The 72,089-nt window shown below is 38.1% G+C and overlaps 1 protein-coding gene and 1 long non-coding RNA gene across 6 annotated transcripts; both read right to left on the bottom strand.

The window, feature by feature from the left end:
• Positions 1-16,627: 16,627 nt before the first annotated feature.
• Positions 16,628-60,163, bottom strand: dzip1l (DAZ interacting zinc finger protein 1-like). 4 transcript variants are annotated; one of them, NM_001037227.2, is made up of 16 exons: positions 55,429-55,519; positions 52,969-53,538; positions 49,735-49,819; positions 49,503-49,627; positions 47,024-47,185; positions 46,697-46,825; positions 44,009-44,071; positions 43,782-43,928; positions 38,336-38,366; positions 38,169-38,231; positions 37,949-38,082; positions 22,978-23,167; positions 22,664-22,841; positions 22,325-22,524; positions 18,300-18,433; positions 16,628-17,756 (listed from the first exon to the last, which is right to left on the bottom strand). In NM_001037227.2, the coding sequence occupies exons 2-16, from the start codon at positions 53,482-53,484 to the stop codon at positions 17,610-17,612; spliced, it is 2,304 nt and encodes a 767-aa protein (NP_001032304.2). In that variant the 5' UTR covers positions 53,485-53,538; positions 55,429-55,519; the 3' UTR covers positions 16,628-17,609. The 4 variants fall into 4 exon arrangements, with proteins under 4 accessions (NP_001032304.2, XP_087111732.1, XP_087111733.1 ...); XM_087255606.1 differs by lacking the exon at positions 55,429-55,519 and adding an exon at positions 60,039-60,163 and having other exon boundaries at positions 17,564-17,756; XM_087255607.1 differs by lacking the exon at positions 55,429-55,519 and adding an exon at positions 60,039-60,163 and having other exon boundaries at positions 17,564-17,756; positions 52,993-53,538.
• A 703-nt stretch (positions 60,164-60,866) lies between these two features.
• LOC147843528 (uncharacterized) lies at positions 60,867-64,425 on the bottom strand. Of its 2 annotated transcripts, none has more exons than XR_015493683.1 (4): positions 64,382-64,425; positions 63,954-64,017; positions 63,552-63,678; positions 60,867-62,599 (listed from the first exon to the last, which is right to left on the bottom strand). It is a non-coding gene; the product is annotated as an uncharacterized LOC147843528 (long non-coding RNA). The 2 variants fall into 2 exon arrangements; XR_015493684.1 differs by having other exon boundaries at positions 60,868-62,599; positions 63,954-63,999.
• Positions 64,426-72,089: the final 7,664 nt, after the last annotated feature.

The raw sequence follows: 72,089 nt of genomic DNA, 5'->3' as shown, positions 1-72,089 counted from the left end.
CTGACAGTCATGCACCATTACACATCCACCTCGTTTCAGCAGGGTGTTTTCACACCTCTACTTTGGAAAAAGTCAGAAAAGTGGGCGTGTCCAGCTCTGTTTAGGGGGGAGTGTCGGAGGAAGAAAAGTGGGATGGTGTGGGAGTGTCTATTTGGGCACGCGCGACTTTCAGAGTCAAAATACACACACACAGTAGAAAGTGATGGTGTTTAACCTACATGGACATCTGTACTCGAATTATTTGCCAAATTATTAAATGGTGGACATTAACTGCAGTTTGGCTCTTTCATTCAGGGAATTCATTTATGCCCCTCGCGACAAACGAGATATTTGATTCGAGGAACTGCTCTAAGCGTGTATTTTTCATGCAATGTTTGATACCGCACGGCGAATGAGAGAAAAAAAACCTCCGCATTTCCCGGAAACTTAGATGCACACAGCAGGTAGCGTCAGAAAGCCGCGTGTGTTATTCCGGTCACTAAATGCGGTAAAACCCCTACACGAGGTTAAAGTTTGGTTGTGGTGCTAACATGTTTACACTCAGTGCAATGGTTAACTTAGTTTGATAAGAACAAACTGAATAAACAAAAAGCACTGGTCGCTCACTTACCAAATCTGTAGAGACAGGACAGTCACCAGCAACTAGAGCCGCGTCTTTATGGAGAAAATACTACAAGCGAATCCGGATCTCAGCGTTTGCAGATGAGAACAGCTCTCAGGTAAACAATGATCCTCCTTAGACACGTAAGTTATTGTTGTCGAGCGTCGCGTACACTGTTAATCCACACATGACACCAGATGAGCTCTCACAGAGAGAAAATGAAAACGAAACTTAACTGCAGCAAACTATAAAAGCAATACTTCACGCTTGTTTTGCCAATGCAACGTGGCGTCTTTGTTATCTAAACACTGTGACAGTAATGAATATTAATGAAGTTGCACAATAGAGCGCGCTGATTGATTTGAACCAAGCCTTACTCATGCATTAATGCATCACACTGTAAGACGTAATAAGACACACTCTGGCACAGACGCCCAGTCTGCACGCTGGAATACAACGCTATTATGTCATGACCGTGACGCAGCTTCAAAAATTCGTTTCAAACCGGAAGTACGAATTTGCTTGAAATAACGCAAAAATAACCAATTTACACTTTTAGTGAAATATAGGTGTCCTAATAGTGTTTTAAGCAGTGTGGGACACATATACGACTGTCAACAGCTCAAAAAATGTGTTTTGGTGTTTCGTGACCCTTTAAAAGTGTTTTCATTCCTAAATAAAGCGAAAGCACAAAACAGACTAACGTTTAAGAGCAAGGGCGACCCCTGGTGGTTCGGCGGTATGGGTTGCGTATAGGGAGGCTCGGCTGTTCCGAGAAAGACTGAAAATACGGGAAAATACTTTTACGGGATGATAGCGGATAGAACAGTAAAATACGGGAGAATCCAGGGAAAAACGGGAGGGTTGACGTATGATAAATGAATGAAATTTATATTAGTCCTTTTATCTGTTATACTTTTTAATTTTTTTAAATCAGTGAATATAATTTTTTTTACTTTCTAGGCATGTTGATTTTCTCTTCATTAGTGATGGAGTGACTGATATGAATGTAATTATTGCTTTGTCATTTACAGTGAACCATCTTCACCACATCCAACAGTTCAAGTACAGGAGGACACCTCCGACTGGACAACTGTTAACAAGACGAGTCGCAGCAGTCTTCAGAGTTGATGGGATTGCGATTGGCCGGGCGTGGTGTGGACAAATATACAGTTTTGACATCTCCATCTCATTTGAAGAACACCTTCATGTTTCTGCAGTGGAAAGTTTTGAATGAACTGTTGATGGTGACAAGCCTCGACCTTCTCTAGTTGCCAGAGTGATCAACCTTGTTTTTTTTTTTTTGTTTCTCTACACCTTCTTGGATAATAATCACAATTATCAAGTTAATTCAGCATACTGCTCTCATTCATGCATGAAACAAATAAAAAAAATATGAAATATTTTCCTAATGCCTATCAAAGAACATTTTCCAGCTATAAGTGCTTTACATGTCATGTTTACCAAAAGCATAAACATATTGTGTTACAACAAATTATACCTCCACTTGAGGAAGTTGAGGAGGAATCTACTGATGTTGAGGAAGAGGCTACTGATGTTTTTGGTTTTCTGCACTGTTGAATCAATTTATAGAGAAACACTGCCTTTGTCCTGAAATACAGAGAAAATGTTGATGACAAATTATTTATTATGACTGAGTATTCTGGCTCAAGACAAACACTTTGGACTTTATAAAGTGCAGTACTTGATGTAGCCTGTGTAATGTGTTTATAAATCTTAAACAGTATTCTTGTGGTCTTTGTATTAGTGTAGATCATTTACTGTACAGTGAGTGAACATTTTTTTTAATTGCTATCTATAATTGTTTTTTTTTTACTGTTTTAAATGACTGCTTTATACTTGCTGTGTAATTTTATTTCTTGACAAATTCTGTTGTGAGTTTTAATGAAATATTTCTACATTTCTAAATAAAAATGGGCATCTGTAAACCAAAATATTTTATTTATTTGTGCATGCAGTCACTAAAGGATCACAAATGCCTGGGTCAGTATACCTTGAAAATGCTATATATTATAATAAGGTACATTTTCGTACCTTCAGTGTCTACAATTTTGTTTCTTGGTGTTACAAAACTGTCCCTTAAATGGTACAAATGTAGAGGGTACAATTTTGTACAAAATTAAATAGAGGTACAAAATTGTACCCTTCACCCCAGTGATCGATGTACCTTTTTTTCTGAGAGTGTATGGCTAAATACTAAAGAGGTCAGTGGTTACAGGTTTCCAGCTTTTTCACAATATCTTCTTTTGTGTTCAACAGAAAAAAAAGGAATTCAAACAGGTTCATAACAAGTGAAGGGAGAGTAAGTGATGACAGAACTTTCAGTTTCTCTTTAGATAAAGATCATGTTCCATGAAGTTATTGTGTAAATTTCTAGATGAAATCCAAAATACTGTATCAAAAACACAATTTTTCATTGGCAATGTGTGCTGCTTTGGCACACATTAGATGAATTGAGTAGGCTAAATTGTCCGTAGTGTATAATTGTGAATGAGTGTGTATGGATGTTTCCCAGAGATGGGTAGCAGCTGAGAGGGCATCCGCTGCATAAATTGTGCTGGAAAAGTTGGCGGTTCATTCCGCTGTGGCGACCCCGGAATTATAAAGGGACTAAGCTGAAAAGAATATGAATGAAATTAAATATAACAAAAGTCCTACAGTAGATGGAGAACTTGGTTTAATCATTTGAATTTGACTAAATCTCTGAAATGGCTGCTCAGTGTTTCATTGCCATGACTTGAGGAAAGACTTATTTCTTTAAAGTTGCAAAAGTTCTCAATAAGACACTGGCAAGAAGATTAAAGGTGTTTATGTCCTTACAAACATCAACCACCATCAACCTCAGCGTGAACCAAAAACCTGTTCACCACTGTAGACGGCAGTAATTATTTTCTGAATGAAAGAGCCATTGGAATGCTGACGCACCCTGTTTTCTGGCTTTGTTTAAACCAGAGGTTTTAACGGTTTCTTTTTTAATCTCTCCTTTTCTTTCCTTTCACTATTACCTGAGGTCTTAACTCCCATATCTTTATCCACATAACTACAATATCTAAACCTCACCCTTTAAATCTCTACTTGTCCTTCTCTTGTCCGCTCACTTACAGATCTGTTGGCAATGATAAAACCATCCCGTCAGTGCCTATTTACCCTCAGCTCTTCTTCGTGACTCTGCTCCATGATGTCAGAATGGGCCTGGAGGGTGTGGTGAGGCCTAGTAGTTAAAACTTCCACACAAAGGAAGCTGTCACTTCCATACCGCCCCCTGAATGCCGTCCCTCCTCTCTGATCGCTTCTAATCCCTGCAGCTATACTGATAATTAGCCCAGCCTGTCATCCAGCCTGGCACAGCCTCCTCTCTTTGATCACTTTCAGCTCAGGTAATGCAGCATGGGAAGACTGCTTTAGTGTGGTGGTTTGGAGGAACAGCACTTTTTACTCAGTTTCCCTTTTCATTGTCTTGTGTCACCCAATAATTAAAGCTTAAGTACACCTTCAGTGCCACCCCTTAAATCTATGTCACCACAAGTGTGCTGAGAAGTGTTCACTGGATCTATAATTTAGCTGGGTGAATTTTTATTTCATGCTGTATAGAGAGTCATGCTGTGCTGTAATATCTGTTTTTTTTTCCTCAGTGTGTGAGATGTTTACTGCTGCATACAGAAAATTCTAGACAAGAAGTTGTATTGTTGTGCATGTGTAAATATCTCATCTCATCTCATATTCATCTGCTTATCCGAGGCCGGGTCGCAGGGACAGCAGTCTTAGGAGAGAACTCCAGAATTCCCTCTCCCCAAACACTTCCTCCAGCTCCTCCGGGGGGATCCCGAGGTGTTCCCAGACCAGCCGAAAGACATAGGGCCCTATCATACACCCGGCGCAATGTGGCGCAAGGCGCGGCGCAATAGTTAGTCTTTTGCTAGTTTCAGCTTGGCGCAAGAGTTGTTTTGAGGCATTGCGCTACGCTGTTTAAATAGCAAATGCATTAGCACTCATATGTGCGCCCATAGGCGTTCTGGTCTAAAAAGGAAGGTGTTCTGAGGCGCACTGCTGGTGCGTTGATATTTTGAGAAACTAAAATAGATTTTTCATTAGACCAAAACAAACCCGGTCTAAACTCCAGCGCAGAGTTGTGCCTCGCTTACACACTGCTTAATATGCACAAGAAAGCAATAGGCAAATATCTTTACATATGAAAAAAATTCAATATTAAGGATATATATATTATATATAATAAGAATAGATATAGGATATAAATATAAAGGATTAAAATATTACAAAACATATTATTTTCTAGCCTACATAAATATGAAAAAGCACTGCTTTGATGTCTTCTTTATCTCCGGAGGCTTTTTCAGTTCATTCATAACAATTTGCTTTTGTAGAATGTTATTATTATTAGCAGTGTTATTTATTATATCCATATTTATATTTGTTTTATTAAAAACAAGCTTAGATTTGCCCACCTGTCAGGTTTTATACCATATGGGGCACAGCATGTGTTTTAGGATATAACTTAGGTTTTTAAGCACACTTCGTTATTATTGCTCATTCATTCATTTGCTGGAAATTAGAACTGAATTTAGAAATAGTTTTGAAACGAATTTTTGTGCTTAACAAACGCAATTAATTATTTATAGACTAATTCATGTCTGTGCGTAAAGGTTTCCCTATCCAAGAGCGAAAGTGAAAGTAGATCCATTATCTCTCATTCTCACGCAGTAGATGCTCTGTTTAACAATTTTCTGTTAAAAATCTGTTAACTGTTTGCTAGTGAATTGCTCAGTTTTTCCACTTAGACTTACTTAACGTCCTGTAAATAGCGAAGTTGTAAGGTATGAATTTTGGGAGGAAGTGGTTGTAGAATTACAAGGTGTACGTCTCCCGTAGGAGCAGTCACTGCGCTTGCAGTGGTGCATAGTTGTAAGGTGTACGTCTCCAGTGGGAGCAGTCACTGCACTTGCAGTGGTGCATAATTGTAAGGTGTACGTCTCCCGTGGGAGCAGTCACTGTGCTTGCAGTGGTGCATAATGATAAGGTGTACGTCTCCCTTAGGAGTGGTCACTGCGCTTGCAGTGGTGCAAAATTGCAAGGTGTACGTCTCCTGTAGGAGCAGTCACTGCGCTTGCAGTGGTGCATAATCATAAGGTGTACGTCTCCCGTAGGAGCTGTCGCTGCGCTTGCGGTGGTGTGCAATAGTGAGGTGTACGTCTCCTGTAGGAGCGGTCACTGCATTAGTGGTGGTGCATCATAATAATGTGTGTGTCTCCTGTATAATTGTTGGTTGCGCTTGCAGCGTTCTGTAATAAAGTGTGCATCTCCCTTAGGGGCGGTCGTTGCGCTATCTGTGAAATTTGATATTAATAATGCGTAATAAGTTGTGCGACTCCAGTTGGAGCGACGCTGCGAGCATTATCGAGATAGTATGCGAAGGGTATTTGGAGAAATTGCCTTGTGAATTGTCGATGACAAAAGTGTAGCGGATGTTTTGTGATGGGCTCTAGTGGGTGTCGAATTTATCTTAGAGGGTTTTTTTGATGAGGGTTTGTTGGGCTTTTCTAATGTGAAAGCGGTCAGATCGAATGTAGCACTTAAAGGCCTGAGAGGACCAGCATCCACGTGTTTGGATCTGCTGCTCTGATAGACTATTTTGTGCTGCGGTGGTAGCTGCGCCTATTCTGAAAGAGTGGCTGGAGAAGTTGTCGGCTGGGAAGCCGGACTTAATAAGGACACATTTAAGATGCTTTTGAAACCAAAAACGTGTGACTGGGCGATTGCTATCGTCTGTGAATAGAGGGTCTGCTAAGGAAGAGGCTTGAGATTTCCGGATTTGTGAAAATGCTAGCAGTGTTTGGTATAGACAAATAGGTGATTGAAGGTTGAAAATGTAGATGTAATGGCCTTTTTTAGCTTGATCGGTTTTGCTTTGCTTAATAAAAAAAGAAATGGTTTCGTTGTCTAATGTTACTAAATCGGATACGGTGGGATGAATGTTTGGGTTGAACCCAGATGTAATAGTGAGTTCTGAACACCTCAAAAATCCGAAGAACGCTAAAATAAACATGGCATCGAGTGTACGTGCTGTGTGGATTGATTCGTATCCTTTGTGAAGAGTGGATATGCATTTAATGAGTGTTTTCAGTGTTATGGGTTGTCGTGTGTCTTGACGTGTGGGGTGGGTTCTTTGTATGCCTTTTAATAAAAAAGCAGTTTGAGAATTAGCTAAGTGAGGTGCAGGGGAACCAAAAATTAGTTTGTGGAAAAATTTTATTCCACTCAAATAGCCTTTGATGGAATTGATCTGGAGTTTTTTTTTTTTTTTTGGTAATGGTCAGATTATAACAGTTATAACATGCGTGGAATGTTTTAAAACTTTTCCATGCTTTTAAATATGACTGCAGGGTACTAGGCACCACCGCCTGAAGGATATATTCCGGGAGGCTCCAAGCAGGTTTTTTAAAGGATGATCTATGGGAAAATCAGCTCCGAATAAGAAGGGACTTGGACAGGAAATTGATCCGCCTCTGGTGCCAAAAGTCTGAATTTCTGGAAAACAAAGCTAGAGAGAAAGAGTCAGCAATTTGATTTTTGGATCCAGGAATGTGCTTTGCAGTTAAAATAAATTGTTCACATGCTGATATCCAAGTGAGGCGTCTAAGTAGAGGAATTAATGCTATAGAATTTGAACGGCCTTTATTTATAAAGTGAACGGTTGCTTCATTGTCACAGTTGATTATAATACTGGAAGAGGACCATTCTTTCCCCCATAGAGATGCAGCGACGACTAGTGGATAGAGTTCGAATAGCGCCGATGATTTAAGTGATTGCGGCAGGTCTAACAGCTGGGGCGGCCTGGTGGACGCGAACCAGCATCCTTGGTAATAACCTCCAAATCCGATTGACGGGGCAGCATCGGTGAATAATTTGATGTCTGCTGGGGAGGATATTAGGTCGCTGTAAAAGAAGGAGAGACCATTCCATTGCTTGAGGATTAATATCCATAAACGGAGTTCATTTAGGCTACTTTCATCGATGGATATTTGATCCTCTAGACTGTGAGCTGAAGACGCGAGAGCTAAGAGGTGAGAAATGAACGATCGGCCTTGGGGAATTATGCGCATTGCAAAATTCAAGTGTCCGAGGATTGATAATAGCTCGCGCTTAGAACAGGTGGGGCTGCCTAATAGGGAGGAAGCTACCAGGGTCGTTCGATCGATTTTTTCTTTTGGTAGGGACGCTTGGAATTTGTTGGAGTCTAATTTAATGCCCAAGAATTCGATTAAAGTGCTTGGACCGGCGGTTTTTCCTTCTGCTATGGGAATCCCGAGTTCGGCGAAAACCTTTTGAACTGTCAAGAGGTGCGCGGCTGGGATAGCGTCGGGTGGTGAGATGATTAGAAAGTCATCTAATAGATGGATTAAGTGCGGGATCTCGTAGTTATTGGAAAGGATCCAGCATATTGCTTCCGACAGCGTGTCGAAAATTTTTGGGCTACTTCTGCAACCGAAGGTTAGGCGGACGGAAAAATAATAATTATTTTGATTAGTGAAATTGCTTGGTCGATGTCATGATAATTCATAGTGAACTCATCGGTATGGATGAGACTGTTGATACCAGGAAATGGAGAGTTATGTGGGGAGGAAAGAATTTCCTTGTGGCTACCCCGATAGGACTGACGCGGTAAACGTTAAACGGAGGTGCGGAGAAAGGGCCAATCATGAAATTTTTGTCTACTTCTTTTTTTAATTAAAAGATCGACGACATCGGGTTCGGCGAGAGCGGACTGAAGATTTGGACAAATAAGACTACGAGAGGGGAGGCTAATTACGCCTGGATGAAAACCTGAAGACAGACCTGTTAATAGATATTCAGTGAATTTAGGATCGGGATGTTGTAACAATTCCAATCTTAGTCGAGAAACATTCACAGGAGTCGATAGATAATTTTTTTTGCATTTTTATTCACAGATCTTTTGACTTGACATACCGTGCGGGCATGAGCGCCGCCACAGAAATTGCAAACATGCAAGAAACTACATTTCTGTCTCCAGCATCTGCAGCTGTTGAACTCTGAGTGCAGGGGCTGGCAGAAGCTGTGACAGAAGGGCGGTGACCAGAAAGGAGGGACGGGATATTTGGGTTTGAAGAGACGTAACTGTTGGATCTGGGCTTGGCTGGTTCGGGGAGGGGAGAAGGGATGGGATTTATGAATGGGCAGGACTCAGTGGGGTGGTTGGTGGATCGGCAGACTGCGCAAGATATATTGCGGCAACCTGAAAATACTTTGTTGTGAAGTTCTGTGTCTAAAGCTCCCCAGAATGGGGACTGGTTCCATTGGGAGATGCGTATGGCGCATTTTGCGGAAAAAAGGCGGTGGTAAGTATAGAAATGGAAGCCTCCATATGAAAGCGCGAGCTCAGCGACTATCTCGAGATTGTCATTGAGTTCGCACCTCCTGTGGGGGTAAACGGAACAAATTACTTCCGTGTAGCGTGAAAAGGCTTCGGTGAATTCTGGGAATGTACGGATACGAGACTGAATGTTGAGAATTGGCCGCAATCTATTGGATGGGGGAGCAGCGGGCCAAGGATGGACTTCTGGTTCCGCTAGCGGAGGCAAGCTCACGCTATACTGGCGGCTCGAGGGAGCGTGTCTAGAGCCGGCATTGATCCCGACTTCTGGGGATTGGGTTCCTGCGTCATCGGGACCCGGGGCACACCCCAGACTCGCTGAAGGCCTGCTGCTGCGTCTGGGTCTGGAGGATGGGCTTGGATCTGGTCGCTGGTATGGATTGTGTCAAACCTGGCTGGATTTCTTTATGGCTTTGGAAGGTGGAGTGGTGGATGGAAGTGGTGCTCTGGATTGCAGGGAGTTATACATCGCCAGGAAATCCGCTTTGGTGGTTCGGCGCGGAACGGTGACGCCTGCGCTGGCCAATGCTAGGCGGAGGTCGGAGGCCGTGTTTATCCCTGTGGCAGGCCGGAGGATCTGGCTGAGGCGAAGGATGAGGCTGGAGAAGACTGCCTTCTGGGAGATGGAGAAGGTGAGCCCCTACGTGATCGAGCGGCCGTGGTTCGGGCCTAACGTCGGTCTCCGGGTGGAGCCACAGGCTGGGCTGATGTATTCTGCGGGGCTGGGATGTTTAAGATGCTGGCGGGAGATCTCAAAGGGTCCTGGGCAAGGAAGGCGTCATCCTCTGCGAAGAGATGATTCAGCGTCGAAGGTTGGATGCTAAAGTCGTGAGATGCTGCAGGTAAGACAGCTTTGGTATATATGGGGGTTTGTTCAAGCACTGATTTGATAATGGGATGATTGTCAATGATGTATTCGATACTGAAACTTCTGCGCATGCTCCTCCCGAAATTTGTTTACAAAACATCACCTAATACCGCTGGTGCACAGCTGAACTGTCGGCTCAGAAATGCAACCACGGCCGTGCACTTAACCCAGGAAAACACCAAAAAAAACAAAAAAACAATAACCTATCCGGGGATTTCCAAAACATATTATGAGCCGAACTTACCTGTCCGAAGCCAAACGAACGCTCTGCTCTGCCAAAACATGCACCTGATTCTCCTTAACAATTACCGGTCCGCATGCCTCTCAATAAGACGAGCCCCCATATGTTACAACCGGCTCAACGTTGCAACATTAGAGAGACAATACGGACCAGGTAAATTGAAAAGAAAAATGATTTATTAACAAAACGTATAATTAACAAAAGTATTCAAAGCAATCAAAGTCAGTATAAGTGAAAGTCAGTAGTAAGAAGCATGTGTATGATAGTGTACTAAGCTCATGATCCAAACACAAACTAAAATAAATCAAAAGCGCCGAGCAGAGACGTCCGGCTAATCGAGCTCTCCCAGACAGAATGCCGGACTCCTTAAAAACCACACACGATGAGTCTCAGGTGGGATGACCCACCCACCAATCTGCAATCATCATGCAGGCTCTGCAAATCACAAAAACACACATACAAACAGGTCCCACATGGGACCTAACACTATCAATCTCACTGTGGCGAGGGGGCGTGGCCGAGAGCCGTGGGAACGGAGTGAGGCCACCGCGTAAGTGGATACACCTGCGCCCAGACAGTGGTGCACAATGGCGGATCTGCCAAGTGTCCCCTCTCTCAGTGGCGAGGGCATCTGGACAACGCGTCCCTCCTTCTCTCGGCCACGCCCCCTCGCCACACTCACGTTCCATCCTTTTCTCACTCTTGAACAAAACCCCAAGACACTTGAATTCCTTCACCTGGGGTAAGGACTTTCCTCCAACCGGGAGATGGCAAAACACCTTTTTCCAGTGGAGCACCGTGGCCTTGGACTTGGAGGTGCTGATTCTTATCCCAGCCACATCACACTCGGCAGCAAACTGCCCCAGTAATTTGTAAATACATAAATTAATAAATAAAACATTTTAAATATTAAAATGTAAAAAGATAAAAAAAATATTTTTTTTAAATAACGTTACTGATTTACGTCAATGCAGATTAATTCATTTGAAGATGAAATAATATTCAAAATAACCCTTATTAAATATATATAATAGATTTTTTAAAATATAAGATGTTATTATATTTAAATAATGAAAACCTTATGGGTAATACCTAACAGAAATTGTTCTTGCATTAACTAATAAAAAATGTAATTTATTCTAAAATAATTTTAAACGTCACATATTGTATCAAATTATTTGTGCTTTTGTGTTTTTATAAATGAGTTATAGTTTATGACTTTTATGCATAAAATTAAAGTTCATGCATAGTATGGTTCATATTCCTGAACAAACATAAACTTTAAATATTTGTATATGTTAGGGTTACAGTTTGTAAATATATATATATATATATATATATATATATATATATATATATATATATATATATATATATATATATATATATTATTTTATTTATTTTTTTTTTATTTATATATATATATATATATATATATATATATATATATATATATATATATATATATATATATATATATACAGTGACTTGGGATTGGAGAATCGTGATTAGCTAATGTGAGTCAGCTGGGTCAATCATGAGGGCATGCTCCTCTCAAAATTAGTTTAAGATCAAACTTCACTTAAAAATGCAAATACCTAAGTAGAGATCTCATAAACATTTTTGCTTTGGAGAGATTAAGATATATCAGTAATGATTAATTGGAGGTATTTGATAAAACATGGGGACAGATATTAAAACACACTGGGCCCTATCATACACCCGGCGCAATGTGGCACAAGGCTCGGCGCAATATTCTTTTGCTACTTTTAGCTCGGCGCAAGGGTCATTTTGAGGTGTTGCGCCACACTGTTTAAATAGCAAATGCATTTGTGCTCAAATGTGCGCCCATACGCGTTCTGGTCTAAAAAAGCAGGCGTGTTTTGGCGCGTTGCTATTTTGAGAAACTGTAAATAGTCTGCTCTTTAGACCAGAACAAAGTCAGTCTATTGTCTGGCGCAAAGTGCGCCTGGCTTATACACTACAAACAAGATGCAGAGCAATACGCAAATATCTTTACATATGAAAAATATATAATATCTTATATATATATATATATATATATATATATATATATATATATATATATATATATATATATATATATATATATATAAAATAAGGATATATACAGGATATAAATATAAATGAAATATTACAAAACATATTAATTTCTAGCCTTCATGAAGATTCAAAAACCACTGCCTTACTTTCTTCATTTTGGGAGGCTTTTTCAGTTCATTCAATTTGCTTTTGTATAATGTTATTATTATTAGCAGTATTTATTATATTATTATTAAGAATTTATTATATCCATATTTATATTTGTTTTATTAAAAACAAGCTTAGATTTGTCCACCTGTCAGGTTTTAGATCATATGGGGCATATGATTTGGAAATAACTCAGTATTTTGACCACACTTGGTTATTATTGTTCATTTATTCGTTTGCTAGAAATTAGAACTGAATTTAGAAATAGTTTTGAAACAAATCTTTGCGCTTAACAAACCAAATTAATTATTTATAGGCTAATTGATGTCTGTGCGTAAAGGTTTCCCTATCCACGAGAGCAAAAGCGAAAGTGAACTTTTACGTGGCGCGACGCAGCTGGCTCTTAAAGGTAATGGGAGATGAGACTCTTATTGGTTTATTCTCAAAACACACGTATAACTCATTAAGAAAATAAACTCAACCCTTTTAGACTATGCGCCATGGCACAAAGCGGACTTTCCCATGCTTAAATTGACAAAAATGCGTTCTGACACGCCCTGAAAGCGTTTGCGCCCTGCGTTTTGCGCTCTGCACATAGACCGTCAAAATAGAGCCCATTGAGTGCATTGGAAGAAATGCACGCATAACCAGTGACTCCTGTCAATAACATAGAGTAATTAAAGATTAAGTGTAATTGACATTCACCATTTATAATATCTAATGTTTTAATAATGTGACCAAGCTATTATTTGACAATAAAACTAGTCAGGATAATGCATTTTTCTGTTAATATAAGAACAATGGTAATTTATAATTACTTTTAGTTATGCATTACCTGACCAGCAAAATTATATTTTGCTTTCATGTGCATTTGTGTTGCCTCTGTGTTCTGTTGTTAGGTTGTTCTGTCATAGGTTAGGGTTTTTATGTATTGTATTTTATATCAATTATTGTTGTTTTGTATTGATTGGTGTTTTTTTTCTTCTATATTTTGTTGTAGTTTAATAAAATGCAAAAAGCACACAAATAAACGTTTGAAAAACATGAAAATCAGCTTTACATAAGACTACATTAAAAATTTGTACTTTTACTTTTTTTTCACACCACAGTGCAAATAAAAATGAGCTTGCGAAGGCAAAGACTAATTAAGGACATCTTTCAATATTAAATTAAATCTAAATTAAACCTAATATTCTGATACAGACTCACTTTTGAAAATTTTCAATAGACATGGTATAGTATTGATCAACATATAGTATGTAGCCACTAAAAATAAGCCAGCTAAGTGTCTCTGTATGATTTCTTGAGACTGGTTGTTTCATGATTATATGCATGATATGTAACCTAATGCATTTGTGTGATTAACATATAAATCGTATTTGGTTAAATATTTTTCTTGAGGCTTTTGTATCTTTATCTTTTCACAGACCAGAGGCTATTTTTCACTGGCCCAAAATCCTCCCTTACTTGTCACTTAACATTCAACACATTTTATCCGAATCGATTTACAGTTCAAAGCATAAAACTTTCCAGAGAGTTACATCACCTTCAATGCCGCAGTTCGCGAGTGCTGTGTATTCAGGATTAGTTGCTAATCGGGAGAGTCCAATTTACTGGAAGTCTTGAGTATTGTCATGGAGATGCCATGGATTGAACCCAAACCTGCAATTTGCGAGGAATGGGCACCATATACCGCCGAGCCACATCCTCTTATTAGCATGATTCATATTCTTGAACAAACTCAAACCTAGAAATTTCAGGAAAAACGCCAACTTTAAAGCCTGAACTAAATCTGAGTGGCTCTTTCATCAGCTTCTTGCGCAGAGGAAGTGTCCGTCCCAGAGGGTCCTCACTGCAAACATAATCTCTCCCGCACCCCCATCAACGCCAAACAGAAAGGGAACAAATTCACTGTCTCATCCTCATTCTTCCTGTCGTGCCAAGAAGCTGTATACAGTACACTGCAGATCAAAGCCTTAATTGAAAAATAATTATAGGCACTTAATCATGGGAGGCGGTGGGCTAATTGAAGCAAAAACAAGGCAGTGAGTGGAGGCCCTCCGAATCGTAGCAGAAAGAGGATATTGTGTGAGCTCCCGTCTTTAATAAAGCATCGTCTTCAATCCCCCATTGTCTCCCAGATTAAATTGGAGAGGGCTATTAGCAGAGTTAATTGGCTCTCTAATTTAGATCTGGCCAGTCTCAATGCATAACAGATGTGAGTCGCAGCGGCCCGTGATGTGCATACTCTGTCACACCATATTGCCAGACCTGATTGGTTAATTGCTCTGGAGTCAGCAAAGTTTGTGTCCATCCTTCAACTGCAGGGGACCTCGGCCTTCCTGGAGGAATCTTCACTCTCCACTATATATGCTGTCAAGTGACTCGTCATCTCTGCATGATGGAAAGCAGCTCCAGGATGCATTAAACATTTTTGGACAATAATATGTAGCAGTGTGTTTTTGTTGATTTCAGAAGTGAGTTTATGTTTCATGGTAAAGATGAAAAGCCACACAACTTAAGTAAATTCACCCTAAGACCTTACTATCAGCGAGGCTCTGACCTGAGGGTCAAAACATTAACTCTGCCTATCGGTAATAGAGAAAAGGTCTTTATTTTCTTCCAGCATCCTAAAACATTAGAGAGCCTTAGACATGTCTGTCGCAAATACGAGGAAAAATAAAGAAAAGAAAAGTCTGGTCAGGGAGGGGCACAGAATGCTATTTCTACCAATTGGGACCCCCATGAAACTAGGTGGACTAAGGTGGATTACCTTAGAAACCTATGCATACAGTAGGGCCCAGAATCCCGTGCACTGCCTCTGCCTCCATATCCAGCACCAATTGGGAGTACGTCAGTTTCCAGCATATGTGATTTTTCTGGGTTTGAAAGCAAAAAAAAAACAAAAACATTTCAATGTCACTAAAATTCTTCATTTCCCAGTCTTTCCATGCTAGATGTTGTATCATCTGCTTGGTGTTGCGTATTAGTGGATGCAGCTCATTGAAGACAGGCCCCTGGGCGTTCTTCTTGGTGGATTTGAAATCCTCTGTCTGTCAGCTGAAAGCGGCAGCCCTGGCATTATAGAGCTTCGGGATGGACAGAAGATAAAGAACAAGGACACAGAAAGATTGCGAGGAACTATGGATTGGGTGTTTCAACACTTATTTCGAGTGTGAAATGTGGGTAAAAATCCTAATTGTCCTCTTCTTGACTGGCCCCCTTTCAGTGCAAAATCCTCAAGGCCTGTTGAGAAGTACAAACAAACTATTCCCGCTTGGGGCTTCGGAGAATGAAAAGAGAATGAAAAGAAACACTCTTATCAAGTGCTCTGCAAATTTGTTTCCTGCTGTGATACAAGGCGCTTGTTCTGTACACAGTGCGCCCTCTAGTGCCAGCAGAGCTGTAATAGCAATTAGCCATCAATCTAGTGGTTAGTGTGTAAGAGTTACAGAGGAAGTAAGCCAGGTAACCATGGGTAAAAGGCTGTAAATGGCACCCTATTTGTCACCATTTTCCCTGGAGAGTCTTTCATCTTGGCCAACACTGCCCAGCTCAGGTTCTTTTCTCAGACTTCGCTAATGGAGGCCCCACAATGATTGCAGCTGCTCAGGCTATCAGAGCTTAGAGGCACAGACAGAATTTAAAGGCCAGGAACCTTTATGTCTCTTTATGAGGATGCAAGCCATTCTAGGTCACCGTGTAAAATAGGACAAACAATCGTCAGGCCCCTGCTGAATGAGCGGTAGGAAGGCAGGTTGTGCGATGCCGAGTGAGGAACGGAATGGGGTGTATTTCAACATTTAATCTCATTTTGAGATGAATGTGTACTGATAAGAATGGCAAGGAACCTTACTCTGTTGACCGAGAAATAAGAACATGCAGCCATGCAATCATGGGGATTTTGGTCTGCATGGTCCCTTTTTGGTCAGAACTTGAAGCCAACTCATTTGTTGCAACTATTATGTTTCATCTTCATCAAACACGGCAAGCATTTTGTTCTACTTTGTACTGGTATTGAGTTTACCTTTACTGGAGCTATAAGCATTGTTTTACTTACAGGTATGATCATGTCTTGCCTAAAAAATGAAAGATATGCTGTATGAAAACACTGATAGCCAATCAGATTTCAATCCATGTATCCATGTTTTAAAAACACCTTCATCTTCTCTTATATTATTTGTTTAATTCAAATCACAGTTTGAGAATAATAACCAATGACATATTTTTTGAGCTTTTGCAATTGTTCTCATTGTAAACAAATAAAGGGCACTTAAGTAATAGATTTAGGGCTTTATGCAAATGTGTTACATATACAATTAGATCAGTTACAGAAGTTAAACTAAAAGAAATGCTGATGACTCATTTCAACAGTCAATTAAATTATTTCCATTATTTTTAATCCAAGTTTATCTTTAAGGCTTTGCAGACATTTTACCTTCATAAACACTGACATTACACAATAAAAGATAATATTCCAAAACAAAAAAGGAGGGGGCATTTAATAAATAATGTTTTTTTTAAGAGCTTGAGTATTTAAAGCAGCAGACATGCAATATAATAATGTAGCATGCTTATACTGAGATAATATAGTTATTGTTATGGTTACCTTTACAATTATCATGAATGAGACTTTAAATATTTTAGTAGCAAGTAGATGATCAAGAACAAAAAATAAGAAAGTGCACAAATCTGTTACCAAAACTGATTGTGTAAAATCACAGGTCTTTTGTGTGTAGCACATTCAAAAGTAAAGCAAAAATCCTTTTATATTTAAGTACTTTTTGTCCACATTTTACTTCAGTGTTTTAAATGTAAAGTCACAACTGATACACAGCAGCTTTATATTTATAGCCACACGTTTTTTCTCATAATTCATGGTTGATAAAAGCTATGTAGTATTAGAATCAGATTTATATCAAATTTGAATTACCTTTTAAATATCATTAACCCACAAACCCAGTGATTCATTCTAAATTTGTACTAACTTCTTCACAAATATTCGCAAAACAATAACTGTATCCTGGACTATGTTTGGCACTAACATAAACACTAACACCTAAAGCTTTCACAATAGCACAAAAACAAGTAATAACTGATGTTTGACTACAATTTGCAGGTACACATGTATTCAATAGCCTGCAAAAGCCCTTAACAATTATTGATCTTTCGTAATTGCATTTGTAAATTCTTAAGTCTGCTAGAAGATTTGGGTTCAGAGTGAAAACTTGAATTTATTTCAAAAGCTACACCACACACTTCACCATAATCCTTGTCTGCTTGTCATAGAACTCCATGCACTGGTCCCTGATGTCCTATCGACTTCTAAACTTTTGTGTCCTCCTGCCCGGCGGCCTGTGAGCTCTTCTATAGATGACAGCTCTGAATTACTCTCTTCATCAGAAAGCTAGAACAAGGGTAAAACACACAACTTTCATTCCAATTCTAAAGACAGCAAATAAAGGATTTTTTTCTCTTTCAGAATGACTAAATAAACAATTAAAACATTTAAATTTAACATAAAAAAAAAACATTTATCTTTTTTTTTAACCACAAAAACTCATCTTGTACTAGCTTTAGGATGCAAGCTTTATATATTTATTATATAAATATTTAATATTTATTTATATAAATATTTTTTATTAAGTAAAAGACAGACTGGTTAGATAAAGTCGTTATTTCATAGCTTGGATAATTCTGAGCTTTTTGAAGCTGCATTGAAACATCAATTTGGATGTTCAAACCACTAAACACCATAAGAGTTTATATATGAAGAAAAAAATCTGTATTGTTTTCCTTAAAAACTAAACAAGTGAGTAATTTATCGGGACATTTTCATCAATGAAGTGAACTTCTTCTTTAAAAACTAATTTTATTGTTGCTTTTTAACTTTGGAATTCAACAGGTATGGAAATTACTTAAATTTTAGTTTTTTATTTATTTATTTTACCGCTTGCTGTTTCACAATAGCAGGGCGAGGAGTTGTGCTGGATGGTGGCAAAACTCTAGTCCCACCCACAGGAGTTTTGAGTGGTGTGCTTAGCTGTCTTTCCAAACTTCTTGTCAGTGTTTGTACAACAGAACCTGTAATTATAAACCATTCAAGTTAGCTGACTAATACTGCAATAAAAGTCAGTGAGTTTTCTACATGCTACAGAAAGTTTCATTCGACAAGAATAGGAATTCAAGATTTATTTGAATTTTTTGACACAAAAAAAATTCTGAAATATGATGAAATACATAAGGGACAAAGGTTAAAATGAGGTTTTAAGATCGATAATAAAGATAAATGTCTTGTACAGATTTATTTATTTTTTCTATACATTTTACCTGTCCAGTTTACACCAAATATTGTCATGCATAGAACAAGAAAAGTCAAGCCTCAAAATATGAATTAATAATAATTGTAAACATTTATCTTTTGCCACTATCTTTCAAATCATAAGTATTTAAACCAAAAAAAAGAGAAAAAAAACAGAGTGGTTGCAGTTTAAATATAGAGAGTTTATTTAATAATATTGACGAACGAAGGCAGCTGCCGTTTCTCAACAACCCTTGGGAGAATGCAGACTGGTAAATGGGCAATAGAAAATCCGCCTAAGCTGCGGTCACACTAGAGTTTGTGTGTGTGAAATTCTGTCGTACGAAGTTGCGTAAAGGGTTGGGATAAACAAGATTATTAGGCATTAAAAAAGCGAGCGATTGCTCCATGTTTTAAATTTCTGTCCAGAGAGGTCATGTTTTGATCCTTGGTTGGTGTCAAGTGAAATTCGCAGTCAAGTGATGCGATTTCGCAGGTCAGAGTTCACCGAGCTTGAACTTTGTACCGCAGCAAACTGTGAAACTTAACGCATGACCCTGCGTTTCTGGTCAGACGCATTCGTGTGCGTATTAATGGAAGTCTATGGGAGGAAAAGCCCAGTGTGGCCGCAGCTTTACTCCTTCGGAGCTGAACAAGGGCAGGAGCTGGTGAGCGCAGATGAGGAGCTGGGTTTCCACAGCGAAAGAGACAATGCAGAACACAGGTAAGCAAATTAAAGTAAATAATTAACCAGGTAACAGGACTGGACTGACTGGAATGAAGAGAATGTCCGTAGGCTTTAATGAAAACAATAATCTGACAAAGTGTAACAAGACAGGGAAGATATATAGAGAGGCAAATAGGATCATATAGAAACAGGTGAGTAATGCATGTGCGCTAGCGCTGATTAAAAGGAGGAACAGCTGAAGTGAACAACAGAGAAGATTTAATCAAACCTGACTCTTGACAATAAGATGAATGTGTGCTCATGCTTCATTTGCAAAAAAAAAAAAAATCATGTCATTTTTTCATATATCTAACTTTGATTATGTACTGTAACTCAGCTAACATGAAAACGACTGTCATATTTTCAGTTCCTCCGAAAGGCACGCCCTCAAGTGACTCTGATTGGTCATCTTACATAATGTGCTGTGAGTAGTGGATCAGCTCCAATTCACCAGGAAAAGTGTTGCGCTTTGCCTCTGCTCTAAATACTATCAGTCAGAGTAGCTGTAAGCCATATCAGTTTGAGTCTAAAGCTGTGGTCACACTGGGCTTTTCCTCCCATAGACTTCCATTCATACATACGCGAATGCGTCAGACCGGAAACAAAGTTCAAGCTTGGTGAACTCTGACCTGCGAAATCGCATCACTTGACTGTGTGAGCCCAATCGAGGATCAAAACATGACCTCTCTAAACAGAAATTAAAAATATGGAGCAATCGCTTGCTTTTTAAATGTCAAATCATCTTGTTTATTCCTGTCCCTTTTTGCAGAGCCGTACGACAGAATTTCGCAAACTCAAACTCTGGTGTGAAGGCAGCTTAAATCAGATAGAAAATAAAAATGACACAGCTGAACCTCTTGCCTTTTCTCTTAAGTAACAGCTGACAAGTGTCTTTCACATATATATTCGGAATAAATATGTGTAAGTAATATGAAAGGTTCACATTTTCTTTGCGAGTTTGTTATTTCACATGTAGAATGCAGGGAAAGCAGTTGCATAGAGAGACAGTGCATCGCTGGTGAAGATTGTGGGTGTGTATAGCGGTTGGACGGAATCTAAATTTGTAGCTAAATTGCTAACAGTGTCAAACAGTATTTACCGTTTCTTGTTTATGTCCTTGCTATAAAATACCGTTAATGCTAGACACTATGCATGTAATAGACCAATTTTAACAAATAATAACATTTACAGGTTGTGGCTCACAATCCACAGCTTCTTTTATAGTTGGAGGTGCTCCTTCAATAAGTTTTGACCAATCCAGCACTGAATTAGGAGAGATTCTGGATGCTGTCCTTTGTCAAATGCTAGCTATATATTTTTTTGTAATTTTCTGGAACATAAATAAATGTAATTGCAAGCACTTATACAGAAGCAGAAAAAGCTCTGTGGTAATAGCAGTTTTCTCTGCTATAACACTACAGCAACATGGCCACGGCCCTGCACTGCACAGGGTGTTTGTGCATGGTGAATGCGCGTAACCAGAAGTGTTCATGATCTCACTAACCTGGATGTAATTTTTTGTAGTCCCCAAAATTTGTTCGCTGTAAGCTTTGCTAAGTTAACTCACATGAACATGTTACATTCAAAGATGTTGTTTATATTTGCACAGCTACATTACACATCAACAAAAGTTTACAATATAATATTGCAGTGGACCACCCCTTAAAATATTAAAATAATTAGTGGTCACAAGAAATGCAATTTTTTTTTCATAGAACTGTCACGGTGAATGATGATTGAATGTCCCAAAAGTTATTTACAACTTAGTAGACCGCTTCTTTGCATATAATGCTTTTTACATATGTTTATAACCAGTAAAATATATATGAAACCAATAATATTTTTTTCTTCTGGAGAAAGTCTTATTTGTTTTATTTCGGTTAGAAAAAAAACTGTTTGTAATTTTTCAAAAACTATTTTTGGGACAATATTATTAGCCCTTTTAAGCTAATTTTTTTCGATAGTCTACAGAACAAACCATCATTATACAATAACTTACTGAATTACTCTAACCTACCTAGTTCCCCTTATTAACCTAGTTAAGCCTTTAAATGTCACTTTAAGCTGTATAGAAGTGTCTTGAAAAATATCAAGTAAAATATTATTTACTTTCATCATGGCAAAGATAAAATAAATCAGTTATTAGAAATAGGTTTTTAAAACTATTATGCTTAGAAATGTGCTGAAACAATCTTCCCTCCATTAAACAGAAATTGGGGAGAAAAAAAATAAACAGGGACGCTAATAATTCAGGGGGGCCAATAATTCTGACTTCAACTGTATATATATATATATATATATATATATATATATATATATATATATATATATATATATATAAAGTATTATTATTATTTTTTTCCCAGAGATGGGTTGCGGCTGGAAGGGCATCAGCTATGTAAAAACTTGCTGGATAAGTTGGCGGTTCATTCCGCTGTGGCGACCCCGGATCAATAAAGGGACTAAGCCAACAAGAAAATGAAGGAATAAATTATTCTTAATATTATTGTTATTATTATTATTATTATTATTTTTAATATGTCCATTGTGTTGTAAACTAAAATTAACGGCCATTGTGATTTGAAAAATTGTGATTTGTTTCTGTAAAAATGGCTAAACGTTGCTTAAGTGGAATACAGATTAATATTCTCACGTCAAAGGTAATCCCACTTACGATTTTAGGTGACTTTAAATTTTATTTTTTAAGACTAAGAGAGTTGTCACAAGCTTAATGTTGTTGATCTTCCTACCAAGCAACCCACAGTGTAAGCTTCTTCATAACCTTTCAATTCTCACAATAACACTAAGCATATAAAAAGTTGTTGATTTATAATATTATCAAGAAAATGTGTAAATATGTATAGATATTTGTGGGCCCCAAAGCTTATTTTCTGCAACAATCCAAAAGCAAATTAATTTAAAATATAGAATTATGCCATTTGCTTACCTTGAGGATTGCGCGTTTTGTAGATTTTTGGTAAGTCTAAATCTTCTGACAGCTCACTGTCTGTCCAATCAGGCTCGGTTGTAGGGTTCAGCAGTGATCCTGATTGAACAACACGCACAGAAGAGGACAAATTTCCCCTTGAGCTGGTAATATAAGCAGTGTCCTCAACTGACTCTTCATCAGAACTGAAAGGTGGTGTGCTGAAGAGAGAAACATACTCATTAAACCCACACTGATAAGCCTGAGGAAATATTTATTATAGCTAAAAGCAGCTTTGCCCCTCAACTTTGGCACAATTCCATTTCATGTTTTCTTTTTAAAATGTTTCTGAACATTTACCTGTTCTTTTTTGCAAGAATTTTTGGAGTTTGATTTGGAGGTGGTGCTTTGGACCGTGGGGTTGGTGTTGGAAGAAGTGTTTGTGGCTGCTGGCTTTTCTCCCTCCGATCGGACGCCTTTGAGTCCTGCCTGGATCTAAGGCTTTTTTCATTCAATGGGGTTGAAGTTTTCTTCCCCCCTTTAAAACAATGTACAAGTTTGACTGATCTTGGTTCAGAAGAGCGGTAACCAAACAGAAATGGCATGAAAGGGGATAAGTAAGATGAATGAGTTTGTGGTGGTGTGGTGGCATGATAAATAACACATCTGCCTACTCTGTTTCAAAGTGTTGGGTGTTGGTTTCCCCGAGCTCTTCTGTAGGCTTTTGACTCGTCTGGTGACCTCTAGTGTCAGGCTGTCTCGAAGACTCTGAAGGTTTGTCTGCTGTCTGAATTTCTGCAGCCGCTGACCAGCCAACAGAGAACTCAAACTCTTAAAAGTTTGTTTTGAGATGCCCTTGGTACCCTGCCAAAACAAGTCAAATGACCTTTATTTCTATAGCGATTGTGTCAAAGCAACATTACATTCATACGTTTGATTTGTGGAATAAAAACGGGATGTACACACCACCTGTAAAAAGTTTTTAAAAAATATGATTTAAAAAAAAAAAGTTTTAAGAATATTTAATCCAATAATGTTGTAATCAATGTTGTAAAATATTCTGTGAAATTTAAATATTAACTTAATGGGATAATATGTCAAAACTTTAAGTATTGTTGTTCAAAGTATTTAGCAGTACCATTAAAAAAGTGTAAAAGTAAAATAACAGCCTTCGTAAAAATACATGTAGGTTTTTCTTTTTTTGAGGGGAGCTTTGTGCAAAACATGGAATTTAATGCACTGCTGTAAAATTTAAATTCTTTAATTACTATATATATATATATATATATATATATATATATATATATATAGTAGCTATATTATATTTTAAAAACGAACTAATTTCTAATGACTAATGTCTTTTGCCTTTGCCATGGTGATAATATATATAGGTAATATAAGTAATTTATAATAATACATGAGGTGTTTTCTAATTATTTTGCAATATACTAGTATTCAGCTTAAAATGCAATTTATCAAATTAAGTAGGTTTTTATGTTTAGGACAATTAGGCAAGTCTTTGGACAGCAGTGGTTTGTTATAAAGACAATAATAATAATAAAAAACAATTATAATATATATATATATATATATATATATATATATATATATATATATATATATATATAATTTAGTAATATTGACTTCAGAATTGCTTTTATTTCAGCTAACAAAAAAGACATTCCGCAGAAAAAAAACATTGTAGGAAATACTGTACAAATTGAATAATATTGAGTAATATATATTGAGTTAATTGGAGGCAAAACTGTATAATAGTATTTAAGGAAAACCTTAAATACACTGCTTCCTTGTGTGACAACATGGGAAAAATCAACAAGCCAGAATCAACAAAAAAGCTAGATTACAATGTGGCACATGATGTAGAAATACTGAAGCAATATCTCAAGACATCCGCCAGGAAATGAAAACTTGGCAACAAATAAGTTTTTCAAACAAAGCATGACCCTAAGCATGATCTGACAAATTAGTTAAAATGTGCTTTTTAGGACAACAGACTAAATGTTTTTAATGTTTTAATGTAAATGTTTTAATCACAAAGCCTTGAACTCAATCCTATAGAAAATATGTGGGCAGATTTGAAAATGCTTGCTTCTTTCAAACTATTGTGAGAAGCTTGAGGAATGATACCCAAAACATTTGACCAAAGTTATACAGTTTAAAAGCACAGCTAAATAATACCAAGGAAATGTATGTAAACTTTTGACTGTCTAAAAATTAATAAAAATTCTCAAAAATATAAAATTTATATATATATATTATTATTATTAATATTATTGTTTTTATTCTTATTGGTATTTTTATTATGTCTATTGTGTTGTAAAATAAATAAGCGTAAAAATGAGTAAAATAAGTGTAAAATATAGATAGATAGATAGATAGATAGATAGATAGATAGATAGATAGATAGATAGATAGATAGATAGATAGATAGATATAGATAGATAGATAGATAGATAGATAGATAGATAGATAGATAGATAGATAGATAGATAGATAGATAGATAGATAGATAGATAGATAGATAGATGATGCCGCAGATGTGGATGTGGTGTGGAGCTCCCAAGTGTTTGCACTGTTTTTGTTAAGTCTATCCTGTCTTATGTTTATCAAACACGATCAGTTACACCAGAGCTGCTGAACATTTGGCAGTGCACACCAACTGATCAAGAACTGAATTTTGATTTCCCTGGCATTTTGCGGAACATTATAGTCGGAGGAGCAGCCGCACTGTGAAAACGCTACAAGACGTGCAAGCGTGCCGGCGCGCTTGTTTCAGGCTGAGACAGCACGGCTTAAGAATGGTGCTGCCCAGCATCCATCTGGCGAATCTCTGCTCTCTTCCTAACAAAATGGACAAACTACTTCTGCTCACACGCTAAAACAAGAACTTTAACAACTCTGCTGCGCTGTGTTTTATGGAAACCTGGCTAAAGAAGCCATTCCGGACAGTGCATAACACCTACCGGACCTTCAGCTGTACAGAGCAGACCGCGATACAGAGTCAACAGGCAAAACGCGCGGCGGTGGGACATGCTTTTACATCAACAGAAGGTGGTGTACAGATGTAACTGTGTTGAGGAAGATGTGCTGTCCTGATGTGGAAGTGCTTTTTATTAACTGTTAGCCTTTTCATTCACCAAGAGAATTTTCTCGTCTATGTTTACATTCCACCGCAAGCACACATGAGTACTGCGCTGCAACAGCTGGCTGATCTGATCACAGAGACAGAACAACAACACCCAGACTCTGTTTTTATCATACTTGGGGACTTTAATCAGGCAAAACTCACACATGAGCTGCCTAAATTCAAACAGCTGATTACATGCCGCATCAGAGAGATTAACGTTTTGGACCATTGCTACACCACAATAAAGGATACATGTTGCTCTGTCGCCAAAGTAGCTCTAGGACTCTCCGACCACTGCCTGGGTTATCTTATACCAAAATACAGGCAAAAACTTAAAACTACTTAGCCAGTAATAAGGACAGTTAAGAGATAGACCAATGACACAGAGCAGGTCCTACAAGCCTATTTTGAATGCACTGAATGAAGTGTTTTTGAAGCTGCAGCCACAGACTTGGACGAGCTCACAGAGACTGTAACATCATACATCTGTAAGGAGGTTTTAGTTTCTGTAAGGAGGTATGCATCCCTACCAGCACCTACTTATCATTTAACAATGATAAACCATGGTTCATACCTAAACTCAGACAGCTTCGTCAGGCCAGAGAGGATGCCTACAGGAGTGGTGACAGGATCTGGTGCAATCAAGCCAGGAACACATTGAAAGGAGATTGGTGTGGCTAAGAAAACTATGCCAAAAAGCTGCAAAACCAGTTTTCAGCTAATGACCCTGCATCAGTGTGGAGAGGCTTAAAAGGTTTTACTAATTACAAGATACCGTCCCCCAGCATCGACAACAATAAACATCTTGCAAACAAGCTGAATATGTTCTACTGTAGATTTGACACCTTTGACCAGACACCTCACACCTCCCCGGACCATCTCCCTACACAGTCGTCAAAACCACATAAACACAGCCCGGACCATCTCCCTACACTGCCATCAATACCAAATCAACACAGCCCAGACCATCTCCCAACACAGCCATCAATACCACATCAACACAGCCCTGACCATCTCCCTACACAGCCATCAATACCACATCAACACAGCCCTGATCATCTCCCCAGGTAGCAAAGAATTCTGGCCTAGATTTGGCACAAATCTGGCACATCAGGCATTCATCCGGCACTGGCATACAGCATGTGGGCCAAACATGGCCCAGGTTTGGCAGAGGTGGCACCGTCTTGAAGGCGGCAGACAAGACATGGGCCAGATGTCAAATGTAGTATTTGGCCCAGATGTTCAAAACTGATCTGTGGCCCACATAAGTTTGGCCTTTCTGGAACCACATTTAAAATACATAAAAATATTTTTTCGAGTAAAAAAATATTTAAATACACAGTCATTCCATCTTCCACTTGCATCTTCTAATGCATTTATTTTAATCTAGGAAACAATCAAGATTGAATTATTTGAATTAATCTATTCTTTCTTGTATGTTGCAACTAAATTTACCCTACATTACATTTTTTTTTATTATTCAAATTATTATTTTGCTAAATATATTATTATTAACCAATGATGATATACCATAATATACAGACGGGAGTGTTAAAATGTTGTCAATTGTTTTTGTGCTGCTTGTCTCATGCACAAACACCAGAAAAAATTTTAAAATCCAAATCTAACAATCAGGTTGTTTAGAGAAAAAGCGCGCCCGTAGCGCGCCTAATGCGCAATGCTTTATGGGTTTAGCAATATGATATTGCAGTCGTAACCATTGGTCGTGACTCTCGGTTTTCTGTTCAGTTTTCAAATATATTTTCTTCCAGTGAACGATGTGTAACGTCAGTCTGCTGATTTAGCTAGCTTGGTTAATTTTAACCACGATTAAAAAACAACGAAACAAAACTTCTAATTTGAAAAATACTCTTGGATCTATTGAAGAGGACGGTGACGGCGGGCGGCCACTTGTACGCACTTCACCAACGGTCGTGGACTTAATGCCGAGGTCAGACTGCATGATTTTCAAAGTAGTCGTGTCACTGATGTTTTCACACTGCATGACTATCTGGGCTGGCGTTTCGTCGCTGCTTTGTTTACACTGCAAGATGGATCGGCGACATGGACATTCACATTGCATGACTTTATAGGGAGAATCGCCGACAACTTCGTCCAAACTACGTCTCACAGCCAAAAACATGTAGTATATATTTTGTTATTAACGACATAATGAGAAAGAAGCCTTTAATGGGGTAGAACATGTACATGTTTGCTCACCTGGGTTTAAAGGGAATTAGCCATTTCTTCTCAACTTAAGTTGATAAAAAACTAATTTCTTTCTGTATGAAACGTCAAACAGACACGGTTGCTCCTGAGTCCTGTCAAACCTCCACTAGTTTTTCCTCCATTTCGTGGGTCCAAATAAACCGAAAAAGAGCGCTTTTAACTTCTCCCCCAGCCTCCCGCTTTCCTGCAGCAGGTACACACACACACACACACAAGTGAAAGCTGCTCTCTCATTGGCTGTAGGCGATGGCTGATGTTATTTTCAGTCAAAACTCAATTCACACGGCATGATTTGAATCGCCGACAGCTCCAGATATTTAGCACGCCAAATATCTCACAGGCATCGGCGACTCATCTGCGATTCTCTCAGATCGCGTCTTTGATAGTTCATACTGTGTGATTGTCACTCACGTGCACGAGCAGCGATTTGCCTGTGATTTCAGGCATTTGTCTGCGATTTCTCAAAACCTGTCGGCGAGCCAAAATCGGGGTTAAAATCACGCAGTCTGAACAAGGCATAACTGGAGCAAAGGCATTTTGGTAAGTAATAATTGGATTTCTAATATATTGTTTCAGATCAGTTATCAGTTTCATCGTCGGAAATGTAAATGTCATCGGCGTGGTTGTCAGTGTATACCCATAAGCTCGATAAATATTCTTTAACGTTAGCTAAAGTTAATTTATCTCATGTTAAGTGGCACATAATGATAAATAAACTCCAAAATAATATGTAAATTAACAGAAGACACGGTATAACACAATTTAAGGATATTTATTAGTTTTGTTTATCCTTATCGAACGTTACTGAGATTATCTCATTAAAAGTTGGACCATTTTCGTGCTGTGATGTTAACCCATAGCCCTTGCAAAGTTGCTGTTTACGTAATAAAGCGAGAGATGAAGGGCATTTCAATCAAAAACAGAACGATCACTTGGAATGATTCAAAATGTATTATAAAATCACACCCCTCTCTAGCACGCACGCACGCATGCATGCATGCATTGGAAAGGGAGATCTTTCATGTATTATATTTGTATTATGAACAAAAACGAAGCCTAAATTATGAGGAAATATGCTTAATTAAAGCTAAGATATATCAAATTTGAGTATGCTGTATACATTATGTGCTTACGTGGATAAGAAAGCTCTCTATTTTTATGTGCATGTGAATAAATAGGCAATTTTAGATAAGTTTGTTTCATGCCTAAACTATTAATGTTAAGTTAAAAGAGTAAACAGGTTAGAGAAATAGATTTAAAGGGATAGTTCACACAAAAATTAGTGTACAATTACTCTCCTCAAATGGTTCCAAATCTTTATGATTTTTTTTTTTCTATTAAACACCAAATAAAATGTTTTGAAAAAAGCAGAAAACATGTATTTGACTTTCATAGTAGGAAAAACTAATAGCAACAAATACAAGAGTTAATGTTTCCAATAATGTTTTTTTTTTTTAACTGTTGATAAAAATGCTAATGAAAAACATTGAAAGCCACTGTTTCAGCGGCTGTGAGACGAAACCGCCTGACATCTGAAGCCTCAGAAAAAGACATGGACTCAACCATCAAAAAATGGCTATATCTGGCCCCAGATAGGGATGGTGGCAGGAAAGAGAGACAGAAGCGAAAGGAGAATCAGGAGAAAACTGGTTGAAGAACTTGCTTATATGGGATTTGCAACTTAAAAGAGTGCAAAATGCTGTGTGTTCTGATGTTAAAGATTTACAGTATGATGATTTCCCTTGTTTTGTCATGTTTTCTTAAATGTGAAATAATAAATATTGTTCAGAACAGTCATTGTTGTGATTTGATCTGGGAAGGGTTTAGTTTGGCTGCAGGTTTAGTTCATGTGGATTAGGCTTAGGTGTGGCTCACTTTTGGGCTCTCTGGTTAAAGACTGGTCTTAACATGGTTTAATTATGGCTCAGTTTTGGTTCCAAATATTATCTTGATCTGGTCCGGTTGAGGGCCAGTTATGGCCCACATAGCAAAATTTCTCTGGCCCAGCTCTGGCCCACACAATCAGCCTTTTGCCTGGCCCACATGCCGCAGTGAATTACGGTACATGACTGGACCAAGTCTGGCTTCCAGACAATGACCATTCATGTGCCATAACTGGCCCAGTTCAGGGCCTGTTATGGGTTACTAACTTGGCTAAGACCTGGCCCAGATATGGTCTGTGTTTGGCCCTTGCCCGGAAGCCAGACTTGGTCCAGTCATGTACCGTAATTCACTGCGGCATGTGGGCCAAGTAAAAGCTGACTATACTTTACTTGGGCGGGCCGTTTAAGTATATTTAGTGACACATTTTTTACAGTTATAATCAATCTTCTACACAATTTTGTATCCGCCTAATTTAACCAAACATCCGATGTAGTGATTGATGTAGTGGAAAATCCTCTCTCCTTACACATTTCGTTCTGTGCGCCTGTGAACTGTCAGCATCCCCGCACTGCAGACCCACAAAGACATACCTTTTTGTGACTTAAAAATTTGTCTGGCCAGGATTCTAAATGTCCTAAAATGTCCAGGATTTGACTTTTGCTTGTATGCGTTTTTGCATTATTTTTATTTTTTTTTTTATTTAAGCCTACTTTTGCTTGGCTTTGCAGCTGACTGCTTGCACTGTCGTGAGAGAAACATTCAATAATTTATTCTTGAATTTAAACAACTCCGGAAAACTTTACTGTATACTATGAGAGGACAAAATCACTGGTCTTAACTGGCTGCAAAATATACCTACACCATTAGTAATCACCGCATTTGCCTACCTTAAATAATCTACATGTTTAAATCTTGTGAATATTGTGGCATGTTTGAAAAGGTTTAGGCGGCACCTTTGAAACCCTGCTGGTTGTGGATAAAATTAAATATGACTGTGCCAATGGAGTTGCGCTGCCTGACGAAGTAAATAAACATGGCAGCCCTTGCGGATCTGCGTTGCCGGCCGACGGAAGCAAATGCAGTGGCGGCCGCAGCACTACAGCTATAGTAACTGTTAAAACACCCAAATTTTCAGGTAAAGCTGATTGGGATGCTTTTCATGTGCAATTTGAATTGCTGGCTCAAGCTGGGGGCTCAAAGGTCCTGAATTGGCTATGTGCCTTCCTGATGATGCCCTGTCCTGCTTGTTACTTCTTAGCCCTGAACACAGACATGACTATAATGCACTTGTCTGCGCTCTGAAATGACGGTTTGGCCAATTAGGCAGGCAGGCCTCCTGCGTTCTAAACTGCATAATAGACACAGGCTTCCAAGAGAGCAGCTGAGAGTTTTGGCAAATGACATTGAGAATCTGACTCGACGTGCATATGCCCACATGCCTCCCTCTGTGCAAGGGAAGCTTGCAAGAGACCAGTTCGTTCAGGTTCTTACCCCTGTGGAGCTCCGCAGACAAACACAACTTGCCCACCCACAAACCCTACAGGATGCTTTAGAGATGTCTTTAAAGAGAGGGATTGTTTGTGGAACCCTTACATTAGAAGAGAGTCATCACAAAATTGTTCCAGTAAGGTCTGCTGGTGTGGGGGAGGGGTTAAGTGAAAGACCAGCCTGGGTGTCAGAGATAACTGAGTTAATTAGATCTGTGACACTGTAACCAGAGCAATGTCTTCGCACTAGACCAAGGGTTTGTTGGGGTTGTGGGCAAACTGGACATTTAGTCAGTGTCCTAATCTAGCGGTGAACCAGGGAAACAGCCAGGGGTCCGCATAAGCAGGGACGTGCAGACCCCCAACTCTCCTCCCAGCCATGTGACTTTTCCTTCAGGGGGCAAAGAAGTTTGTCAATCAGAGATAAAACATGTTCTGTTGGGGGAGGGGAAATATGGGCCAAAAGCATCTGTAGTTGTGATAGGTCGAACATGTGTTAGTGATTTTTGCCATGTACCAATTTTAGTAGAAGGAGTTCCATGAGTGGCATTGGTGGATACAGGCTCTACTGTGACGGTCATAAAACCACATTTGGTACCAACCAATGCCAGACTGGAGCCCACCACTGTGCGGTTATCCACAGTGACAGGGGAACTCGCACCAATAAAGGGTAAAGGGGAGGTTGAGCTCACTGGAGGGAAGTCACTGTGTGGGTGCTTCTGTCCAGAACCCTTGTATTCTAGGGCTAGACTTCCAAAGAAGTTCAGGTTGTCAGTTAGACTTAAAGAATGGCATGCTCCGCTCTGAAGGTCCTGAGGTTATCATGTCCACTGGAAATAACATGGGCATGTCTTTTACAGGTCTCCTAGAGGCCAAAACATCTCCTGGGAACCCTAATGTGGGGGAGAATCTATCACACTTGCTAAACCACAACAAAGCTGCAAACAGTCATCAAGGGGTAAACAATTCTCCTACTCCCTTAACCCATGTCCTGCCTGTGGTCTATCCCAGGGTGGCCCCACAATCCCTTGACATACAAGGGCCGGAAACCAGCACTCTGGTTTCCTATCTTGGGGGGGAGACAGGGTTGGGGGATCTAAAAGAGTTATGGCGTAAAAATTGTGAGGGCTTGGATGAGTGTCAACAGAAGCAGTTTTGGGATTTGTTATTTAATTTCAACCACTGTTTTGCATTTAGGGAGGGAGATGTGGGGCAAACACACCTAGTGCAACATGAAATAGAGACTGGAGATGCCACAGCCATTAGGCTGCGACCACAGAGACTCCCCTTAGTACGACAATACGTTGCTGATAAGGCCTTGACAGAAATGGCTCAAGCAAGAATAATTGAGCCCGCAAAGAGTGCATGGGGTGCACCGATAGTCTTAGTGCTTAAGAAGGGGCGGCAGTGGAGATTTTGTGTTGACTACAGATGCCTTAATGAGGTGAACAGAAAGGACTCCTACCCCATTCCACGGGTTGACGAGTCACTTGACCTTGTGGTGGGGTCCTTGTGGTACACTTCTTTGGACCTCCGTTCTGGCTATTGGCAGGTACCGCTTGCACCTGATGCAAGGCCTAAAACAGATTTTTGTACAAGTCGAAGATTGTGGCAGTTTCGGGTGCTCTGTTTCGGTCTCTGCAATGTGCCTGCCACGTTTGCAAGGTTAATGGACAAGGTGGTGTCAGGTATTCCAAGGTCTTAGTGTCTGGTGTATTTAGATGACAAACTGGTCCATGGTAGCTCTTTTCAAACCTCACTGAAATCCCTCACTCATGTACTGGTTCGTGTGAGTGAGGCTGGCTTGAAGCTGTACCCAGAAAAATGTAAATTGTTTAGGAGGGAGTTGACATTTCTAGGACACAAATTGGGGGGACAGGGAATTGGCACAGTGGAAGAGAAGGTGCAGGTTGTGAGCAATTGGCCTGCTCCCACCACAGCACAGCAGCTTAAATTTTTTCTTGGCTTGGCTTCATATTACAGGAGGTTTGTGAAGGGTTTTTTCTGTCCATTTTAAGTATTACCTGTGCGGGTTACATTTCACTGTACACACTGACGATTTTGCTCTCCAGTGGCTTATGGCATTTAAAGAGCCAGAGGGCCAATTGGCATGCTGGATTGAAGAACTTCAGGCGTACAACATAAAGGTAGTTCACCGTGCAGTGTTGAGCCATGTGCGATAGCTGGGTGTCACTACTGCGACAAGAAGAAAGCCAGGGACAGAGAGCTGGGGAACATTGATGTGGGGGAGAATTCTGCGGATTGTAAGTGTGGGGGTACACTGGTGTGTGCGGCAATGGAGGTTGTGGGCATAGAGGACTGGAAGCGGCTGCAAGAAGAAGATGTAGACCTGCAGCACGTAATCCAGTGGGCCCAAGCCCAACAACGACCACCGTGGGAGGAAGTGGCCGTTCTGTCACTGTCCACAAAAACTTAATGGGCCAACTTGCGTTTGCAGGGATGGGTGGTTGGAGAGAGGGGGGAAAGACCCCACCACTGGGGATGAAAGGTGGCAGGTGGTGGTACCAAAAGTGTTGCGTAAAGGGGTTATTGGGGCTTCCCATGGTACAGTGGGGTCTGGACACTTTGGTGTCTACAAAAACACTTAACCACATGAGGCTATGCTTTTACTGGGGATACCTCTCTTTTCATCCTGATGATCCCTCGGTTTCAGCTCGTATCTCAGCCTGCCTGTTGGACATTTCACACTGGATGAAAGATCATCATCTTCAGCTTAACCTCGCGAAAACGGAAATGCTTGTAGTTTCTGCCAACCCGACTCTACACTATGACTTTTCAATCCAGATGGATGGGGCAACCATTACTGCATCCAAAATGGTGAAAAGCCTTGGAGTAACGATTGATGACCAACTAAACTTCTCTGACACATTTCTAGAACTGCTCGATCGTGCAGATTCGCACTCTATAACATCAGAAAGATCCGACCCTTCTTATCAGAACATGCAGCTCAACTCCTTGTTCAAGCTCTTGTTCTCTCCAAACTGGACTACTGCAACTCTCTGCTAGCGGGGCTTCCAGCTAACTCTATCAATCCTCTTCAGCTGCTCCAAAACGCTGCAGCACGAGTGGTCTTTAATGAACCTAAAAGAGCACATGTCACTCCGCTACTCATCCGTTTGCACTGGCTGCCAGTTGCTGCTAGCATCAAATCAAAGCTCTGATGTTCCCGAACGCTCGCGTTCAATCTGCCCAGTTGCTGGAATGAACTCCCTAATGGCATCAAAACGGCAGAGTCACTCGTTGTTTTCAAGAAACGACTAAAAACTATTTAGTCTCCACTTCACTTCATAATCTGCAATTTCCTTTCTGGATATATTACTAATTGTACTCAACAAAAAAAAAAGTACTAATACTTTCCTTCTTAGACTTTACAGACCTGAAACTTGCCTATAGCACTTATTCATTATTGCTCTTATAGTTGTGTAAATTGCTTCCTTGTCCTCATTTGTAAGTCGCTTTGGATAAAAGCATCTGCTAAATGACTAAATGTAAATGTAAATGTACTGGGGTCGGGTGAGGAGAGATGGAGAGGATTTTTGTTGTCGCTGTGATGCTTGCTCTGCCCATAAGGGTCCCCCAGGTCGGTCCATTGCTCCCCTTCAGCTGTAGGAGGGCCAATGGAGAGGGTGGGGGTAGATGTAATGGGGCCATTCCAACGCTCAGAGAGGGGCAACAGGTTTGTGTTGACGTCTATGGATTATTTTATGAAATGGCCAGAGGCGTACGCACTACCAGACCAGGAAGCTGAGACAGTGGCAGATGCATTAGTAGATGGGATGTTTTGCCGTTCTGGGGTCCCTGAGTCCATCCACAGTGACCAAGGCCGAAACTTTGAGTCACTGGTATTTGCAGCTATGTGTGTAAAACTGGGGATCCACAAGACCAGGACTACCCCTTTTCACCCACAAAGTGACGGTCTTGTCGAAAGATTTAATAGAACACTGGCAGAACAACTAGCCATTGTGACTGAAACTAATCAGCGAGATTGGGACAAGCACCTGCCATTTATTTTAATGGCATGCCGATCGGCTGTGCAAGACTCAACTTATGCACACCCACCCTTTTAATGTTGGGCAGAGAAATCGGAATGCCTGGGGAAATGGCTTATGGAAGGCCTTCGGATGCACCTGCTGTGCCTCCGGGCCCTATATATGCAAGTAGGCTCCAGGCCTTTTTAGAAACTCCTCATAGTTTTGCAAGGCAACAGTTGCTGAAAGCAGGGACCCGACAGAAGCGGAATTATGTTTTGATTTCAGTTTCAGCTGATGATGATGTGCGGCGAGTTGACTTGCCTGTGTAGATACTGCTGAGGATAAGTGAGTGATAGCTGCTGGATCGTAGCATGGCGAAGTCTTCTGTAATGATTCGTCACAAGGATTGGGATCCATTGTGCTAGCTTTATTATAATCATAGTCAGAAATGGCAAAGTAAACAGAATTGTGGTCATCAACAGGCAAATGGTCAGGGCAGGCAGCAAACAATCATAAACGGTAGGAAGGCAGGGTCACAACAGAAAAATGAAGACAGAATATAAATGCTCAGAAATGTCAACAAGATGCAAACAAGACTTTGCAAAGAGTGAGACAAACCAGTCTGCTTAAATAGATGGTGAAGTGATTTCAGCTGGACCTGTAATTATTCCCGGTACGGGGAAGATGGGAAATGTAGTGAAGAGGAAACGATGACTGCTGGTCAGAGGAGGGAATCACAGAGTTTGTCTCTGTGACAATATATGGTCCCAGGGATAACAAAGGAATTGTCTGTAGACTTTCAAGAAAGGGTTGTCTTGAGGCACAAGGCTGGGGATGGTTACAGAAAAAGTCAATTTTGGAATAAGGCTTTAATATGAAAAAATGTTACAGTATAACTTTTACAGTCATATTTAACTGTATATATATATATATATATATATATATATATATATATATATATATATATATATATATATATATATATATATATATATATATTAGGGATGGGAAGATTATTCGATATGTATCGATACGCGGTCATGCGCGTGCATGATGCGAGTGCATCGGTTGAGCAGCAGAGGATGAATGAAATTTTGGAAGCAAATCGAGATGCATTAGTTTTTGCGAGATGCATCGGTTTTTCCAAGATACAGCTTATATTTTTAATATAGAATGTATTTTTTATTTATTAACAAGTGTTGTCAACCTGTTTTTGGTGCATAATTTAATTGACCTACATAAAGTAAGCCTAACGGATTTGCGGATGTGTACACTTACACTACAACTCAGTGTATCAGGTGTGCGGATGAAGCTAGTGGTGCGCCCTCAGAAAGCGCGAGAAGCAAAACAAACATTTTTTTCCCCACTGAGTTTTAAATCTAAAGTATGGCAACATTATGGATTTAAGGATGGACGACATGACAGGACAGATGCAATTTGCAAAAGTGTGCCGCGCATCTGTAAAATACGCGGGCAGTACGACTAATCTGAAATCTCACTTGAAGCGGCGCCACGGTGTTGTTGTGAAAGCTCCATCTTCCAGTGGACCTCTATTCTGCCGCCCTATGCGCGGATATAACTGAGGACGCGCCGGTGTCGCGGACCTCTATTCTGCTGCCCTATGCGCGGATATAATTGAGGACGCGCGGGTGTAGCGGACCTCTATTCTTCCACCCTATGCGCGGATATAACTGAGGACGCGGGTGTCGCGGACCTCTATTCTGCCACCCTATGCGCGGATATAACTGAGGACAAGCGGGCGCTGATGGAGGTGTCGCGGACATAACTGAGGATGCGGGTGTTGCGGACGCCGCCCTCTCTATACTGCCGCCCTAGGCGGCCGCCTAGGTCGCCTCTATGGACGTGCCGGCCCTGTTCATCTGCAAAGATATTCAGCCTAGTGTCACGGAGAACGAAGGTTTTGAACACCTCCTTCTGTTAATTTTTATTTAATTATAATAATAGTAATAATATTAATAATAATAATGATAAAAATAATGGGTGTCACGGTGGCACAGTGGGTAGTTTGACCACCTCACAGCAAGAAGATTGCTGGTTTGTTATATTTTTATTAGCCTGTTGTTTACAGTGACAGTGATGTTTCAAAGCAGCATAACACTGCTAGTTCACGACCTTAAGTTTTGAATATTCAGTGGCAAAATATATCTTTGTAAAACTTGTTTTCATAGTTGAAAAGTTAAATCACAATTCTTGTTGTGCAATGCTAAACCTTTATGTTGAAAGAGTGCAAATATATATATTTTAATATATATTGCACTTATACATTCTGTTTATCTTGAAAATACTTAAATAATATGTGCTATATGTTCTAAAATGGCCCTCTACTGTAAACTGACACTCTGGCTCTGAGAGAAAAGCCAGTTTGTAAAAAAAAAAAAGTCAATAAATTTAATAATTAAAATTTAAGTATAATTAAATAAATTTAATAAATTTTAATAATTAAATAATTAAATAAATTTAAGTTAATAAATAATCAATCAAACTCATTCAATGGCACAGCATCCTCTTTCACATAATCTCATAAACTTGATCTAATAAGTTAGTGCTGAATTATCGCATTGTATCATGATATGGGTGTAAATCGTATCGTGTTGCATCGCAATATGTCACAAATGTATCGCTAATATATCGGATCGTATTCTTTGTATCGAGATGCGTATCGGATCGGCATTATAGCTTAGATGCCCAACCCCAATATATATATATATATATATATATATATATATATATATATATATATATATATATATATATATATATATATATATATATATTATTCTGTTTATTTACTTCATTCATTCATTCCTTTTCTAGAAAAAATGGTGAATTTTCATAAAAAAGTAATTTTAAAATCTATATTTCTGGTTTTGTCAGTGTGTTCTACCTTTCGCAGTCCCATATTCTCCAGTTTTTGCTCCAGTGATTCTTCTAGAATGGGTTTAGATTCTCTCATCAGCGCAGGCTTTCCTTTACGTATCTTTGGAGCCTTCCACTGGGGTTCATCTGAATCTTCCTGACCTGTACACACACATTTTGTTTTAAGCACACCATGGCATAATCAAAGTATCCACTCTGCAGTAGTTTAAAACAACAATAGCACTTACTATCTCTGTCTTGTTCCACTGGCTCCTCTGAAGAATCCTGGTCATTCAGTGAAACAACTGAAACTACCAAATATAATAAAAAAAATGAACAAAACCTCATTCAATTCATGTCATTTTTATTTAATTTGCAATAGCAAAGTTCACATATGGCAGATATAATTCATTACCTGGGACTGGGGTGGCTGATAGTTTTTTAATCTGTGTGATAAAGCATAAATTAGAAGGATAATTGGCGTTTAAGAATCATGACATTTGCATATCATTTTACAATAACTAAATTCAGTTTATTAATCTAGTTTTAAATTATTACTTTAAGAAGGTAAAGGTGAAGAGTGCCAATTTTCAGTATGAAATTACCTCAGTAAAGCTACAGCTATATAAAAGCTATACGTTTGTAGCAGGTTTAATATGGTTTTGCAGTTTTAAACTAGACATTATTTCAATACTATTTTTAATGTGCTATATATTGTTGTTTAATTGTAGTTACAATCTATATTTATTTATTTATGTAGGTTTATATTTTGTCAACAAAATTATATTTAGTTTTCATATATTAGTTTCACTTTTAGTTTTAGTAATTATAGTTTAGCAGAGTTAACAGACAAAAACAAAGTTTGGTTTTTGCACATTTTGATATATTAATTCACTTAGTAATACATATATTCACCTTATTCTCCGCCGACGAGCGGGTGCTGCCATTTGAATCTTTTTGGCTTGAGACTTCCGGTCTCATTCACTTCCATTCATTTTTTGACGTTAAAAACTGCTCATTACGCCGCTTGATGTTGAAATTTGATATTTACTTATTTTATTATTTTACTTGGTCTGCTTAGCCAGGCAAACATCTGTTTGTAGAGCAAGTAGTTTGATCGTTTTCTGGCGTTTAATTTTCCCAGTCATTTCTCCTATAGGCGACTGAATCGGAAGTTCTAAGACAATCGCGAAAACAGGCACACTTCCGCATTTTAGAATAAGGTCAATAAAATGCATATTTAGACAAGCATGAACACAAAACCATACTAATTAAATGGGGTCATTGCTTAAATACTGTCCATTATAAAGGACATAACATTTTTTATTTATTTGGTTTTTTTTTTGTGCTTCCTGAGCTTTTTATGATCTAATCCAATCAAATGGCTGTAAGGTTCGGCATATTGTAACTTGAAAAAAATCCACAACACTGAAAAGCAGCACGGCATCGCTTCACTCCAGACACAGACATAAGCCACATTTACAATGTTTTTATTCAGATTTATTGATATATTTGCCAATTTTTCATAGATTTAATGTAAAAAAAGTGTTACTACACTCTTTTGTAACATTTTAAGCTTTAGATAAGGAATATGTCTGTCCATTAGGATATACAATGAGTTCAAAATCTGTTAAGGAATTTAAATCTCCAGTAATGCTGATTGAATTTATATATATATATATATATATATATATATATATATATATATATATATATATATATATATATATATATATTTATATATATATATATATATATATATATATATTTATATATATATATATATATATATATATATATATATATATATATATATATATATATATATATATATATATAAAACTATATAATGTACCAATTAATTGCTAAAACAATTTCAAAAGCATAATATACAGATCTTGAAGTTCTTGAGCATATAGCAGATGGAAATATCTTAGATGTGGGCATTATGTCCAGTGATGATACATTTTTTATAAACAAAATGCAAACTATACACTACCTGACAAAAGTCTTGTCCCCTATCCAAGTTTTAGGAACGGCAAATAATACCTTGACTTCTAGTTGATGTAGATCGTTTGGCATCAGAAGTGGCTTATTTGAAAGCCAAAGGCCTCTAGATTATGCTTATTTTACCAAAATAAAATATGATCATGCCTTTAATATTTAATTATTTATTCCCAAGAGCTTGGAGGACTGCAACCAAACACCTCTTCAATGACTCAAATAACTTATTAATAAAGTCATCTGGAATGGCAAAGAAAGCGTTCTTGCTGGACTCCCAAAGTTTATCAAGATTCTTTGGATTCATCTTCAAAGCCTCCTTCTTCATCTTACTCCAGACATGCTCAATAGACAAATTAACAACCTACATCACACGGGTCCTCAGTTGCATAAAAAGGCTGACTGCAATAGCAAACATGTTGTGTTGTGCGGAAGGACGCCAAATTCGAAAATTTGAAAACTTAACTTTTACCGTACACCACACTGCTTTTTCTGCCAACTGCAGACGTCTTTGGCTAATAGGGAGCTGAATGAAGTGACAACCTAATTAGAAATGCTGGACTTTCATGTTATATCAGGTAAGTTCACACTATGCTAAATTATACACATTGTACTGGTTTTTGACTGCAGCAATAATTTCAGCAAAAACATTTATTAACATGGTTAATTAAACTGCAGACACTGAATGCTAAGTATGAAACGTGAAAGTGTAAGTTATTAGGCTATTAAGTTGGTTTTATATTTACAAATTCATTCAGAGACAACTTGTGACACACTCCCTATATTGTTTACCACAGCACTTTGAATGCTCGGTCTGAAATAACCTGCAAGTGTGACTTGAAAACAACATTAACATTGTTTATTTAAATGTGAACAATGTTGTACTTTGATAGTCATTAGCTGCTAATAGGAATTCACTATTTATAGTTTGCAAATATTACTTTTATGAAATTATCCTATTAAGGAGAAAGTCTGAAAGTGCGAATATAAAGCCCACTTTACCTTTATTTGTACGTTCACATAGCCTGCCGTACAGGTGCAGTTCGCTGTCAAAATGCATTTGTTCTGCTTGTTGATGACTGCCCAGGCCTTGTATAGCTTCGTCTTCTTTCCTTGTCTTTGGCTAGGCAGAACCTCGTTTTTAGCACTACAAAGTGGTGAATCTGGTAATCATGGAACATTATTTCTTGCACATGACCACACAGAACAAAATTGTTGGCATCCAAAGATTTGTAGGCCTTTAACTTCTTTCTTGTTAAAACACTTGGGCTGCGTCCAAAACCGCCTACTACTTGGTAGGTACTGCATTTGAATTTAAACGTACTACTCGGCCGTTAGAAAGGTACGTTCTATACAGTATAAATGTGAAAAGTATGAATGGAATTCGGACATACTACATCCGCCATTTTGTCATGGTCATGTGACCTACCTGCGTCAATTGCGTTGCTTTACTCCCATTCATGAATTCGCTTGCGGGACATCATGGGATAGCGCAGCATGCATGGGATGCGCACTCTAGAATCTCGCCGGAAGTATTAAGTTATCCAGGTAGTTCTCGGAAACTGATTTTTGAATTCTATGAATTCGGACATACTACTCGGCTCACATACTGATTTTAGCGTACTATATAGTATGGAAGTATGCGGTTTCGGATGCAGCTTTGGAGCTTCATTGAGATAGTATATTTGGGGCTGGATGCTTGGCCATTTCGTCTTATCCAATATCCATTGGGAGGGTGCTATTGCAGATGGACCTGTCAGAAGAACGTCACTCACTTTGACGTTAATTTTGCAGAATCACTGTGCTTATCACTGGGTGATGAGTTGTTATAATACGCTGAAAGCATTATGTTAATATTAAATCTAATATGTAATCAATATATCTTATTATTAAGACAACAACAAACTTTGTACCGCTTCGGATGTCATTTCCTCGCTATAAATGCTAGCGCTCCTGTTTTTTTTCTGCCACCTCCGTGCACGTGCATCCTGAATGTTTATAAACATGGTAATTGGTCTATAATGTTCATGCCTAATGACTGGGCTGGCCAATCCTGGAGCACCTTGACCTTCTTTGCTTAGAGGAACTTTGATGTGGAGGCAGAAATATGAGAGGGAGCGCTATCCTGCTGAAGAATTTGCCCTCTTCTGTGGTTTGTAATGTAATGGGCAGCACAAATGTCTTGATAACTCAATGTTATGGCTGTTGATGTTGCCATCCATTCTGCAGATCGCTCACATGCCCCTATTCTAAATGTAACCCCAAACCATGTTTTTTTCCTTCACCAATCTTGCCTGATTTTTGTGAGAATCTTGGCTCCATGAAATTGTTGCTCTTACAACTGAGATTGACGAAAAGACTTTTGTCAAGTAGTGTACAAAAAAAATCTAAAAATTAAAATGGTACAGTCTTAAGCTTAGTGATTTTGAAAATAAATTTCAAGATTATACCAACAATCTTTTTTTTTTTTTTTTTTTTCGTATTTTATGTTGGTATAATGTTCTGAACTGTTCTGACCTGATGTCCATTGAAATAGACAAAAAAGTGTATACTTTCATTCATTCATATTCTTTTTGGCTTAGTCCCTTTATTGATCCGGGTCGCCACAGTGGAATAAATCGCCAACTTATCCAGCACATTTTTACGCAGCGGATTCCCTTCCAGCTGCAACCCATCACTGGGAAACATCCATTCACATTCATTCACACACATACACTACGGACAATTTAGCCTACCTAATTCACCTGAACCACATGTCTTTGGACTGTGGCGGAAACTGGAGCACCCACAGGAAACCCATGCGGATGCGGGGAGAACTCCACACAGAAATGCCAGCTGACCCAGTCGAGGTTCGAACCACCGCGTCGTCATATATATATATATATATATATATATATATATATATATATATATATATATATATATATATATATATATATATACTTAAAGGTTGTAGAATTTGCAATTTTGTAATTTGGTCTCATTTAAAGGAGCCTCTGGAACCGTGAAAACATACTTTTACATTTTTAGAAACTTGGACCATAATTCGGGCCTGAAGAGGTTAATATTTAGATACAAATAATTTTTGCATTTTCCTATAACTAAAGTACAATAATAAAATCCTGAAAAATGCAGACAAACTTATTCAAATTAAATATAATATAACATTAAACATGCCCAGTGAACATTGTTTGGCACATGAAAAAACAGATCAAATCATCTACAGCCTTGTTTTTCTATATAAATGTGTTTGACTCATGTGTTTGGTTATAGAGTTAGAGTTAGGTTAACCCTAGCTCTAAACACACTCAGTGTTTAAAAAGCTCTTCAGGTATTCTTCTAAACAGCCGCAGGTGATATTTTCAGCCACAGGATGAGTGCTTATTAACTCTGAAAATAATAATTTATTTTTGCTAATTATTATTTTATTTTAGTTCGTTTTTCCATAACTGTTGTTAGCTTTATTTATTTAGTTACTATTATTATTATTAGTAGTAGTATTGTTATTATTATTATTAATAATAATAATAATAATTTGACCAACAGATTAAGTCTAACTTTCAGTTTACATTTATGAAAATAACACTGGTATACAATATTATTATTTTATTTTATCTTTTTTAATGACAGCCTGCAACAACCTGTTAACTGACTTCTGTGCACAAAGCCAATAAGATGTTACTTATAAAGACTAACAAAAGACTTTTGAAGATAAGCACTGGAATCTAAAAACATTATTTTTGTAATTCTGTTTGGTGTCTCTAGTGGCACTTTGCTATTAAGGCAACATTTCCTGAAAAGAGCATGGCATTACAGCTGACTTTCATCCTCTGTTTCTGATTGTGGAGTAAATAACCAACCTTCTCCTCCTGGGATTTGATGAGTCTGTCCTTCTGACTCAGCTGAGAGGACAGAGAGACGACCTGCTGCTGAAGCTTCTGCACACTGGAAGTGGAGTTTTTTTCTACAGACAAGGCCTTTAGAAGCCTGGAGTTTTCACTTTTTAGCTGTGACACACATAGAAATTATAGATGTTATGAGATGAGTTTAACATGATGCATTTGATTGCATTACCAGAAAGACTTGCCTCTTTGTTTTCCTGCTGATGTCTTTTCTGTGCTTCCTGAAATTTTCTTCTCCATTCACTTTTCTAAATCAATAAAACATATATTTCAGGGTTTCTGCAGGTATCTTAAAATCTCATTTAATGCTTGTTTATGCCTTATTTTAAATTGTAATGTCATACACAACCCACAACAAACCATGGACTCCATATACACATGTACAGTATATGTGCATGTTTTTTTACTTATAAGTAAATATTTTGATTCTATTAAATCGTGGTTTCACGATAACACAACAAAAGAAATATTACTCTGAACAGAATTTAGAATTAGAAATGGCCTAGGGGACAGCTTAAACAGTCAACATTTAATTGAAGATATCTACAATCACTAGCCACTTTATTAGGTACATCTGTCCAACTGCTCGTTAACGCAAATTTCTAATCAGCCAATCACATGGCAGCAACTCATTGCATTTAGTCATGTAAACATGGTCAAGACGATCTGCTGCAGTTTAAACCAAGCATCAGAATGGGGAGGAAAGATGATTTAAGTGACTTTGAACATGGCATGTTTGTTGGTGCCAGATGGGCTGGTCTGCGTATTTCAGAATCTGCTGATCTACTGGGATTTCCAAGCACAACCATTTCTAGGGTTTACAGAGAATAGTCAGAAAAAGAGAAAATATCACGTGAGATGGCCAGACTGGTTCCAGCTAATGGAAAGGCAACAGTAACTCAAATAACCACTCTCTACAACCAAAGTATGCAGAAGAGCATCTTTGAATGCAGAACACGTCCAACCTTGAGGCAGATGGGCTACAGCAGCAGACTGTGACCCACTCCTGTCAGGAAACTGAAGTAACAATTTGCACAGCCTCACCAAATTGGACAATAGAAGATTGAAAAAATGTTGCCTGGTCTGATGAGTCTCGATTTCAGAATTTGGCGTCAACAACATGAAAACATGGATCCATCTTCTGCCTTGTATCAACAATTCAGGCTGGTGGTGGTGTAATGTGGTCTTGTATTTTCTTGGCACACTTTGGGCCCATTAGTATCAATTGAGCATCATGTCAACGCCACAGACTACCTGAGTATTTTTGTTGACCATGTCTATCCCTTTATGACCACAGTGTACATATCTTCTGATGGCTACTTCCAGCAGGATAATGCATCATGTCATAAATCGTGAATTATTTAAGACTGGATTCTTGAACATGACAATGAGTTCACTGTACTTAAATGATCTCCACAGTCACCAGAAATCTTTTATCATGTGGTTCAATCACATCTCTAAATGAACCAAGTACAATGAATGCTTGTCTGTTTCATGATGGCTTATCTAAATATCCTGTGTCACACCAGTTTTGCACTGGTTGGACCAAATGACCAAACTGGTTCTGTGTTTTTAATCACAATTTGCAATAGTAATTTAAAGTAAGTTATTACTGAAGCTATATTCAAAATACTTTGGTAAAACTGCTTTTCTTTAAAAAGCAATACTTTTTAATTAACTAAATAATTAACCAAAATTAATAGTATATAAAATGAAAATAGTTTATAAAAATAAAAGGTCTTTATTTTGCTAAAATGTATTTAATGACTTTTATTGCTTTTTAATGCCCCGTGGAAAGCCTGTATTTCACATTTTACACATTTACTGAAACTTCATTTCATTGCTTTATAAAAACTGAAAAAACTAGATTCTGTGCTCTATTAAAACTTGATTCTAATTGATCACTCACAACATTCCAAGCTATATTATTCCCGTTACAACCACAAAAACTAATAGCACAAGTTCACCCAAGTATTTTCAATCAACAAGGCAATATGTTCACATCAAATTTATACGCTTGTCTGTAGCAGTACTGTTTTTGATTGTTTTTGACTGATTATTCATTCATCTTTTGACTAAAAAAATACTAAAAAGTAATTGTATTCTCCATTCAGCTATTTTTTCTGTCAGCTTGGTGTTTAATAAAACAATTTAATGAACTATTAAAGCTTAGAACAGTGTTTTGTTTAATTTTTACATTAAAAAAGCAGGATAAAGTACATACAGGCACAGAATAAAGCCCAGGATTATTAGCAGCTTGATGCGAAGCAAAAGAACTACCTTCATGTTGACTTTTTAAAAATAATAGTTTTCTTTCTTCAGGTTTCCTTTTAATTTGTTGATTTACCACCATTTAAACTATTTTTTTTATGACAGTCACTAAAACTATTGTAGATACAACAAAAATATATTATTGTGGACAATTATTTTAATCAGTGTGTTACTTGATAAATCTATAAATTTATTTGTTCATTCATTCATTCATTTTCTTGTCATCTTAGTCCCTTTATTAATCCGGGGTCGCCACAGCGGAATGAACTTTTTGATCTGATTTTGATCATCTATTTTGTAGCTTAGTTAAATATTATGGTCTTTTTCAAACCTTAATTAGTCTATGAATTACTCAGTACACCCTCTAAAAGTATTTATTTGGACTTTATACCTGCATGGAATCATTTATCGAGCCTTTACAGAAACTCTATTTTACTTTATTTATTTATTCATTTTTGTAGATTAAAAAAAATCTTTATTGCAAACAGAGGACATTGTAAAATAATTTAACCATTAAAGATCACAATACGAATCAATCATTTTATAAGTGCACTGTGTTAATCATTCACACCTGGCTGAACAAATAAAATAAAAAAACTCACCTTTCTGGCTATTCTCTCTCTCAACTCTCTCTCTCTGTTTTCTCTCATTTCTTTCTCAGGGTCACTGTCTTGTTGTAAACTTGCATTGTTGAATCCAGCCATTTCTTTGTTCTGTAACACCAGCAGTTTCTATAGAGAGAATAAGGACAAAGTCACATAGAATATTGTTACAATAACATCAAACTACCTTTCCATCCCATATGAAACACTATTATATTCATCCAGTAGCTCCTCAATTGAATATCTGGCAAAATACAAAACGCATGATCTGTCTCCATCTGCTGGTCACACTTTAAACATGTTCATTTTAAACCAATGTGGACTCACAGCCTCAATAGATGAGCTCTTGCTTGCCATTTCTTTAGACTCCTGGAGAAACAGTTGTCTCAGATCAGCAATTTCCTGATTAAACTTCCTTCTCTCATCTTCTTTCCATCTTTCCAGTGCTTCCTTCTCTGACTGTTCTCTCCTTCGCTGCTGCTCTTGTTCCTGAATTGTTTTGATGATTTTTGCAAGTTGGGTTAAATGCTAAGTTTACGGGAGAACACAAAATCATTGAAGTGCAATATTTTCCACTTTCACTGTACATAAAAGAGCAGCTTGAAAATTTTGGTTATTAAATGGCAAATGTGATTTTTGAATGTATTCTATCCCTTAAATGTAGTAATTCTAGTGTTATGTGACATTTGCAATAAAAACGTGATGAACTCACAGCGAATACATATGTTAACAGTATTTTAAAACATCTGATTATATCTTTCAAAATAACTAATCAGAGTTAAGGGATCTGAAAAATGTAAATTCGTAAACGTGTTTGTTTAAGAAAAACGTACATTTTATTTGGGGGAGATAATCAAAAAAGTTTGCAAGTATATGTTATATGCATTATTTTGTAAAAATTATGTCAATTAAACTGCAAGAAAAGAAATGATATTAACAAAGAGGATAGGAGTTGTTTTAAAACTATATATATATATATATATATATATATATATATATATATATATATATATATATATATATATATATATATATAAAATATATATATATATATATATATATATATATATTTTTTTTTTTTTTATTTTTTTTTTTTCCCAGAGATGGGTTGTGGCTGGAAGGGCATCCGCTGCGTAAAAATGTGCTGGATAAGTTGCTGGTGCATTCCGCTGTGGCGGCCCCGGATTAATGAAGGGACTTAGCCGACAAGTTGTTTTAAAACAATATATATATATATATATATATATATATATATATATCTGGGGAAAAAAAATAAAAAAAATATATATATATGTATATATCTTTTTTTTTTTTTTTTATTATATATATATTTTTTATAATGTGTAATATGTATATATATATATACACAGTTAAAGTCAGAATTATTAGCTTAGCCCTCCCTTTGAATTTTCTTTTTAAATATTTCCCAAATGATGTTGAACAGAGCAAGGACATTTTCACAGTATGTCTGATAATATTAGAATAAAAGCTTTACTTTTTAATTATATTATTAAATATAAAATATATAAATAAATCTTTTTAAATATATACTTATTTAATTAAATTGTGCATTTTAGTATTTCTGAAGAAAAAGCTTTATTATGGATGTAACAGATGTCAAATTAACACTTATGTGACTTTGGTAAATCAAATGTACTGTAAAAGACAAGCATACACACAACTTACAAAGGGTTTCATTATTCTGGGGAAAAAAATATATATTTTTTTTTCATAGTAAGGTTTACAATTGCATGAAATTGCTCATGTCTTTATAAATGAATGCTTTTGTATAAAAAATATTTATAGGGTTCCTACTTGAAGCCAAATATCAAATTTCATGACTTTTCACGACAGTTGTGCTTATATGTTAATATTATAACATAAAAACAATTAGTTAAATTAATAACATTATTAAATTGTTTTAGCTTGAATATAATTTTGGATGCTTTAATAGCCACTATGAAAACAAACAATGTGTAATTTACAACAACAACAACAATGTACTTACCGTTTGCATGCTGCCTCTCATATATTTGACAGCTCAATAGTAGTTTTACTTTATATATAGCTTTAAAGTGATAAACTTTTTAACACCAATGTATTGAAGGGTTATTTTGAAGCGAAAGCTTTTAAAATGTATGTTATCATTAAATGTTAGCCTTAGTTAATAGCCTGATGACTGCATTTAATATAAGTGACGAGGGTGGAAGAAATAAAACTGAGCTAAAAAAAAAATACTGTATAGAAAATAACAATTTTAAAATTTTAAGCAACAAACTAAAATTCCATGACTTGGACACGACAAAAAATATCAAAATTTCCTGAGTTTTAATACATGGAATGGATTTTTTAAATTCCATGATATTACAGAAAACCCATCATTCGTGAAAACCCTGTATTTCGTAAAACCCTGTAATTTGTATTATTTATTTTAAAAAAATGCTATTCCTTTTTCCTTTCTGAATAATGTTTTTTTTTTTTTTTGTCATTCTGAATTTTAGATTAATGTAAGGACTTTGGGAATTGCCAGGGAAATGAACAATATGTTACGTCTTCTCCTGGCAGTATTTTATACTGTACTGTAATGTCAATATGTCATGGAAAGGAATTAATTATTTCAAACTAAAGTCTCCTGCAGCCAGACCTACAGGTATATAAACTAAAGACTGAAATATACTATATTATTAAGCTATAATAAAAAAAAAAATCATGAACTGTTCACGGTACTGTAGAAGGAAAAAAATTCTTTATAAGGTTGAAAGATCTATATATTGGATTTTAAATTTAGTTTCAAAAACAAACTCACCTGCTGTCGCCTTAAATTGTCTGCGTGTTGCTCTTCCTGTAGCTGCATCTGTGTCAGCCTCAGTTTCTCCTTCAGCTCTTCTATCCCATCCTCCATCTCTTCCACCTTCCTCTTCTTCTGTTTCTCTGAGACGTCCAGTATAAACATGCAAAAACAGTAACATTGATGTCATGTAAACAATTTTATTAGGTGAAATAAAGTCCAATTCTACCACTTTAATTTGAAAACCAACCTGCATCTGTGACCTCAGGATGCCGGCGCTGAACATGTGCTTGTAAGTATGAGTAATTGACAAATGACTTTTCACAGAACTGGCACTGTCACGGGAACAAGGAAAACAAACTTTAGAAATGGTTGTGGCCAGCAAGACTATTTTAGTAAACGAAAACTAAGACTAAAACTAGTGGTCAAAAATGTGTTTGTTAACTTAAATAAAGTATGTACAAGAACAAGTAAACGTAACTTTAGAACTGGTTGTAAAAGGTCAGTAAGGCTATTTTAGTAAACGAAAGCTAAAGCTCTTGGTCAACAAATATTTTCGTATTAACTGAAATAAAATGAATGAATTCTAAATAAATGAAGAACTGAAACAAAACAAAACTAACTGAAATAAAATAACAATTAGTAAAAATAATATTTGTTTTCAGAATTTTTTCTCTAGGTAAACACCTTTTGATGCACTTTTACAGTCAAACAACAGTCAAGTGCATAATTAATCACGAAAAACATATTTTCTTTCTAAACATAAAACATGTGCTCTAATTTCTTCAGTTGACAAAAAATAAACTAGGCATGTTTGATTGTTTACATTGTCTTTAATATCAGGGGTCCGTTCTTCGTACCACGCTTAAATGATCTAAGATTATTTGGCAGATCCTGGATCTTTTAATCTTGATAACTGATCTCTCCCTAATTTGGTTCTTCAAACAAGTTCGCGAATCAGATTAGAATGTCTGGATGAACTGATCTGAGATCGCTGCGTGTGTTATGAAGGACAGATCTATCGATCCTCGAAATCATGATCAGCAATGCAACGATTGGCTGACTGCATAGCAGCGTAATGACATCATCTGATTAATATTCAATTATCCATGTGAGCAAAATTACATCAAATTAGCAGTAAATGGTTTGTTAAATATGACACTCAAGAACTTTCCACATTTGTTGTGAGCTGCAGGCTTTACACTTTCATTTGTCAAGACAAGAGAATTCATTAAGTATTTCAATGCAAATCAATGTATTTAGTTCTACATTTAGAAAAGATTTGCTTTATTATAGTAGCCGTTTTTTAATCGTTTTTTAATCGGTGTATAGTCTATTAACTCTGATAAACTAGAAACACTAAAACGTAAACCAAATATTCATTAATTCATTCATTTATTTATTCATTCATTCATTCATTTTCTTTTTTAGCTTGACCCTTTATTAATCAGGGGTCAATGCGAGGTCACAGCAGTATGAACCTGCAACTTGTGCAGCATATAATTTTTTTTCTTTTTTTTCCACAGCGGATGCTCTTCCAGCTGCAACTGAAAACTGGAAAACACCCATACACACTCATTCAAGCATACACTACGGCCAATTGAGCTTATTCAGTTCACCTGTACTGCATGTCTTTGGACTGTCCAGAGGCAACCCACTCGAACATGGGGAGAACATGCAAACTCCACACAGAAATGCCAACCGACCCAGCCATGGCTTGAACCAGTGACCTTCTGCTGTGAGGCAGTCATGCTACACACTGTCTCTCTATGTGGCTGCTTTCCAAGCATTCTACATTTCAAATAACAAACTCACAAAAAGATATGAGAATCTTTTATATAACTTACACAAGCTTATTCCGAATATATGTGAAAGACACTTGTCAGATTTTATTTTAGAGAGCAGGTGGTGTGCCTGGTGTGCTTTTAATTTTTCTGTCTGATTCAGGCGGCTAACGATGCCAACAGCTTCTTTGTTTAAACAGCGCAAAGGCTCGTGCTTGTAGGGGCGTGACGTGGTAACGTAGAGCCAATCTGCGAATCACAGCATATTAAGTAAGCTGACCATTCAGAGCCTCTTGACAGCGCGCCTTTCAGAGGAATTAGGAAATATAACAGTTGTTTTAATGTTTGCTGTATATGATCAAAGTAAGATGTATGATAAAATAACGTGATTCTCTACAAATGAAGCATGAGCACACATTGCTTTGCATTTTATAAACAAAACCAAGCCTTAAAAATACACTGTGGACCACCCTTTTAAAACTAAACAAAAAATGTTCAGAAATTAAAAACTAAACTAAAACTAACAAAAACATTAATGAAACTAAGTAAAACTAAATACAATTTTTTTTACGGAAAATAAGAAAATTCAGTAGATTGTACAGAAAATTAAAAAAAAAATTTTTTTGAAATAAAAAATTATTAAAAAATACAAAAGATTAATAAACTTGGTGGTCAGTGAACTACCTAAAAATTAGAACATTAAAACTCTGATTAGAGACTACATTTATAAAGTAAGATCCAATAAAAACAACTACTCTATACATAATGCTGCTCTAAATCAACATTATATCATATTATTGCATTATACGGTTGTAATTGCTATGCAAATACCTTCATGTCTCATTAAACAATAAAAACAAGCATTTAAATAAAGAAATACTTTTTCAACACTGATAAGATTTGTATTCATTCCTTACTTTTTATTTATTTGATTGTATTTATTTATTTATGTATTATTAGTTTTACAATTATTCCTATTTAAATAGTCTGTTATTATTATTTTTTTTATTTTATGTTTTATTCATTAAATCATCATATTAGACTAATTTTATACCAAAGACTGGATACAAAAAGAAGCTATAATCAAATTAAAATTCAATTTTTATATATTATTCATAATAACAATACAATATTTATTTATTTATTTATTTTATTTGTATATTAAATTAATGACAGTATAACATTTTAAAACAAATCTATTTAAAATAAACTGTTTTTGTGAACATTCATTCATTCATCCAATTTCTTTTCAGCTTAGTCCCTTTATTAATCAGGGGTCACCACAGCGGAATGACCCACCAACTTATCCAGCATACGTTTTACACAGTGGATGCCGTTCCAGCTGCAACCCAGTACTGGGAATCATCCATACACTCTTGCATTTACACACATACACTATAGCCAATTTAGCTTATTCAATTCACCTGTAGTGCATGTCTTTGGACTGTGGGGGAAACTAGAGCACCCGGAGAAAACCCATGCAAAAACAGGGAGAACATGCAAACTCCACATAGAAATGTCAACTGACCCAACCGAGGCTCGAACCAGCGACCTTTTTGCTGCACTACCGCCCCGTCCCTTTTTAACATTGTTTATAAAAATATAGTACGTTAAAATGATAAGATTTTAAAATGCTTATTGGTATAAAACATCCCAAATTAGTGTATAACTGAATGATCTTTAAAAAGGAGGAAGCTGACCTTGTGATAATTATTAGCACTAGCCTGTAGGAGAAGCTGTTGTGTGGCAATCAGTTGCTTTCTCCGTCGATTCTCCTGCTTGGTTTCTTGCAGACTTTTTTCAAGTTCAGCCCTTTGTCCTTCTCCTTGCTGGACCAGAGAAGTTGCAGCCTGCAGACGCTCCTCTAGTTCTGCCAGCTGAGTGCTCAGGAAATCCTGGCATTGCAGCAGGTACTCTGTGCTCAACTGTGACATACGGAGCAGTTTGACCAAAGAAGGGTCAACAGGCCCACGGCAGTTTGGACACCGCTCACCCTCCAATGCACAGAATGTTACGGTCATAATGAAGTCCTGAAGCACGCTGACGTCCATGTCTCGAGCAACACGGTCCACATCAAGGGTGGAGAGACGCCTCCAGTCTATAGGCTCGGTGCGTGAGCGGAAGCGGAAGAGCTGTAACTGGTTTGCTGGGCTCCAGGGCTGCGTGCTTGACAGAGATGTGGTGTAGGGCTCTCCGGGTGAAAACTGGCCCAACATGACCAATGGTTTGTGACAGAGAGATGAACAGAGATGGTGATTCCTGAACAGAGGCTGGATGAGGAAAAGAAGTTAGAGAGTAAACAAAGAGTGTTTCTGGTTTAACAAATAAGACTATGCTTATTTCTCAAAGAATTACTGTATGATATGACACCGCTGGAATATACTTTTGAATATATATTTGATTTTTAACTGTACTAGAGCTATTTTTACTAAGTAAGTATTGTTACTATTTTGTGGTTTTTCTAAAAACTAAAATGTCCTCTTAGGGAGATTATAAGACTTCTTTCTAAATAATTAAAATAAATGCAAGGCCCAAACATTGGAACAGTTCAGAGCAGGGGTGCCCAAACTCGGTCCTGGAGAGCTAGTGTCCTGCAAAGTTTAGTTCAAACCCCAATCAGACACACCTGTGCTAGTTAATCAAGCTCTTAGTAGGCTTTCTATTCACCTTATTCTCCGCGGACGAGCGGGCGCAGCCATTTGAATCTTTTTGCCACGAGACTTCCGGTCTCATTCACTTCCATTAATTTTTAGACATTAAAAACTGCTCGTTTCGCTGTTTGATGTTGCAAACTGATATTTCCTTGTTATATTATTCTACTTGGTCTGTATAGTCATGCAAACATTTGTTTGTAGAGCAAGTAGTTTGACAGTTTTTTGCCGTTTATTATTCCTAGTCATTTCTCCCATAGGCGACTGAAACGGGAGTTCTATGACAATCGCGAAAACAGGCGCACTTCCACATTTTAGAATAAGGTCAATAAACATCTATGTATTGAGGCATGTTGGAGCAAAAATCTGTTGGACACCGGCACTCCAGAACCGAGTTTGCGCACCGCTGGTTTAGAGAATGGGATTTTCAGTTAGAAACTACTTACATTTTAGGCTGTTCAACACACATAATTTTTGTACTGTTTCTGTAAAACAGAATATTTATTTTGGTTCATATTTATTTGAGACATATTCAGTAATATTTTGTTATTCACAGTTTAAGATAAAGTTTAATTTGATAACATTAAAAAAAAAAAAAAAAAAAAAATATATATATATATATATATATATATATATATATATATATATATATATATATATATATATATATATATATAAACTTTTTACTCATGCTAATTTATTTATTTATTTTGTCAGTTAGTTTAGTTTAAAACTTTATTAATCCCCTTTGGGGCAATTCATTCTGACATGGTTGGTAAACACCAACACTTAACATCAAGTACACAAACAAAAATCCCCCCCAAAAAAACAATAACAATAATACATAATAATAACTAATAATAACAAATAAAAATCCATCGATTAACTACATTTATTACGTAACCGAGTTGCTTCAGGTACAAAAGTGAATTTATAACAATTTGTGGAACATCTTATTGTCCTTAGACGTCGCCCATCTACTTAAAATATGTTTAAAGGGTGTGTGCTGTGTCCTAGTATTTTATATGCCATCCTCAACACCTGCTGTTTGTAATAGGATGCAAAACTTTGCAGGAGAACCCCTAAAACCTTTGAGCACAAATTAACAATGCCTTTAAGATGATTCTTGTTTTTTTTATAGACGAAAACAGTTAGTTAATCAGTGAAGTTAGTTAGTTAAACAGTTGGTTAGTTAGTACATTAGTTGCAGACAACAACACACATGTACTATGAAAGTCAAAGACTCCATGATTTCTATGACAACAGCTGCTAAAGCCATTGTCAGGCAACAGAATGCACTACTTTTTTATGAGTTTACTTTCAGACAAAGTTTAGCAAATTGTAAACAATGAAATGTGTGTGAAAAAAACACCAAACCTATGTTTTCTGCAGTAGATAAATAAACTGAACATTAGTACTGAAATAAAACATCAACACAACCAAACTAGATCTACCGAATGAGTACATGAAAAAGATCTCATATTTGCATAAGAGCAATTTTATGTTTACCTGTAAATGTGCTGGGTAAGGGTTCATCTCGCTCTGATATGAATAAGCGTTATAGTGTCTGATGTACTTTAGTCTGAGTTTACATATAAACAAAACACTGTCTCTCTGCAACTCAAACTAAACCCCCCCACTAATAGAGTTTAACCTCTCCTGTTTCTAGACAACCAGACACACCTGAAAATCACACATTTAGCCTAACTGACTGCATCTAAACAACAGCTAGCCAATATTATATATCCCTATTGGTCATGGTCACACTTTACAATAAGGTACTATATTTCTCAGTTTTTTCAGTATTATACCAGTTTTTACGGTATTAATCCAACATTTATCAATATTTTACATCCAAAGCTGTGCTTTCTTACAATGCGTTTAACAGACTAAGCCAAAGGAAAGTGAGTGAGTGAGTGGGTGGTAACTATTAGCCATTGACATACATAGCAGGAAAAAAACATATGATTGTGTCTTTGTTAAATCCAAATACAGCCTATTCTATTGCATATTATAACTTATAATCACACACACACACAAACACACATAGATAGTCCGATTGTAAAAGACATGGGATGATCATCAGGGTGTTTGTGCAGCATGCTTCCTTTCAGATAAAATAATTATTATTATTTTTAAATTCTATAATTGTTTTAATGCCTCCCTTACTTGGAAAGATTTGTGGTAAAACTTCGAGGAGTGGAAGTGTTACAGTTAAAATTAAAACTTTCTTTTCAGAAAAGTGTTCAGTAAAGCAACGTAATGTTTTCATGTAACATCAAAATAAAGATTAACCTTTTTTAATGTTCATTTAAAACATGCTAACAAAAAATAAAGATATAGCCTATAACTGGCCCTAATATGAGAAATATGTCATCTTAATGATGAAAATATGTCTTCACAAAATCCCATTATCACAAGAAAATACCTTTATAACATTATTAAGGGTCCGTATACATTTTGTTAATTTATTTTCCGAGTTTAAACGGAATAAAGGAAATGGAGAAAACTGACGTTTTTTCATTTTTCTTTTGCTCAAGAAAAAAATTTGGCTCAATTTTCGTTTTTTTTTTTATTTAGGGTAGGAAAACGGATAAACAACTTTAAAATTCATTATACACATGTAGGAGATGGGTCCGGGGGGTCCCATAATGCAATCCACAACCACAAATAAATAGCAAACATAAAATACGGAAACTGTGAACAGATATTTTTACAGTGTAGCCTTGCCAGGAAGTTATAAGTGTACAATACTCAGGCTTGGCCCTATAGTCGGTGTTACATGGCCTTTTGTATAAATAAAATAAATTTAGTTCAGTTGGACATTTACATTAAGTTTTAAATTTACTACAGAGGGAGGTGCAGGCGCCGCACTTCTCTTCCAAGCAGCAGCTGCAGGAGTGCCGAGAATGATGCAAGTGTCGGATCCAACAGCCAAAGAGAAAGATGATCTTTGTTTTTTTTTTGTTTAAAAATAACTGTTTAATATACATAATAAACTATTTACTTATTCTATCATTTGAACCACATACTAAAACATAGGCCTATGCCTGATACATTCATTGTGTGTGCATAAATTATATAAAAACATTAATTAGCAGTATAATTATTTGTCATTAAATTAACATCACTGCCAAACTCCTTGCTATGCTCCTGATGCTGAGCAAAATATAGCCATTTTTGAGCAGCACCTCATTTGCATCATTGTTTCCAAGCTAGGCCTGGCTTTATAATAATAGGCTTTCTTGATTATTTCCACGAATTATCGTGATGTCATTAAAACTACACCTATTTAACAAAACATATCAAAGTCCCTTTATTCTATAGTATTTGCCTCTCTGTCTCTCTCTCTCTCTCTCTCTTTCTCTCTTTATATATATATATATATATATATATATATATATATATATATATATATATATATATATATATATATATATATATATATATATATATATATATATTTATGTGTGTGTGTATGTGTGTGTGTGTGTGTGTGTGTGTGTGTGTTATATAGCTTAGAGAGAGAGAGAGAGAGAAAGAAACACAGCTTCACCCTGTGTATGACAAAAATTAAACCTGCTATAAGCTACACATACCTTGGGTTGAAAATAAGTGCTAATGGAAAACTAAATGTGGCTGTGAATGTACTAAAAGAGAAAGCAAGAAGGGCCTTTTACGCCATTAAAAAATCAACACAAATAAAATGAAATTCCAATCCGAATCTGGCTCAAAATTTTCAGTCGGTGATTGAACCTATAGTTCTATATGGGAGTGAAGTGTGGGGTCCTCTTTTCAGTCATGAGTTTGATAAGTGGGACAAAAATCCAGTTGAAAGCCTACATGCAGAGTTCCGTAGGAGCATCCTCAGGGTACAGAGGAACACACCATGCAGGGCAGAATTAGGCCAGTATCCTCGACTTATGCACATTAAGAAACAATCCGTTAAATTTTGGAAACACATTAAAATGAGTGACCCCAACTCTTATCATTTTAAAGCCCTCAAAACCCAAGAAATTGACATTGAAAAAAGCCCCCTGATTCAGATGGTCCTGAAGCTGCAAACACAAACCAACACAATGAATATGACTAACAGCAGGCAGCATCAGGACACGGACATGCTCATCCACAAAATTTAGCCCAATCAAATAATGAATGCACGAAAAGAAGAGTATCTGATTTACTGGAATGAAGCACCCCGAAAACAAAGTAAACTTTAATGTTATTTAGACCTAAGAGATTATACCACAGCAACATATCTGAGTGCAGTAAAGGACAGTAAACTAAGAACAACAATGACCAAATACAGGCTGAGTGCTCACAATATGACTGTAGAAACGGGTCGATACAGACAGAACTGGCAACCTCGAGAGAGACGCATCTGTCCACACTGTGTGTGTGAGGTGGAGATGGAGGAACACTTCCTGATCTGCTGCACAAACTATCAGCACATCCGAAAAACATTCTACACCAAACTACAGATTATTACCCACAATTTACTGAGTTAGACAATAAAACACAGCTTTAATATTTACTAGGGGAAAAAAATTAGCGTGTCCTTCTAGCGACCCAATACATTAATGCCTGTCACAAAAAGAGAGAGCAGACCAATAAAACCATCAGTGATGCGCCTGTAAACACACACACACACACACACACACACACACACACACACACACACACACACACACATACACACACACCGAGAGAGAGAGAGAGAGATGATTATAAATTAATCATTGTAAATATACTGATTGTTATTGTTTTTTATTACTGTTTTATCTTAAAAATGTTGATTGTTAAAAGAACAGTGTATTAAGATCTATTTTTATATTGATTTGTATGAATAATATGATAGGTTGAATAAAAATATAATAAATTAAATATTAATATGATATATTGAACAATATGGTGCATTGTTGATATATTATTTAATTTTTCTATATAAATATCATCTTTATTTTTTATTATTCATTTTTTTACTACTACTATTTACTGTGTGTACTGTTTTATTATATATGTATGTTACTTTATAACTGCTTTGGCAATACATTTGTAACATTTGTCATGCCAATAAAGCATTTGTTGAATTGAATTGAATTGAATTGAATTGAATTGAGAGAGAGAGAGAGAGAGACCAAGAGAAAGAGAGAGATAGATAGATGGATGGATGGACATGTTGTATATTTAATGGTTGTAAGGACCAGAGAAAAAACACATTAGACCCTGCAAAGGGCTATAACAAAAGGTACTATTTGTTTCTATTTAATTTTCTCCTATTTTAATTACATATATTTCCAGATCTGGGCCACACAATCAGCTTTTGCTTGACCCACATGCCGCAGTGAATTACAGTACATGATTGGACCAAGTCTGGCTTTCATACAAGGGCCAAACATGAACCATATCTGGGCCAAGTCTCAGCCAAGTTTATAACCCATAACTTTGTCTGAACTGAGCCAGAATTGTTGGTGTGTCACGACTGCAATAAATTTTATTTCACTTTATGGCCACACTTTTAAATAAATCCACATTTTTAAATAAAACTCAAAAATAATATAATTTTTTTTTTTAAGTGGTTCAAGATGGGCCAAATTTATGTCATCCACATTTAAATGTTTTACATCTGGCCCAAGTCCTATGTGCTGTCATAAAGATGGTGCCACCTCTGTGAATCCCGGGCCATGTTTGGCCCACATATGCCAGTGCAGGATGAATGCCTTCTGAGCCAGCTTTATGTCAAATCTGGCCAGAATTCTTCGCTACCTGGGTATAATTAAGGCAATTTAGTGTAATATAAAGTGAGACCTGCGAACGTTTCTATTTAACATGGACATGAGTATTCCAATAACATCTGACACGTGATTTAAACCATATATAATAGATTATTGTCATGCATTAACCTGTCCTTATTCATCATTGCATATTCACAGTAAAACGCTTTGCAAATTATACCAAAATACAGCAAGTAAACTACTAAAAGGTAGAACGATGTAGAAACCATGGTAACGTTAGGCTAGTGTTTTTGTGCGATCACCGGTTGGCAACGCAGACAACACTGTACACAAAGGTAACGTCTGATAATCTTTATGATTAAAGTAGAGATTTCAGACACTTACCTTCTTCTCTGATACAAAACGTCAAAACAAAAAATCATGCTTTGAAAGTTGAAAACAAGCAGCTCATGATGACAGCTGAAAAGAGAAGTTAACAGATGGTAACTAACGCTGATGGGCGGGACTACGAGAGAAAAAGCTTCCTGTCACCATGGAGACCACTTACTCCGGAACTCAGGAGGATACATAAGGCAGTTTTTATGCTCTGTTTTCATGTAAAAGTCATTTGAGGAGAGTACAGAGTTTATAAAACAGCTATGAAGAATGTTTGGCTTTTTTCTACTTAAACAGACTAAGGAGAAAAGTAGAGGACAAAGACATTTCAACAACAGAATGATCATACGAACTGTGTCCAGTCCAGTAAGGGTAACGTTACAAATATTAATCTAAATAATATTTAAATGACATATTTCTTTTTGTATGTATGTATGTATGTACCCAGCCGGCATTTCAACGGTGATTCAACGTTGAATCAACGTCAGGTCTATGGTTGGATCAACGTTGAATTACCTTTCGATTTTGCAAATTGGATCAACGTTTATATAGTGACGTTGTTTCACCGTCGGACCACCACCGGTGATTCACCGTTGAAATCACAACGTTGTTTCACTCTTACCTTTTTCATGGGTGAATTATGGTCGTTTTGTAGACGTTGAATGAAGGTTGAATTACCTTTCGATTTTGCAAATTGGATCAACGTTGATACCGTGACGTTGTTTCACCGTCATACATTTCAACGTAAGTTAAATAGGAATTACATACAACGCAAAGTCCATAAATATAGCAAACAAATTTTTACTAATTAAAAATACACGACACAAATACACAACTTAGTTTGTGTATCAATTTATTTAATACACACCTCATTATTTCAATTATTCTAAATATACAGCAACATTTACAGCATACATAGTTCATTAAAACCATGCAGGTTACTATACATGCTCAAATACAGAAAAAGGCATACAATTAAATAGTCACTTTTTAATTAAGTTTCATGAATTAAAGTTAGTTAATGTTTACTAACATGAACAAAGAACAAATACTTGTACAGCATTTATTAATCATTTAATTAATTGAAATATGTCCCGATGCTATTAAAATCAAAATGCATGCTTGTTAACATTAATGCACTGAGCTGACATGAACTGTACTTTCTTTATATGAAAGATGCTTTATTGTTCTTTGTTCATGTTAGCAAATACATTAACACTTATTAATACAACCTTATTGTAAAGTGTTACTGTCTTCAGAAAGAAAGATACTAAGTAACTAAACTACGCTTCAACCATCACAGTCTCCAAAATACAATTCCGTTTACAAAGTTTACAAAATACCCATTTTTAAAGTGGCTGCAGTAAAAAAAATAAAATAAAAAACATCACTCACAACTAAGAATCACAAGTGAAATACATTACATCTGTTTGAGGTTTTATAGGTTGGGAGAAAAACTTGAGGTAAAAGATGGCACTGGGACAAAGAATCAAGTGTAAAACACTTAAACATCTATATCAGTCTAGCAGTTAAATAAATATTTATTTCTCAAACACCAGGTGAGTTTCCTACAAAATCAATAACGAGGTTTGCTATTCCAATTCATTGTGAATGAATGGCTTCACTTTCACAATAGTGAAAACTCATGCTATAATCTAAACCTGACATTACTCCTTCACTTTGCAGGTCTGCATGCTAAATATTTAGTAGTTTTTTTTTTTTTTTTTGCATAAAGTACATCTATTGTGTTTAGCATTACTGCAGCAAAACTGAGCACCTGTGACAGTGGAACATGTAGACAAATATTTCAGTAAATCATCAAGAAAATGTGTAGAATATATAGTTTGATTCTCTCTCACAAACACAACAGTAAAAGCAATTTGTTATTCTATTATTATTAGTATCATAAAAATTGCATGTTCACATGGGTCTTATAATAATGGCTCACATTTGTGAATGTAGGACCACTATTTCACTATTACATGTCACATTAACTGTTCATATAGGTTCTGTTATTAAGTACTTGTGTCATCCCAGAGACCTGTTAATCTTCAGAACACAAACTAAAATATTTTAGATTAAATGCTCCTCATCCTCTACAGACAGCAATAGTCCCAAGATGGTCATTGTCAAGATAAGGCACAAAACACATTGTCAAAACGTTCCATGTGACTTCAGTGATTTCAACTGTGAACATACCAAGCTGCAACAACACTTTAGTGAGGCAAAACAAAACAGTAAATACAAATGTGTTAGCGTATATATGACCTGTTGTGGCAAAGGCAAACAAGTTATTTTTACAGTACTTACTGTGATTTAAACTTTATGACAAATGTACTGGACCTGTTACACATATCTTTTATGAACACAAATTTCACTGTAACAGATGCTGTTGTTTTGCTCCAGTTATACCTTTAGAGAACACCGTACTAGTCAGACATCCATACAAAAGCAGAGAGTTTGGTCTTGTGTAGCAGAACTGCAATAGATGTCTGTCTGTCTGTCTAGGCTGACACTGGTTTAGGCCATCAGTATGTCCTTGATGACCTCAAATGGAGCTTCCAGAAAACCTGCAATAAATGAAATACGAGGTTACAACTAAGTTGGTGTCTGCTATTATACAAAGTGAAATTCAAATATTTATTTTTTATTGAATCCAAATTTGTCCTATAATATCGTCACACTCAATAATTTTGACTCATCCATCTGAATATTCCTAACTAAGAGGAGTGAAGAATTAGGTGTGATGTCGTCAGGAAGCCCTTCGCCACCACCGGTGCCAGCATTTCCAGAATTCAAATTTCAGATTCTCAAAAAAATTACTTTTTTTTTTTTTTTTAACAAAGGCTGCAGTAAAGAATCATGAAACATTCAACACATCTAATAATTACAAGTTGTTGTAAACCATTACATGTACTGTAAAAGCTGTTTGAAGCTTTTTAGACATATGGTTGAGAAGGAGTAGCACTTCTACAAAAGTCTTCATGTAGGACAGAGAATTAAAGGGATAGTTCAAAATGTTTATTCTGTCGTCATTTACTGACCACGTTGAACACAAAAGAAGATATTTTGAAGAAAGCTGCAAATCTATAACCATTGACTTCTATAGTATTTTTTTCTACTATGGAGGTCAATGTTTACAGGTTTTTAGTTTTTTTTTCAGAATAGCCTCTTTTTTTGTTCAACAAAATAAACTCATAATGGTTTTAAACCATTTGGGGAGTAAAATGTGAGTAAATTTTCATTCTTGGGTGAACTATCCCTTTCAGTTGGAAAACACCAGAATTCTTAAGTAGACCCCTTTCGCAAGACAGATGATGCATTTCATTTCTCATCTTAATCCTCAAGTATTTAATATTTAGATTTATTTAAATAGCATGTTTATTTATTTGTTTTAATGACATTTAATAAAAACAACTTCTCAATGACATCACATGTACTGGACCTGCTACACATGTATCACTATTTTTTAATGAATCAAATTTCACTGTAACAGGTGCTGTTGTTTTGCTCCAGTAATACCTTTAGAGAACACAGTAGTAGTCAGACATCCATACAAAAGCCTTGGCGTGGAGTAGCAGAACTGCAGTCTGTCCAGGCTGACACAGGTTTAGGCCATCTGCGTGTTCTTGATGCCCCTCAACTGGATCTTCCAGAAAACTCAGAAAATTAAAACCCATTACACCTCTTATCTGCTACTATACAAAGTGTAATTTAAGCATTAATTGCTAACTAAATACATATTTGTTCCCCAATACGGTCACATAGTATAACATCACAACATGATTTCACAATAATAATATCAATATAATATCACAACATAGCCTAACAATCAATAAACAAACAGATTAGAAAGAGAATATCACCAACCAAAGCACCAAGAAGATTTAACAGATAGCTTAGTTAAAGCTAAAGTAAACTTACATGGACAAAGCCTTTTCCATTCAATGCTGTGCAAGTTAGTGCGTCTCTGGAGTAAGTTACATGTCTAAAAGCAAAAACAACAACAACAGTGAAACGACAGCAGTTCACTTTGTAATAATAACACTAATGATACAGCGTATAAAAAGGATTTTTTTTTTATAACGTTGCTCAGTAACTTTAAACTGCGTTTGGAGTTTATCGCTTTGAATTTGCCATAAAAACGCTCATTTAGACTAACGTTAAACATGTGACATTACCTCGAGGTTAGCTGCGCGTCACCGGAGCGCAAACAAGACTAAAAACCAAACTGGAAAGTTTTAAATGTTTCAAAATTCGAAACACTACACCAAGTCACATTTAAGATACACTATGTGTAAAACAAAATCGGGGGGTAAATAAAACATTAAAGCATCTAAAAACACGCTTACCTCTGAATTCTGCTGCACTGCAGGTCAGGTGTTCGTAATTAAGTGAAGTGAAGCGCTGCGCGCGGCCGCGTGCGCCGAGTCTTCCGATACCATGGTAACCAAACATGTTGAATATTGGGTGAAGCCATGACGTTAATTCAACATACAGATCATGATAAAAAAAATGTCAACGTTGATTTGTACAAGGATTTCTGTAACTTTTTTCAACCATTTATCATTCAACATTGTTTCAACATTAAAGCAACTACTTACGTATTTTCAACCACATTCCAACGTTGAAGCCTTGTCATATGCAGGCTGTTTTTCAACCGTTCAACATTAAACGTTCTATCAACATTATTTCAACGTTTAAAACACATCTGACCTTATTTCAACCATATTTCAACGTTGAAGGTCGGTCGTGTGCCGGCTGGGTATGTATGTATGTATGTATGTATGTATGTATGCATGTAGGCCCTATGTATGTTAGCTTTTAAATTAACTTTAAATAAATAAAAAATGTTCTACTTGAAATAAAAGGTTAGCCTACATGTTTATTAATAACATTTAAAAAAAATAACAATAGCGTATATTGCTGCGCTAATTTAATATTTTAAATGGCATCTTGAAAGTTTTTATTTTATCCTCTGGAAAGCGACAGCGCAGAAGCTTCCGTGCAATGATACATATGAACACAAGATGGCGCTATCTTTTTGCAAACGTTCTGAGAGTTGACAACACAACACAATGACATTTTTTTAGTATAGATAAGTATAGTTTCAGTATAGATTTCAGGCCCGTAGCCAGCCTGGTGAAAGGGTGTGGTTGTTTTTTCTTAAAATATGGACCTTTTGCAGTTATTTATCTCATTTTTTTAAATTATGAGGTTTAAGTACTTTTCAAGCACTTTTTTTTTTTTTTTTGCTGGATTAGCTTGTTGGATGGTCATCAACCACACTTTTTGATGTACCTAAAACATTTCCTTAAGATCTTTAAGCACTTCCTTTTTTTTTGCTGGATTAGCTTGTTGGATGGTCATCAACCACACGTTTTGATGTACCTAAAACATTTCCTAAAGATTTAGAAGAAAAAAAATACGAGAATATTGTTATTTTTAAATTTTAAATTTATTACATCATTGGCCTAGGCCTATATCATTAGATAAAATTATGCTGTTCAAGTTTTAAATAAAAAACTAGCCTATTGTCATTTATTAGTCAAACACAAACTGGCCAGCACATTTAAATTCCTTCATTGATGCTAAAGCAACAGCCAAAAGAGGATTCTTAAAGCCTACTTCGAAGGATATTTTAACAATTTATTATGACAAAACAGTCAAAATAGGACAAATGAGTTTGTATAAGGGATAAATTGTGGATCTTTGTCAGTGAAGGGTGGGTCTTTCGAACCATCCGAACCCCTCTCTCTGCAGGCCTGGATTTTGGTAGGACTTTATTCTGTTGGTCCCTATTGCACATTTTGTTTACTAAAAGTTGGATTGCATTTACATGCAAATTACTTCTCATTTGAGTATTAGTATACTGTCTGATTAATATGCTGATACTGCTCCTTCAATACATTTAACTGACTATAAGAAACTTTGTAAGTCAATTTACAAAAGCCCTAACTACAACCTAACAGTCTACCTATAATCTAATAAGAATTAGTTGGCATGTAGGTGCAACATAACTTAAATTCAACAAAATGTGTTAAAGGGATCATAAGAATAAAAGGATAGATTGAAAACAATTATGTATAAATTTCACATTAATATATAAATGTATGTTAAAGTTTTAGATGCAAGTTCATAGCAAATTTTTCAACTTGTGTTCTCTAAATTTGGTAAATGTTATAATATTTATTGAAAAGTCTAAATTGTGCCAACTAACCCAAACAAAGATCCATCAATAATAAAACATGTAGTGTCAAAGAATCACAACCATTTATCTAAATGAGTTAATTCCTGTAGATAGACAAAAATATAATAATTTTGTGTTTTAGAGGTACATTCAATCTGTTTTTTTAAAACCATAGGTTATACAGAAAGTAAAACAGTTGCAAATAATAAAAATGCAAAACAGTGGGATAATGTTGTTGAATGGGCAAATCAAAATGTAGCTCTTTATTAAGTAATTTTGTCTTCTAACTCTGACAGTCAATAATGGATTTCTGTGTGTTTTTACAGATTTTTCATTTTAGCTCTCCTCTTGATTGCTTTGGCTATGTGTGAGGAGCAAATACATCCTTCACTGTCTGTTTAATGAGGTGCTTGACTTGCCTCAAGTGACTTTCTTTCCTAGCTCTCTTCACACACTCTTTTAACAGCTGCACGTCAGAGCGAGAACCTCCTTTTCACAACAGTCCATCAGATTGGATTTTTTAATATGTTCTAATACTACTAAATATTCACTTATGGGAAACATATACAGTGCATGCACTATAGGGAGAATTCAGAGTACTGTAAGTCAGGACTGTTTATGATGGACTATACCTATTAATCAGTTGGCAGTTATAAAAACCCAAATAAATAATGTGATATAAATACAGAAGGATGAAACTAGGAACAAGTGGGAATAATCAGTAACCAGTCAATCAGTAACCATGATAAGCACAGTTAATTGGCTAAAACAAGCAATAAACACAACTTTGTGAGTGTTTACATGGCACCATATTCAACTAACAATTAAAAAACTTGTCCTGCTTTTGGCCTGCTTTAGAGGCCTGAAAAATGTTTAAGTGGGTTCAAAGTTCATGTTTTTGCAAAAATGCAAATTTGGGAAAACTGTAATGTTATGTGTATGCATATTATATGTTTAAGTATAGGCCTGAATACCAAAACAATAATACCAGGGAACATTCTAGGTTACAGAAGTAACCCTTCGTTCCCCGAGGAGGGGAACGGTAGTGCTGTTAAGTGGATTTGATCTTTGTGAAAATCCACGAAATGGGAGGATTCGGTTCAGAAGCCGCTTGTCTGAAAGAGTATTGAACGGGCCAATGAATGCAATGAATTGGCAGCGTAAGCTTGCATAGGTGTGCTTCATTGCCAATTATCCCAGCATATAAGCACACCTGGAGCGAGCAAACGCCATCCTTTTAAGCTGAAGAGACTTTCAAACAGCTAAGGCTCCTCAGGGAACGAAGGGTTACTTCTGTAACCTCGAACGTTCCCCTTTGGTTGGGGAACTTCAGTGCTATTAAGTGGATTTGATCTTTGTGAAAATCCACGAAATGGGAGAACTATGGAAAGCGCCATAATGACTGCACCTTACCAACGCCCCCGATGAGGGGATAGTCAAGCAAGCGTGACACACCCACATCATGGGAGGCGCTGTCCTCCAACGTGTCCCTGGCCCTAATTTATCCTACTTCAACAGAAGTCTTACGGATTTAGATATATTTTTTGGGAAGTCGTGAGCATCTAGATAATTCTAGGAAAATACGACAGTACGTTGGGAAGTGTGCAATCCCGATAGGGAGGAGGCCATCCGTTACCCAAGGGGGGATGGATGGCAGAATTTACATATGGACTAGCCCTAAAAAGGGGGAGTACGCATAGCAAAAGAGTGGTTAGCGAAGAGGGAAGACACGGGTCCGCCCAGGGGGGGGGACTTAACCGTGGCGGAATAAGCATATGGGTTCGCCTAGTGGGGATCACGCATAGCAGGCACCTATACCCAAAACGCAGGCTGACCAGCGGGGAGACCAACAACTTAGTGGGCCAGCAGGTGACTCCTCTGCTGAGTCAGTGCTGGGGGCCACGGAGGAATCTGCAGGGCTCACCTGACGGGGAACTTTACTGACAGATAAAAAGGCGCACGTACCTCCATGTTAGGGAGAATGGGGCAGTGTTTCAACACCCTACCGAGTTGTTTCCTCAATCACCAAGGGGTTACCTAATCACCTTGAGGAATCCGGCTCCACACGCAGATTGTAAAACCTTGCAAATGTGTTGGGTGTCGCCCAGCCCGCAGCTCTACAATGTCTGTTAGAGAGGCGCCGCGTGCCCGCGCCCGAGAGGATGCGAAGCTCCGAGTGGAGTGCGCACGCACTCTCGGGGGACGCGGCTCACCTCGGCTCTGATAAGCGAGAGAATGGCATCCACAATCCAGTGGGAAAACTTATTTCGGTACGGCACTTCCCTGCTGCCGACCACCATAACAGACGAAGAGCTGCTCAGATGATCTAAACTCAGAGTGCGGTCCGGATAATACGCAAGACGCGAACAGGACAATAAGCTTGCAGGCTCACTACCTAGTATTAAACGGAGTGGTAGCAACCTTGGGCACATATCGCGGGCGGGGTCTCGGAACGTGAGAAAAAGCCAGCCCAATTACAGGCACTAGTCACTGACCAAAAAATGCCTCCGGGTCCCCGACCCTCTAATCGATATCAACGCGACCAGCAGAGCTGTCTTCAGGGACAGAAAGATACTGAGTCGAGGATCGAAGGGATCTGACGCGGCTTGTGTAGCGAGGGCGAGATCCTAAGAGGGCATGAGAGGGGGCGGGGTGGATTTATTCGCTTAGCGCCCCTGAGGAACCGGATGATGAGGTTATGCGTTCCCACGGTGCTGCCAGCCACCGTGTCATGAGAGCGAAGATGGCAGCCACGTAACCTTGAGTGTGGAGGGCGACAGCCTGCTTTCCAGCTTCTCTCGGCGTAAAGAAAGCACAATGCTGATCTGGCAAACTACGGTGGTCTTCTCTGCGAGAGACGCACCATTCACTGAATAGACTCCACTTCAGGGCATAGGTGCGCTCGGGGAGGGGGCTCTAGCCTGAGTGATGGTAATAGCCACCGCAATCGGAGGTTACCTAAGTCTTCCTCGCGTCTAAGGACCTCCAAAGATCGGTGAGGGTGCCAGATGGCCCTGTCCCTGAGAGAGTAGGTGATCTCTCGAAGGGAACTGCCAGGGGAGGGCTATCGCGAGGGAGAGCTCTGATATCCAGGTCTGGTTGAGCCAGAGGGGCGCAACCAGCAACCTGTTCCTCGTCCTCCCTGACCTTGCACAGTAACTGCGCGAGCAGGCTCTCTGGGGGAAACTCGTATTTGCGCATGCCCTGAGGCCAGCTGTAAGCCAGTGCATCCGTGTCGAGAGCACTCGGTCAGGGAAAGAACAACTGGCAATGAGCAATCTCGCGGGGAAGCAACAGATTGATCTGGGCTTCCCCGAATCGCGCCCATATCAGCTGAATAGACTCGGGGTGGAGTCTCCATTCTCCGGGACGTAATGCTGACGTGAGAGCGCATCGGCTGCACGGTTGAGCTTGCCTGAATATGAATGGCGTGCAGCGATTTCAGCCGCGGATGACTCCAGAGGAGCAGACGTGTTGCACGTGGAGCACGTGTTGCCGCTCCAGCACCGGAAAAAAAAAAAACGGTGGAGAGCGAGGAACACTGCCAACAGCTCCAGGCGAGATGCCAATGCAACTGGGTACCTTTCCACAGGTCCGCAGCCGCATGCCCGCAACGCACAGCCCCCCAGCCCATGTTGGAAGCGTCTGTTGATCGACAACAAGACTGGATGCCTGTCTTAGAGGCACTCAGGCCTGTAGGATTGAGGGGTCGCTCCAAGGGCTGAGGGCGCGGCGACACAGCACAGTAACGGAGACTCGGTGTGCGTGCGCGTGCCATGCGCGTCTGGGGACTTGATCGTGAAGCCAGTGCTGCAGTGGTCTCATATAGAGTAATCCGAGTGGCGTGAAGCAGCTGCGGATGCCATATGCCCCAGGAGCCTCTGAAATAGTTTCAGTGGGACCACTATTTTATTGTCGAGCTCTCTCAGACAGTACAGCATCAGCTCAGCGAGCTCTCCGGAGAGGCGCGCTGCCATGGTGACCGAGTCCAGCTCCATCCCGAGGAAAGAGATCCTCCGCACGGGGGCGAGTTTGCTCTTTTCTCGGTTGACCTGAAGCCCCAGTAGGCGGAGATGCTGAAGCACCTTGTCCCTGTGCATAATCAATTGCTCCCGCGAGTGGGCTAAAATCAGCCAGTCGTTAAGATAATTGAGTATGCGGATGCCCGCGAGCCGAAGGGGCGCTAAGGCACCCTCCGTGAGTTTGGTGAAGACCCGCGGAGACAGGGAGAGCCCGAAGGGGAGGACCTTGCATTGCCAAGCTCGACCTTCGAACGCAAACCGCAAAAACTGGCGGTGGCGTGGAAGAATGGAGATATGGAAATGTGCGTCCTTCAGGTCTATGGCTGCAAACCAATCCCGAGGACGAACGCATTGGAGAATGCGCCTCTGCGTGAGCATTCTGAACGACAGCCTGTGCAGACAGCGGTTCAAAACGCGCAGAAGGATTGGTCGTGACCCACCGCTCTTTCTTGGTACGATGAAGTATAGGCTGAAAAACCCACTCTCCATCTCGGCTGGAGGAACTGGCTTGATTGCACCCTTCGCCAGGAGGGCAGCAATTTCCTAAAGCAAGACAGGGGCGGACTGGGGGTTGACCCCGGTGAGATACACGCGTGTGAATTTAAGGGGCCGCTACTCAAACTGAATCGCGTAACTGAGTCTGATTGTGCGTATGAGCCACCGCGAGGGGCTGGCCCGCGCTAACCAGGCAGGCAGAGCCCTCGCTAATGGAGTCACCGCTACAATCGCTGACGTACCAGCGGTGGGGCAACGCGGAGTAGGTGTGCTGATCCGGGAAACGCGAGGGTCCCGCGGAAGAGCTGGAGGAGAGCGATTCGCTCTGGCTCCGCACCCTGACTCCGGAAAGGGGGCTGGAGGGCTGACGGAAAGGAGACCGTAAAAAGTGCCGTTGGAAATGGGGCCTCGCCCTCCAGCGGGGAAAGTGCAAGTTCCCTCTTCTCCAGATGGCCTGTCCCAGGGACGCTTCGCGGTCCGTTGCCGGACTTAGCGGCGTTCTGGGCAGGGGGTGCTGCCTGCTTCCAAAATGCCCGACGCGCTCGCTTCGCCAGAGGCGTGTGCGGGGGCGGAGCAGCTCTCGTAGGCGGGCGCCTTCGGCGAGGAGCAGGTATGAATGGCACGGCGGGCGGAGCGGCTACGGACCGCCGATAAGACCTCACCCATCAACTGCTCTCTCACCGCCTTGAATTCTTGGGTGAATTCACAGACGGTGTCGCCGAACATGGCTTGGGATATTGGGAAGTCAAGAAAGCGGACTTTGTCGACTTTGCGCATATCAGCCAGGGGTGGCACTCCTGGATCACTATTGTGGACATTGTCCTCCCCAACGCACACGCAGCGGACTCAGTAGTCCGAAGAGCTAAGTCGGCGGCGGTGCGGAGCTTGTAAGCCTGGGTTGGACCCACCCTCGTGCAGCTCGGCCAGCGCCTGCGCTTGGTAGCGCTGGTAGGTGGCTATCGCATGCAAGGCGGAAGCAGCCTGGCCCACAGCTATGTAAGCTCTAGCTCCGAGGGAGGCAGATAATTTACAGGCTTTGGATGGGGGATGGAGCGGACCCCGCCAAAAAGAGGTGCCGCGCGGATTGACCGCCATCGCGCACTCAACCTGAGGAATCGCCACATACCCCCTGGCTGTTCCACCGTCAAGAGTGGTGAGGGTGGAGGGACACGCAGCACGAGCAGAGAAAAGTGCTCTTCAAGACCGCGTGAGCCTACTGTGCACCTCTGGGAAGAAGGCAACGCCCCTCTAGTCGGTCCGGCCGCGGAGCTGGGGGATAAACTATCTCCAACCCACGGCCGAAGCAGCCCGGGAAAGCACGGCTAACATGTCCGTTTCAGGATCCGTAGTGAC

Source organism: Danio rerio, chromosome 6 (genome assembly GCF_052040795.2).
Source record: "Danio rerio strain M-AB ecotype USA chromosome 6, GRCz13ab, whole genome shotgun sequence".
Lineage (NCBI taxonomy): Eukaryota > Metazoa > Chordata > Actinopteri > Cypriniformes > Danionidae > Danio > Danio rerio.
This window is presented reverse-complemented; position numbering and strand designations above follow the sequence as displayed.

Bases quoted from the DNA above. Each gene is read 5' to 3' on its own strand.
- dzip1l (XM_087255605.1), bottom strand. From the start codon at position 55,455: ATGAACCCTTACCCAGCACATTTACAG. The intron at 53,539-55,428 runs GTAAACATAAAA...TTCCTCATCCAG, and splicing joins CTTACCCAGCACATTTACAG to CCTCTGTTCAGGAATCACCA. The intron at 38,367-43,781 runs GTTGGTTATTTA...TTTATCACACAG, and splicing joins TCAAATCCCAGGAGGAGAAG to ATTAAAAAACTATCAGCCAC.